General features: G+C 44.8%; 2 protein-coding genes across 5 annotated transcripts in view; one reads left to right on the plus strand and one right to left on the minus strand.

Annotated features, from left to right (window-relative positions):
- Nucleotides 1–19,075: 19,075 nt before the first annotated feature.
- On the minus strand, nt 19,076–49,197 carry BLVRA (biliverdin reductase A). Of its 4 annotated transcripts, none has more exons than XM_026046704.1 (7): nt 49,141–49,197; nt 30,526–30,653; nt 28,444–28,563; nt 27,819–27,916; nt 26,385–26,492; nt 25,747–25,918; nt 19,076–20,886 (listed from the first exon to the last, which is right to left on the minus strand). In XM_026046704.1, the coding sequence occupies exons 1-7, from the start codon at nt 49,153–49,155 to the stop codon at nt 20,613–20,615; spliced, it is 915 nt and encodes a 304-aa protein (XP_025902489.1). In that variant the 5' UTR covers nt 49,156–49,197; the 3' UTR covers nt 19,076–20,612. The 4 variants fall into 4 exon arrangements, with proteins under 4 accessions (XP_025902489.1, XP_025902490.1, XP_025902491.1 ...); XM_026046705.1 differs by lacking the exon at nt 49,141–49,197 and adding an exon at nt 44,447–44,726; XM_026046706.1 differs by lacking the exon at nt 49,141–49,197 and adding an exon at nt 38,898–38,939.
- Nucleotides 49,198–63,600: 14,403 nt separating this feature from the next.
- The window catches only part of LOC112953620 (cytochrome c oxidase assembly factor 1 homolog), a 32,370-nt gene continuing 23,881 nt past the window's right edge, over nt 63,601–72,089 (plus strand). The window contains exon 1 of the mRNA XM_026046703.1: nt 63,601–63,688. The gene's annotated coding sequence lies outside the window, so the exon portion shown is untranslated. The remainder of the gene's footprint in view (nt 63,689–72,089) is intronic.

Here is a 72,089-nt window from a genome sequence, read left to right on the forward strand (position 1 = left end):
CGTCTTTGTTCTCGTTCRAGCAATGGAAACTGGAATTGCAGCTGGAGAATTACTCCTTTTTCTTACAACTTTAAGAAAAATTAATGGATTTCTGAAGCATAGAAATGGATGATATCTATGAGCATTATATCTTTGCTATTCACCAACTGATCCATCCACCATGAACTTCCTCTCAGATGGCATTTAAAGAGAATTGCAGAGATTGATCCTTAGCATYCCTAGAGTCTCCTTGGGATTGTTCATGAAAGTAGAAAGTGCTGTCATTTTCTAAAATTGTTCTCTGCTTCAGTCAAACCATATTGGAGGCTGCAATCTTCTGTCACAGCCACTTACACTGAGTCACTTCTTGGCTTCAAAGGAGTTCTCTTTCTATCAGTATCAAGGAGCGGATCATGCCAGGCTCCCTTCCCCATAGTTTTAGCCAGATGTTGGATGGAAATAGCAGTCAGTCAGTCTGCATGTCCACTGAGTGCTTAATTTTCTCACTGAAGTTAGTCTTAGTAGTAAAACATTATAGTGCTCATATACCATCACAGTCATTTTCTCCTGCTCAGCAATCTGCAGTTCTTGATACCTGCAGCTATAAAAAGAACCCAGCTGCCCTGTCTCTGGCCACCGTGTCRATAGCAGCATGGTGTCTAAAAGCAATTGGTTAATACTCACAAAAGGGAGAAACAAGAGGGCAACCACTTACTCTCACTCAGTCTTAAGCACCCAACCTTAACCACCTCTGACCTGTATTCCTAGGAATATCACAACCAAGAAAAACAAATCCCAAACAGGCTAATTCTCTGTATTCAAATAATATTAAAAATAACAATAATAATGAGTAATTTATTTTGTCTCCTATTTTTGTTATTTCCAGCCAAATGGGTTTTTTTTCTGAATTAACATCTTGCTCATGCTTTACAAATAACTTAAAGCTCTGATCTTCCTAGTACTGACGTTTCACATCTGCTAAAAATTACAAGAGCAGCTTTAACCATGCACACAGTTTTTATTCGTTATGCACACACACACACAMAAAAAAATTGAGCTAATGAGTATGCCATCCTAGSCATAATGAATGTAATGTAATATTTAGGGCTATTTGGGCTGCAAATAGCCAATCTCATTATTTTCAAAATTTCAGGAAAGTGACAATGATCTAAGGACAGTCCAAAAACCAGGCTGTGGCTAAAAACACCTAAGCAGATGTGTCACTTTTTGCGTGAAGCCCTCAGGCACATGTAGCATCATGACAAGAGCTAAGACACCGCAATGTTTTGTGGCTTCCTTGGCTTAGCCCCATTGGGCAGGAGACCACGGTCTTCAGATGAGCATTGCAGTCTGCTGGTTACCCAGACCCAATGTTCTCCATGCATTTGTGTGTGTGTGTGTGTGTGTGTGTTCTTACCATCAAAGCACAAATGTCTATGCAGGTCACTCATTGCTCATCTCTAGGTCAGCAACCTGCTGTGAGAGGCCCTTGTCTTCTCCTCCTTCTTTTATGATGATGAGGAGAGCTGAGGAAGCATGTCCCCTCACTGCGTGTTGGTGCACATGTCAGGGTATTCCCAGCTTCTTGCTGAGCCACATTTCCTGGTGTTGGGTAGTGCTTTTCAGTGCTGAGTTGAGGAAGGAAATAAGGTGCGTGCTTGCCTGTAGGTGAGCTGCTGCTCAGCCATTCCTGACAACCCCAATACCTTGAGAAGCCATTGATCCGTTTCACTCTCATTTGAAGAGAGAGATTAATTTCAGCACTATCTGGATTTCTACAATTTTTATGGAAAATTACACAGCTAAAGAGAGGAGAGAGCGACACTGCAGATCACCGTCTCTCACACGGTAGGCATTTTATAATGGACATTCCACAGGGAAAAGAGAGTAAGGGGACAAAAGACATGAACATGGAGCAAAACAGGCTTCATTAACTCTGATGCTCATAGAGCARGTTGTATTTGACTCTGGAAAATTATTGGGCTAATAATGACATATCCAACTTAGCACAAAGTCTTAGGCAAGGACAACAGAGCTTGCAGGATATTCACTTTCATGTCATTCTACACACGAAATCATACTCCGCAACAATTTTTATTGGGATACTTTTATTTTGCTGCTTCACAGAAGCATCCTAAAGATAACTTAGCTAAGAAAATCAATTATGAGGAAGATAATTGTCTTTCAAAGAAGCTGAAAAAGCAAAGCACTGCACACTACAACTTAAATTAATCAGCTCATGCTGACCAGATAAGGCAATATTAATACCCTCTCCCTTTTGTTTTCCACCCTTTTTATTTTTTTTTTTTCTGGTGAGAACACTTGCGGAATAAGCCATAAAACACACCCTAATTCTCATAGCTTTTCTCTTTTAAATCCCAAAATTGTTTTAATGGTTTGTTTGATTTTAAACTCAGTGGGAGGATTTAAGGAAGTTCTTAGAAGAGCACCATTTTTTTTTCACCAGGATCCATTCATAACAAACAGATTGGTTTAAAGGTTAGGGGGTTAGTTATTTCCAGTAATGGCAACAAAATGACAAAATAAAATCCTGCCCACAGGATGGCCAGGCTGATCTGCCGGGTGCTCTTCAGCCTGACACAGGGCCGTCCATCCCCTGGCCTACCAYGCAGCAGAGCAAAACCACCTGCCTTCAAGAGCAGCATTCAGGCAGGGGCTGTGGTGCTCATATTGTTTACAATGAACTGGCCCGTTGAATCTATATGGAGCCTGTCCAGATACCCTGARGGAAAAAAATGTCATTTACATTCATACCCCAAAAGGAGGAAAAAATTCTTGCCAAAGAAGTACAGGCTGCTGAACATGGCAGATGGCCAGGCTTTTGGATAAAATCAAGACTGCCRTGCACAGGCACAGGAAAGGTATTGTTCCTCTTTGGAAAGCCACTTATTTTTACATGGATATTATTTGTCATCAACATCCTGATGTTTCAGGATGCTATTCTATATTATCAGTAGATCTACCAGTATCACAGTGGTCTTTTCCCCAATGCTCATGATTGTAGCGCAGTGACCCTGAGAGACCCAAGGCAGAGCTAGACTAGGCCTTAGCAAGTCCTCTGGGCCTTAAACCTTCCTCTGGTTTCAGAGATCCCTTTACATATTTTTCAGAGATAACCACACTAGATCTGTTCTTCTGGCCCAAATAGTTTATGATTTGCATTATACATGCCTTTTCCTTTTCCTAGTTATGCAATTTTCCTGCAGAACCCTGAATAACTGGAAGTAAGTCATACCCTTCTAATATTGAAGCCTTCAAGGCAAATGTATTTCATTTAAAGCCAGTAAAAAATTGCTGCAAAAATATACACCTTGAAACAGGAAAGCGTCAGGATTAATTTATACAAGGAAATGGCATGAACTGAGACAGATGGAACAAATGTCCAGCTGTACAGGCTAGTGACCACCTAGCTTGCACTTAGGAAATTGTCCAAGCAACACCTCACTTGGATGAGAGCTGAAACCTTGGCCTTGGACTGCTTCACAGAAAAACACAGTGAGAAGGGCATCAAGATCAACCCTGCAACGCCAGACCTTTTCTGAGGTGCACAAAGCCATTTATATCATTTTCTSACATTAAAACCGGTGTTCTTAATCAACAGGACATAGGGGAACAGATTAAATCTATGTGCCAGACAAGGAAAATAGAGCATTTGTTTGATTTTACCATCCTATGTCAAAAYCATTTTTTCACGGTGTGCTGTTCCTATCACTTCTAATTCTGCTTTCACTGCTTTGGAGGAGCACCAAAGGCAGCCCATATGCCAGGAGCAAGCCACATTAGTGTGTGTATCTCTGAAGTGTGTAAGTTATCCTCAGAGCCAAGCAACTATAATCGATGGGATTTAGGAGACCTGTTCMCTTCCTTCATTTAATGCAAATGTGCAACCAGCTTGGTCTAGCAATGCTCGGAAACAAATCCTAGAAAACAAATGAGCAGTAAGAGGAGAATTCAGTCGTGASTTGGCAATCAAAATTTGTCAAACAAAGCCAGATGACTTGTATTTCTCTGCTTGGTCATTTCCAGCACTGCCCAGAGCCAGTGAGACTGAAAAGAGAACGCAGCAGCTAGATGAAACACTGAGGAAAAGCGAAGCGGTTTCTCTCGTCTCGAGGGAGCACAGAGGTTATGTCAAGGTGCGCTCCACCCTGCAGTATGGTTAACAGTTACCTGCGAGACAAGGCAGGCACCCAAAGCCCAAAAAGCTTCTCCAGAGAAATTTCTCACCTATGGAGCAGCTCCCTTTTAGCACATCCAGAGTCTCTCTAAACTATTTTTTTCTGCACTAAGATTTTGCCTAAGTAGGCAAAGGAGGATGAAGAGTGCTCGTGACCAGATACCAGGGCACTGCTTTTCTTCAGCATCTGGAGAATAAATTTGGGTGAACTTGGCCTTACAAAGCAAATTCTGCCTTGGCAAGGTAGTAGGCTGCTATTTCAAGAGTATGAAGAGGCAGTTTTTGGAATAACGTTTACCACATAAATGAGATACAAGTAACATTTCAGTCAATTAAGTAGAAGTACCCACGAGTTCTGCCTGAAAGTAGGAGCACCAGAGCTTTCTCTTCAAGGAGGGATCAATACTTCCTTTGGAAGCAGGTCAAGGTAGGGGATCCTGCCCCTCTACTCAGCTCTGGTGAGGCCACACCTGGAGTATTGGGTGCAGTTCTGGGTTCCCCAGTGCAAGAGTGACACAGAAATTCTAGAGAGGGTCCAGTGTAGAGAGACAAAGATGATTAAGGGACTGGAGCATCTATCGTATGAGGCAAGACTAAGCRAGTTGGGCCTGTTTATCCTGGAGAASAGAAGGTTGAAAGGGCACCTYATCAACATTTATAAATAGCTGAGGGGAGTATATAAAGGAGGTGGGGCCAAACTCTTCTTGGTGGCAGCCAGAGACAGGACAAGGCRTAATGGGTACCAATTGAAACACAGGCAGTTCCATCTCCATATGAGGAGGAACTTCTTTCCTGTGAGGGTGACAGAGCSCTGGCACAGGCTGCCCAGGGAGGCTGTGGAGTCTCCCTCTTTGGAGATCTTCCAAACCCGCCTGGATGCCGCCCTGTGCCCCGTGCTCTGGGTGWCCCTGCTGGAGCAGGGGGGTTGGACTGGATGATCTCTAGAGGTCCCTTCCAACCTCAACCATTCTGGGATTCTGTGATTGGCATCCTCATTCTTTTGTTATATTAACAGTACCTACTTACAGATTGTGTGCTATCTTTTAATTCTACTATTCACCCTCTTCTCTGTTACTAAAAGTCATTGCTACTTCAGATACATTTCAGCTTATCTTTGACTCTTTTCCTCCAGAATTGACTTCTCTGCACCCTCACCACAGTCTGCTTTCTTTATATATATAATATATATATCAGTCTTCTGAAACTAGTAACATCTATTTCTATTTCTTCATAAATTGTCTAGCAAGCACTATAATAATTCTCAGTATTTTGAAGTCTCCAAATCATTTCTAAAGCTTCAAGGTCTGTGCTTCAAGGTTTCTTCAGAGTTCTTTCCAAGCCTTTAGTTTTACACATGACCATGATTGGCAATACTGCAAAATTATTTTCTTGCAAACAACCAAACAACTCACCAGGTCACTGTGTGCGATGGATACTTTTTTTTTTCCCCCGCTTTGGTAGTCTTGAACTCCTTGGACTATCAAATGCTTTAACTCATCCCATCTCGGCACAGAGGAAGTATGACTCAGTTGTACTGATCCAAAACTTCCAGAGTAGCAATTGCAGGTCAGCAGGTGAACATTGTGGGACTTMTGACCAAAGACTGAGTGAATCTCAGCACAGTTACTGTTTGATCGCTAAATAAAACACCCGCTGCTCTACCCAGGAGRCTACCTGATACCTGCAATTGGAGCAAGTCTTTTCAATACTTGCAAGGAGTGACGTCTCTGTGATCCTGGCACCGCTCTGCTACCAATAAGTGCCTTGAACAGCCTCTCTGCATCCTGCCTGCATCCTTTCTACTGCATAAGGTGACATACAATACGTAGGAACTTGTTTTTCATGTATTGGCCTGGCACAAAATGCTCTAACTGCTATTTTTGTATTTCTTTACTGGATGCCTTGTCACTCACATTCTGGACAGCTTTTAAGTCTTTCTCTGTGTCCTCTTGCTGAGAGCTATTAATGTCTGCCAACGAGCTTTGCAGCTGGACCCTTACACTCTGCTTCTCACCAGTCCCTTCTGTCCGCAGARGTCCCACATGGACATCCCTAAGCTCACATTCCTGTCCAGTTCCCCAAATCTCTTCTTTTTCCTCYGTTCTGGAACATTTTCCCTTGCAGCTTGCCAGATTCCCTCTCTGCCTCCAACACAGTCTCATCTACTGGTTACTTAAAAAAAGCACACATCACTCCTGTCACCATTTCCACGCAAAAGTATATAAAGTCCTCATGACAAAGCTGTCATAGCAACTTGAAGCTTGTCAGGTTTTCACGTTGTACATAATCTGCAAAACTGCACATTATTAAAMACGTTCTGGTACTCCCAATTACTTGCAAGTTATTCCCTTGATGGATTCTAGTGCTATATTCATCCACATTTGTCATCCTGAGGAAAACTTCCAGATTAAGTTACCATTGCTTCGGGGCAGTGAGGAGGGAGGGAAGTGCTCTGTCATGCCTTGAGCAGAATTAGAGGAGATCAAAGYCTCTAATACTTTCCTGGCTCAGTCGGTGGAGTGAAAGCTGTGAGAGGATGGGCTGCTAGGGCAGCCTGATTACTGCTGCATGCATCTCCTGAGCCTTGAGAGCTCAATACAGCGGCTGCTGTCATCCCTTTYGGAACATGCTCTGTGCTAACATTCACACTTAGAGTTTTGGCAGTTAACCTCAAATAAATGTACACTTATATATCTAGACATAAATTACATAATGCATCACATCCTGCTGAAACTCTAATAGGTGCTTAAAAGCCCTACACACTTTGCTTGAAGCCTACAGACCTCTATCATGAAGCTTCTCCAAGTCAGACATGCCATATATATCTCTGCCAATGACATTTCATTCACTAAATTCATCCCCCATTGCATTTGACTTGTGAACACCTCTTCCAAGGCTGGCTCAGCCTCAAGTCTGTAGCATATGGAGTGCTTTTTTTTTTTTTATTAGGCAATAAGGCTGAGGTGTGTGGAAAACGTTTTATTTCCTTTCAGATCTTAATTTTATATGTAGTCACATACAACTATTTTTCCATCAGTTACCTGATTTTCCTCCCCATATGCTCCAGACTTTACTGGAAAAAWTTCATTCTACAACAGAAATTCTTCAGCTTCTAAAGCAAGAAAAAAACCCTCTTGCTTTAAGAAAGAATACAGAGACTACTAAGTCTTTACTCTGGGGAATGTATTAATTGAATTTTAATTTTTAAATTTTGAATTTTTCAACTCCCAAGAAACTTTTGGATAGTATAGGAATTATACCAATGGATAAATAATTAACAAGCTAGTTAACAAGAATTAAAATAATAAATTGCTGAACGAATAATTTAATGAACATTGACACTCCTTTCTCCTGTATATGCAGAGCGACTTCCAGCTTTTTCCTTATATTGTTGAAAAGTCATATTTGCTCCCAATTCTCTGAAGCAATCAAGAGCCTTATTCTATATTTGATCCTACTTGAACAYGCTAGGGTAAAAATCTCACAAAGGTTTAAAAAACAGCATATTTGCCACTCGGTTCTGGGACAAAGGATACCTGCTGCCTTCCCATTGAAACTTGTTCTTTACAAAACCCACCAGCATCCTGAGGTTCCTCTTCAATGTTACTTAAGAGGGAGGATACCAGCAGAGTTTTCTCCATTGTTTCCAAGAATGGCTTCCTATTCTGCTATTTGTCATGTCCGCTGAAGTGGTTTCCCCACATTCTAGTATATTCTGAAGCAAAAGCAAATTTTCTTTTCCCTCCCTGATGCTGCTGGACCAAGCAGGACACTACCAAACTTYATCAAAATACAGAGTTATCTCTTAGCAAACACCATTTCCCAGGGGGATGCCAGTGAACTGCAGTGCCTTGGAGCTTGTTGTCCTCCTTCTCCTTTCTCAGTCTGCTTGTCTCTTTGGTATTTTGCTGCATTCCTCCACGTTTCCTATGAGGGCTTCAGAAACTGCAGCACACGCCAATCATCTTTCAGATCCCTGTCTTTCTGCAATAGTGTATGAATTTTGCCTGCATCTTCTTCTTAAACTGTGTGTGTCTGCTTGAGCAGGGGGTTTGTACTAGATGATCTCTAGAGGTCCCTTCCCACCTTAACCATTCTGTGAAACAACTGCAGTCCTGGTCTATTCTCCACCGTATTCTGTTCTTTTGTTGTTGCTTTAAAAGCTGATATTGTGATTTTCAGCACTATTAAAGCAAATTCTGTGACATTTGCCAGACACTACCACCTACTTCTCCTCTTCCTAGAGCATCTAGCATCCCAGAGCACTTGCCTATTGCTCCTGGTAATTCTAATCTATGTTTGCAAGATCATTAACAGCCTTATCTGACAGACAGCCTGCCAAGAGTGGCACATTTATCCCCTTGACACCAGCAACTTCACAACCTCCTTGAGTTTCAGGACTTCTACAGCACTAACTTCGGATTCTCCCTTTAACTCATACCTCGACATTGTCAATCCCTGCTGCTTTTGGTCAGTGATGTTTGCTTAGCATCGCACCCACTTTCCTTTCAGGAGGTATTTCTTGTATTCCCCAGMATAGGGAGCACACTTAGTCATCCACTTTTGCCTTTATTTCTTCTGTTGGGATGCACCATTTCCTTTCACTTAACTGCAGCTGCCTCCAGGTTTATTGATCCTCACATCCAAGCGGCCTCTTCTGTGAATTACGCAGTGACCTGTGAAGCCTCCCCAGCAAAGGACATCCAGATGCTTGCAAGCATAAAGAGGCACTAATATAAAGCATCTGGGAAGGTGGTTTTGTTTGGGAGAAATACCTGTCCTGACTACGCAGATAAATTGAGACTTCCAGGCTTGCACTTTCTAAAAGCTTCAAGTATTTTGTGTCTTTTCTTTGTCTTGAAACAACCTTCTAGCCAAATGGTAAAATTTGCATCCCAGCAACACGCACTGAGCTAATTACTAAACCTTATGTAAAGGGCTTTCCTTATATTAAACTTACATATAGCCACAACACTTAAGAAAGGCTTGTACACAAATACTGTCAACAGACTCCAAATTCTATGGGAGAACAAAGACAACAAACAAGAAGACACCAGCAACACAAGGCACAGGTATACCCACTTAAGCTATGGAGAACTTGCTGTCTGCATATGAAAGGAAATAGATCCACAATTTAAAAAAAAAAGGGAAAAAAAAAAATCTCTGGTCTCGCCCCAGTGATACCAGCCACAGGGACTGCTTTTAAAGGGCAAAGTTGCTCTCGGCTGGCGTCTGTGTCTTCCCCGTCTCGCCATCACGTTGCCCACTTCCTCCTCATCTCGCCCCAGCCACTTTTGCTGAAGCTCTGCCGAGCCGGGGTAGCAGCGCAGATGGAGGGATGTCTCCCTGGGGAAAAGAGCCTGCTCCCAAACTGGAAACAGAGATAATTTTCAGATGTCTTGCTTTCTTTTTCCCACAAGCTGGAGGGGCATCCAGTCTTCCTCTTTYCCCTCCCTCTGGGGATATCTTTTTTGTTCTTTTCCTCCATCGGGAAATATGCATTAATAAATAAATATAATCAGTCAATTCCTTGTCCCATCTGAGCCTTTTTGCAAAAACGCAAAATGCCACTTCTGAGTGAAATCAGTGAGAATCTGTTAGTTCAGTTGAGAATATTTTAAACATTAATTCTCCTATGATTTTATTTGATTTGGTTCTGTTTTGTCTTGTATTTGGGTGTGTGTCTATAAGCAGAAACAAGAGAGATTCCTCCCTGTGATTCAGGAAGGAATGCAGCCTCACATGGGGGCAATTTTTCTTTTCAAATAGTTTCTCCTCAAGGCCACCTGAGCACCTCATGCTACCAATTAGAGCAGTGTTAAAAACAATATGCAATCAGGGTGCTACAATAAACCTCATCCTTTTTTTTTTTTTCTTCTTTCTTTACATTTAGGCAATTTTGCTATTTCCCCTGCCCCATTCCAAGGCAAATTGTGACCATAAATGAACATCCTAAAGATCATGATGTCAGTCTCATCCTTAAAACCATAGTTTCCTCTCCACCCGTGCCCGCCTTCCCACCCCCAAAAAAAAAAAAAAAAAAAAAAAAAAAAAAAAAAAAAAAAAAAAAAGCCCAGCAAGCAGAGGCTTCTCCTTTTATCCCACTCAAACCCAGAAGCCAGAGGAAACACAGGTAAAGCAGCACCACTTCTCTATCTACTTTAGCTCCTTACAAGCCACCTGGAAGATATTAAGGGATTTAGGCAGGCTCCTTCTGCAAGGGAACATCTTTTCTCRCCAGTCTCGGAGGACTTGCTTTCTGTGCAGCCTAAGTTGGTATAGGTTTCAGTTCAGTCTTTGTCTATAAATCAAGCTGGATTTGCTTAAAAAAAAAAAAAAAAATCTCCCTTTGCTGGTTGCTTCAGCAATTGAACCCTCCCCTGCTCTCCTGGCTGCTGCTGCTTGGCAAATGTGGCTTCACACCAGGGCTGGAGAGCACAGCAGGACACAAGCCCCTGCGCTGGGTTTGGTGGCACGGGGCCGTAGGGAATAACGCACCAGGTAAATGATAAGGGTTTGGGAAAAGAGTTAGGACTCTCAAACAGGCGCAGACGCTCCCAAGCTCTGTGACTTTCCATCTTTAGGTGTGGAAATATCCCATATAGACCAACCACCTTCTTTCCTCCCCAGATATCCCCATGTGGGTCAGGCACGCAGAGAAACACTCACTGGGGGAAATATTCCCCTCTGAGAGGTTCATCCCAGCTTCATAGGTGACAGAGCAAGGGAAAAAGAAGCAGGGAATTGACGTGCATCTAAATTCTTACAGCAGGACTAGAAATCAGATTTCCAAATAGGGCAGTTTGGAAATACCAGAGAGTCTTTGTGTGAGAAGAAGAAATGGAGCTCAGTGAAGTGAGAGCATTTCTCTAGAGCTGGAGTCAGATTTTTAAACCATTTGACAAAACTATGTCAAGCAAATGGTCAATTTGTCAATGTCAAAAAGCTTTTGACAGTGCTGGTCAGGGGAATTTGAGGGACATTTGGGGAAAAGTGGTAAGAAAAGAAAAAAAAAGCTTTTTGCAGAGTAAAATCTTGAAATACAAAGACTGAGCTGGCTTGGAAAATCTACTCTCATTTGGTGGTGCTCAGTTCTAGCTAACACCTTTCAATTTTGTGGATGGAGCTTTTTCATATTTCCTGTTTCACTAAACAAGATATTTTATCTCAGAGGAAAACAGACACAGACACTGTGCTGTGAAGGGCAAAAGCCCTGGCCTGTGAAATTCATGTTCTACCAGACTTGAAGTGGTTTAAGAAGAAAAACAAACTATTCTGAGTTAGGTAACGCACAGATTGCATTTTGGATTTTACAGGTCTCAGTCACTACCCCGTGGGGTGTGAGCACACTGTCTGTCACCACAAAACTGGCCCGGAACTCTGCTTGCTTCCAGGCTGGGTAAAAAATGGACTCTGGTTCCCTCAGAAAAGGTGCCACAAAACGGGATTATTCTCCTGCCAAGGCTGCTCCGGACGCTGCCAGGAGCCTTTGCTGGAGCCCTCGCTTCTATTCCTGTGCCTGAACATGCCCCTTCGTCGCAGAGCGGCAACTCCTTGAAGTTCATGGGAGCGATTTTGCTCCATCTCCAATCAACGTGTGCCCAACCAGCCTCACTTTGTTCCCTGGAAATGAGTATTTTCCGTTTGCTTTGATGGGTTAGCAGCGTAGTATCACTGGGAGGGTTTCAAGTGCACTACAAATAGACCCATTGCTAACGCTTTGATAGACCCTCCCTTGTGCTGCTCTCTGTTCAAAGCCAGTGAGATTTAGTAGCTTTGGGTACAGCTCTTTTGTAAGGGTATGAATCACTACCTGAGGCTTCAAGCAGAAAGAGTGTTTGCTTTAGTCTGAATGAACTCAACAGTCAGAAAGAAAATAGCTGCAAGACATTGTTTGAAAGAAATGTGTTCCCTGGCATGAATGGCTAAAAGCAGATCGGCAGATCAAGCCGCAATTATTTAGTGCATTAAGAACCAGCAGGATACATTCCCAGGATATTTCGAGGCATTGACAGATCTTTGTTTGTGTCCTGAATTTCCAGAAGATCAGAGCAGCATCAATGGCAGGACATTTTACTGACAGTAATAACTACCTGACTATGACTTACCACAGATTTCTGCCTAATAAACAAGCCTTAAAGTATTCAGTGACCAGAGCATCGCAAGTGACACCTTATTATAGGTTGGTGCAAAATGAATATCAATGCACAAAAAATCCTTTCAGCTACATATGCAGAGGTTACATTGACCTTGTAGAGCATTTTACGGATGTTACTAAGAGCAGAGCTAAAAATTTCCCTAAAATCTCTTCATTAGAATGATTCAGCTTCACCCATTTTGTATTTTTTCCCATATATCCACGTTTTAATGACTCCTCGCCTCCATAACAACTGCTCCCTGCTTTGCTCTGGGGCTGGCAACCTGAATCAGTATAAAATGCACATGAAGATCAGCACAYGGTGCACAGAAGCCAATCGGGCTTCTATGTCGCAGTTCCTGCAYGGCTCCCATGCCGGGATCGAGCTCAGCCTAGTTTAAATTCTGCTCACCAAGGCAGGGCCTCACCCAAAGGCCTTGCTAGAGGAAGCGTGAGGCTTGCCCCGCCGCAGCGGCCTCCCCAGCAAAACTCCTGCGGCTGCTTGCGGCGCCTCTCTCTGCCTTCAGAGGGTGGCTTCAAAGGCGGCAGGAAGACAAGGCACAAATGCTGCTGCCTAAAGCGTTATRGGCAGAACTGAGAGTAACCAGTCCAAGTCCTTATTCAGTCCACAGCTTTGTCTTACACGGAAGTTTCCAAATCCTCCATGCCAGGTTTTCCAAGCCTGGAACGCAAGCAGATACAACCACCATCCCCTGGTGGGAACCTAGCAAAAAAGGAGTGATGCCCAGGTCAAACAGTGAGTGTTCCTCAGTTAAAATGCAAAAGATAAGATATAACTAAGAAAGGTGGATGTGCAGGAGTGAATGAAGAGCAGAGAAAACCACTCTCTGCCAGGTTCCTCATGGTGGCTGATGCCAACCATCTCAATGGACACTTGTCCTCCTCAAAAGTAGCCCTCACAGATCATCAAGGAGGAGACCAAGAGCTCAGGATGTGAGACTGGCTTATGGAGACTGGTCCTCTGCAAGGTAAGGTTGCCCTTTACTAGGTGGCTGTCTGTTTCCTGAGGCATTTTTCACTGGAAAAACAAAAGGATTTCATATTGTTTTCTTTCTTTTTTCCTTGAAGTGAGATTCCTGCACAGACGCAGCTGGGAAAGGAGAAGTGTCGGGAGCTTGGTGGGCTGTTTCAGAAAAAAACATGTACCAAGTTGTACCCTAAGGCACCACTGCTAAGACCATGCTCTGCCACGTGCATAGGACTGCCAAGTGGATCTGCAAACAGCGAAACCAAGGAAACCTCTCTGATGGATCCTGCCCTTCCTGCACACAAAAGACATGATCTTTGAAGATAATAAAAAAYGGATTTTCTTGTGAGATACTGTAAGAAACATGCTGCTTTCCTATGATTTTTTTCAAACTGCAAGGACTGCAGAGGGATAGACTGCGTAGAAGCACTTACCCAATTTGATCACGTCAGTGCTGCTGGGGGTTGTAGGTTATAGCTCATGTTCTGCTGTGCACCAGGGCAAAAGGTGGGGATATCTGCAAGGCATGGGGGCCAGCAGCAAGTTCACTGAAGTAAGATGGGGAAAATATCCTAGGTGCACTGCTTGAGCTGAAGGAAACTCACTGAAAAACAGTCCCATGCAAAGAGCTGCTCTAATGAGTGAAAGCAAGGACAAGCTGAAATGACTCACGGGTGTGTAACCTGGCTACAGCTGACAGTAAGATGACTGGGGATTGACAGGCYGGGATGACAGGCTGGAAGATGAGCTCCCAGTGTAAACAAGCTCAACAGCAAAGTAGAGAAGCATCTGATGACTGTCATTTAACATAAAAAAAAAAAAAAAATCAGCACATGAAAGTGCTCAGGTGTGCAATTCATGACCTGCATGTAATAAAACAGGTATGAGCAACAGCCTCAGGTGCACRCAGAGGTGAAGGTACAACAGTAAGACACAGCGTTATAAGAGAAGCAAACGGACAGCACAGCAGCCTTGCAACAGAGATGAACTGCATCATGCAAAGCAAATGCGTGGCCAGCAAGGGGGAAGATGGTCAAACTCATGTTTTCTACAGGTACTGCTAATAATCAGAAGAATAAAGGAAGGCCTTCAACATTGCGATTATGTATTTTTGCAAAGGCAGAGGAACCATTGGCATGGGCTAGGTTGAAAATAACAGGTTTCACTTGCATACACACCCACACACAACCATGTATGTGTATACACACACACACATATATATACACACAGCTAAGAACTTAAGAATTATGAAGAATAATGGATACTACAGCCAAGACATTGGCTAAAAGTCCTTACAGTAAATATATTCATTGAACATATAACTCAAGCCAGGTATTGGTAATTAGAAAAGACAGAGAAAGAAGTTAGCAGCTTTCACAGTGCCACACTTTCTCTTGGAGAAACTGTCACCGTGGCATGCGATGTGCAACATAAACCAAAACACTTCCCAAATCAGGGGAAGAGACTGTGTTTGAATTAGCAAGAGAATTTGAATTGAAGAAGAGAATAGTTCAACTCACTCTGTATCCTTCTAATGCAGACTCTATACCTACTGTACTGATTCATGTTTTTAGCTTGTTTTAGATAGCCTAAATGATAGATTATTCAAAGGGACATTCTTCCTGACACTGAGCTCTACCTCAGCTTTCTGCTAATATTCAACCTAGCATTTAAAAATCATTTTTAATTATCTGTCACTTAAATAAAACCTATGCATGAAGGATCCAGCAAATTAGTTATTCATTATGTTGAGGTAATCTAGCCCTTTTAGTGACAAGCTTCTGGATTCTTTAGAAGTTTCCTTTTATCTGAGAAAAGCAGTGACTCACTGGTGATCAGACAGGAGGGTATGATTGCACTGGGTTTGTTAGACAGTAATATTATTAGGCAGATTATGCCATTAACAGCAGTGACAAAAACAAAGTTAGCTCACACTGAATGGGACTTAGGATGGCATTTCTGAGAAGTTTTTTGAAGCAGAAACCTTCTAATGGACGAAATAAGTCATTTTTGTAAGACAAGGGCACATTATTATTGTAGCAAACAGCATGCATATCTATAGACCACTATTTGAAGCTTCTGATGACTATTTTTGTCTTGCAGGCATCACTGGGCAGCAGCCATGGGCCTCCCCGAGCCATGTCCTTCTGTTCAGTAGWGAGAAGGAAGCTGATGATGGTCTCCAGCCCAGGTCAGCCAGAAAGGCAAAGCTTCCAGCACAGGGAGCTGTGACACAAGTCTGGGTTCCCTTTGCTGCCCAACAGACAAGTGCAAACAGGAGAAAGATGCTACTGGTGGTGGCAATCTCAKAGGAGAAGCCAAGAGCCGAGCTGGCACAGAGTTGTGTCGTGGTCTGAGAAGTTAGCCACGTGCTCCCTGCTAGCTCTGGATGGAGTCACACCRCCACACTGCCCTCACCCATGGGAGAGCTTGCATAGAACCAGGTCAGGGATTTTGCAGAGCACCACGATGTGCTGCATAACATCTCCTCCCTCCCCATCACATGGGCTGCTTCTTCCAGGTCCCATCTGAAACTTGCACTGAAAATAYTTGTGCTGAGCCCCTCACATGACCACAGCCTCCTAACGGGTCTCTTGGTGGAATCCTGCACCATCCTTCAATCCTCAGATAACACCAGCCCCTAAACAGGTACCAGTCTACAGCACTTCAGATAACTAGATATCACGCTTCCCTTATCAAAAGACTTGGGTTATTATTTCGCTTTATATCCCGGTCTTCCTGGTGTTAAGCTTTATTAATACTGCYCAGAACATGCCATGCACCTCGGGGAGCAGTGAACGCTGCTGCGTGAAGGACTCCAGCACAGAGCTCTGCACGTTTCGCTGTGGATGCTGCCGCAGAGCYGGAATTCCTGCCCAATTTGCCCTTGGTGGGTCACTCATCAGCATCCCTGAGGCYCTGGGCCACACTGCTAACCTGAAGGGATCAAACAACAAAAGAAAGAGCTGAAAATAACCGTACAGTTCGGTCTTTACAGCTCCAAGGCCTTTGAGGGCTGCTGGAAGACGCGTGAAGCACTTTCTGTAAGTCACACCGCAGTTGCACTCTGATCCTGAGTAAAGAGTGGCTACTAGTTACTTTAAAATAGACAGTTTTGACTAACCCAGACTTCTTAAAAGTATGTTCTGATCTTTTTAATCTCTTTGCACTCTGCTTTTTCCAGTATTACAACATATGCAGTTTTCAATAACACATAAATATAATAAAATGTGGTAAATCAATTATTCTCTCATCACCCAAACTTGGTCTTGACCCRCAACCCCAACAAAAAGTTCCCTCTTTATTTTTATTTATTTATTTATTTATTAGCCTCTGGCTGCCTTAAGGCTTTTTCCTTTTTGTTTGGGCTGAAGTCAAGGGCAGCAGGCAGTGAGGAACCTGAATTTGTACAGCAGGSCTAGACCCACCCTCTACAACTGACCCTCTAGGCCCAGAGTCTCTTCATGTGCTTCCAGTGCCATAAATTAAGCCAGCTTAAGCAGTTCTTCCACTGTCCCTTAGTCCTTTTYCCCCACTTCCCTCCCCCTAACTGAACTGGATTAATAAAACTAAGAAGCAACGGGCTCTGCTTACTTCTTCAGGGAATGCAGGTGCAGGCTGTTCTGAAGGAGGTCAGATTTTACATGCACTGCAAACACCGACCACTCTCCCTTTCCCCCTCTCCTGTCTCAACATCAGGGGTAAGTACCCAAAGTTGTGGCTGTGAAGGAGAGATCCAGAACCCCCTCCATCCTGGACAAAAGCAAATTAACTAGTATTATTAGTGGTGTGCTGGACACCAGAAATAAAATACAGGAAAAGGGAGTGTGTTCCAGAGACCTCCGCAACAGCGGCCCGTGTCCCGGGACTGTGCTCACCTGGGGCACTGGATCACCCTAGGGTTCCTGCCAAACCTGGACAACAGCAAGAGAAACAATGATGATTTTTCTCTCCCTTCTTCCCAGCCATTCTGCTATCCCCGTTCATGTGACTCCATAATTCAGCACCACACAGGTCACAGATCTCAATGCAATAACTAGAAGATTCACCCTGTATTCCCTCACTTCCCTTCTCGAGCTGGAAACCCCCATGGATTTTTTATCTTGCAGGTCATAGCTCCCCTCGACTCATGCTGCCACCTCATACAGACAGCAACCGCAGACTTAAATCAGACCCTTGCTCCCAGCCCTCTCAAATAAACACTCACGTGCAAAAATCACATCCGCCTCCTTTCTCTCAACCGGAGCTTCCTGCTCAGCTTGGCAAGGCCTCACAGTGAGATTAAGTTTCTTTGTTCTTTGAAAATCTTCTGCTCTCCTGATCTCTAGACCCTCAAAAAGGTCTTTGGATCAAACCACTTAATCTAGGGTTCAGCCAGCACATTGCTCAGGCCAAAGCTGTTGAAGTTAATGACTGCCCCTATGTCATCTGCCGGAGCCAGGCCTCAGCAAAAAGAGCATCCCTCCTCCACACAGCAGCTTTTGGCAATAGTCTCCTTCTCTGGAGATCTTTAAAACCCGCTTGGATGCAGCCCTGTGCCACGTGCTCTAGGTGACCCTGCGTGTGCAGGGGGGTTGGACTCGATGACCTCTGAGGTCCCTTCCAACCTTGGGCATTCTATGATTCTATGAATACCGTAGCACCAAGCAGTATTCATAAAACACACTTCTCAGTGAAAGAAGCACAAATTGCATATTTACAAAGAATGTGATATTCTGACCTGTGCATGTCACACCTTATACTTGTTTTATCACACTTTCACATTTCCAAAAACCACCTGGGTTCAGATGACATTAAACACTGCATGAAAAACTCTTCTGTCAATGTTAATAAATGAAGGAAATAGCAATATTCACTGCAGATTCTATTTAGTAGATTCAAAAAGGTCACTAAAAATGCCATTGTCAAATGGGAAACGGGATGCACGCAGCTGAGATTTAGATTGGCCAGAACTCAGGGACAATGAGTCAAACTGAAACCAAAAGGGCAGGACTCTTGTGTGAGGCATCACAAATTGAGATTCTTGCATTCAAAACTTGAAACACGAGGGGGAGACAGTGTGGGCTTTGCAACAGGATCACAGCTTGCAGTCCCTGGAGGGATTTCACAGGGTTTGAAGAGCAAGAGGGGGAAAACAACTGTGTGGATAGAGGTGTGTTGATTGCAGACAGTGGGAATTGCTAATGAAGGCCACACGGGACTAAGAGGGATGATTTAGAGCTCCAGTACCTTTATTGGTGAGTTTGACATCTGGTTAAGCAACACGAGCACTTTGGGCGTCCAGCAGCAGCGTTAGATGTGAGGGGCAGCATGGATGGACCACCACCRCGTATCTGCCTGGGCTGGCTCAGCCAAACCGGCCCATTTCTCCCGGGTGCCTCTACAGGGACAAGCTTCTACAGAGAGCAAGGTTAATTCTGCTGCCTGTAACTGCCTGTAACTTCCTACTCCCTTTGCTTTCCCTCCTCTATGACCTGCTTGCACTAGCACGAATACGAATGGCATTCYGCCCGCAGTCACAGCAGAGGAACTGGTCACGAAAGAGGAGGCCTTCAGTGCTGCATATCCATGGCAGATTTTAATTTCATTTTGATATGAGACAGGACTTTCATATTTTGCAGCGAAACTGGGCAGCATGAAACCTCCATCATCCCTCCCCACCTCAATGGCACCAGATTTGCTCAAGTAATGCCCTTCAGTAAGTAAAGAAGCCACCATGAGTGCTGAGGACCGTGTCCATTTGGGTGAAAAGCACATGATCTGCGTACACAAATCTCCTGTTTGCAGCTCCTGTGGATCTCAATCCATTCACCTCAGCAGGAGGCTTTCCACTGTTTTTAACAAGACAGAGTTGATTTAAAGAAAATTTACAGGCAAAATTCATTCACGTAGCAAGCTCAAGTTGCTCCAACAATCTGAGAGATTTGGGAAAAAATACCCAGCCTTTCCTCTCCCAAACTCTACCTGAACTGTATCAAATTTCTCCATAAACATGATTAATATAAAGAAGGGAACTTTTATATTAGAATTGCCTGATTGTAATTAAATATATGTAAGTTTACAACATACACATTTATTTAAAAATTGCCCAAAGGATACTGTAATAAAGAGATGTTGCCTTCTGAGTTTGAAGCACAACTGCACACACCGAAGTTTGTTGCTACATTAACACAGATAGATTCTGTAATTAGAAAGTAAAAGGCAAGCAGAGGAATCATTGACAGTTCTGTGCACTGCTTTGRTTTCTCCTAAAGCTGAAATGCGTCTTTGGGGAAGTGATAATGTCTTCATGGGCAACTCTGGACAACTATACAATGCCCAACATCCATCCATGGTGTGATACTTCATGACTGCACGGCTACATTTGCAAATTGCTCCAGTTCCTAAAGTTTGATTCTATTTTTATCACTATTTCCACTGAATTTCAGTGTTTACCAGAGCGTAATATTTCTCATTTTTAAGTATATATAGGATTTTTAAAGAGTGATCTGTTCATGTGCTGAATCAGATACAGAACACAAATGAGAACAATTATATCCTGCTTTCAGTGCAAGAAAAAATATTTGGGTCCACTACAATGAAATACAGCAGAAGGCAGGCAGATGATGCATTGATGTACTGCACTAATTTCTGACTGCTGGATAAAAAATGGATTTCTATGTTGGTACAGTGTACCAGAGAAACTAAGTAAGTGAATTCAAGATAGTATCTACTAAGAGACAAAATATTTCTTTTATTTTGGGTTGATATCACTGCAGATTCTGTGTGAAGCTGGCTGATTTCCAATATAAAACAAAGGCACAAATACTAATTAGAGCGAACACCCAGACCAGTTCACGGCATCCAGAACGATAAGTCAGGATGGCTCAAGTTCTGCAGACCAAGCAAAGTGGATCAGACCCTGATAAAGCAATGCTCTGTTTCATTCTAGATGATGCCACATGTAGCTTATTTTCAGACATATCTAAACAGAAGAGGGAAAAAAATGGAGGAAATTATGTCTAATATTTGCCATATTCCAGATTCTGCTCTTAGGGACACTTCCTATTGAATTTATTGGGAGCAACCATATGAAAAGCTGCTGCTGCTGGTTCCTATATGCCTGGCAGGGCAGAACAGGGCAGCATGTTGTCTAGTTCTGGCGCACACCACAAGGCACTGGGTAAGGCCCAGGCTCTCCAGCCCACCCAGAGGGCACAGGAGTCACAACTAGTCAGAGGGTAGGTAACAAAACAGAAATAGCAACTGCATGAGGAGCTCAGGCCCTACACCCTTCATGCTGCCACATGCCTGTTTCCCCGAGAGTGGCCTCAAGAACCTATTCTCTCCGTGCGCTCGCAGTGCTGCTGGATCTCCTCTGCAAGGTCGAGACAACGCAAAATTCGCCACTTCTCAGCGGCCAGCTCCTCCTTGGATACCTGGCCCAGCAGTTTTTTGGCAAAGAGGTTCTGATCCTGCATGAAAAGGCCCACAGCAGACCTTGGGGCTTGTGGGAGGTCCTCCAGGCAGCCACTTGTGAAACAGAAGTTGATTTTCTTCTCACGTCTCATCCCTGGTCCTCTTTCTTCAATCCAAGTCAGAGGTCTAATGTGGAGGAGCAAAGAGAAAAGAAAAGAGCATTYATGAGGAAATTAAAAAAAAAAAAAGTTCTAGTTCTAAATGTTTGCCTGCAGGTGAAGGAAAGAATCAGAAAGGTCTTTCTTAATTACAGCAACGTCTTGTCTTACAGTATGTGATGAGCTGCAGTGGTAGCCACCACCTCTAAGCCAGGTGCCGATGCCACTGGCTACTGAAGCTCTTACCAAAGCCCACATCATGGCCCAAGGCAGCAAACTCTTGCTAAACGATCCTCAGCGCAGACACAGACAACCTCTCTCYTCCTGCTCTTCCTTCAGCTGCCTAAACCCTACCATTAACTTTCTGCAGCCCATTAATCAGCACTCATTATTGCTTCTGTTTAGAAGATACAGACTATTTTTCTCCCTCGGTTATTGATAGCCCTTCCACAGTCCTTTACAGCCCACTTTAGTCTGCCACTCACAAATTACAAGGGCAAGATAGCAAGAGAGAATAAATCTGTCTCCAAGTGCAGCCCACTAAATCTTCAAGATCATTAGCCCTGGAAAGAAGTCCTCGCCGGCCTACGCCAAGCGCATCCTGCGGAGCGCTCGGCCTCAGGCCTCTGCACCCCGCTCCCACATAGGAGCCAGTTGCTACGTTCACTCTGCAATATAAATTATCTGTTATTCACCCCTACTGCCATGCACAGATACTGCAAATTAAGCTTAGCCCAGATGGACCTGGCTGAACACAATTAAACTACAGAAAAAAATCACTCATGTCATAGCCTGCAAAAAAAAATCAGATGGAAAATCCACACAGGACTGTTAAATGCAAGGACAGGAGGTCCCAAGGCAACGTGCCACGGCCAGCCAGAAGGCTGTTTGGGGAACACAGCACTGAGAGCTTCTCATGGTCCCATCTCTTCCATCCATGTTGCCTGACGTGGACCATGGTCCAAGACAGGGATCTGAGCTAGCAGCATTTTCCTCCTGCTCATCACAACTGTTTTTATGTCCTTATGCCAGAGAGGTTCAGGTCACTGCTGCTGGGGGCTGCTTTATCTCAGGTATGTGCAAGGAAACCGCAGGGCCAGCACAAGAAAGCCCTCCTGCCATATAAATGCACGGAGTCCGAGACACGACGTGGTCCAAAAGGGGCAGTGCCAGCACAGGGCCACCTCTCCAGGGCTATCTGGAGCACATGCACGTCAGCGATGGGACTCAAGCTAACGCCTCCTCCTGCTCCAGCTCGGGAGAGCTGCTGAACCACAAGCACAACTAGGCAGAGCAAGCAGGGTTTAATCTAAGTGATTAAAATGACTGATTTAGATCAGGAAATCTTGGTTTCACTCATAGACTTATCATCTTCTGCAATTGCACTTTTAGTTCTTTAACCAAAGGCATATGTATTCTATTTAACCGGTAACCAAAACACGTTAATTCACAAATAATTCCAACTGCTACAGTAAGTTCTGTCCCTTTCTTGCTGTAAAGATTGTGGTAACTGTGCTCATTATTTAAGCAGTTATGTAGCTAAAAAAACAAGTTTGCATTTTATGTCAGAAATGTGAGAAGGTCTACTTTTTAAAAATGATTATCCATTATGAGAATTGTATCAAAGTATTATCTTAAGTATTATTATTAGCTATGGATTTATTTATAAGTGTTAAGACTATTATTTATATTTATTATTTTAAAATGTATTTATATGTATTATATATTATTCCTTAGTTTATAAGTGTTAGGAATATTATCTAGAAGCAACAACCCCCAAAATTTTGACAAATAAATAAAGCCATGTTAATTATGCTTCTCAGTTAAAGGAAAATAAAGTTTACAAATGTGTTTCCCTTTCACGCTATTTACAAAGGAAGCACTTTCTGCAGGAAAGAAACTACACTGACTGTTTATGGTCACTGCACCTTTCCAGATATTAGACTAGCAGAGCTCTTGTGGCTAAATTCTATTCACAGTCCAGAAGAGGAGACTTTCTGCTTTTCTGCTTCCCAGTTTCCTCTGATGATCAGTGGCCCCAGTGGCTGGACTGCACTGGCTGAATAAATCAGAAGGATGAAAATCCTCTTTTTGCCCTTGTAGAAGAGATTAAGCTGGTTTCATGCGTGAAAGCATCCTGGGGTCACTCAATCAGCATTTTATATACCAGCTTCTGCAGAAAGCATGCACTACACGATTTTTTTGATGCTGAGTTTGAAGCCATTTCATCAGATTTTTGCAAGCTTAGATCTTGACAAAATATCATTTCAAACGTTTATCAAGAGATATCAGTTTCATCAGAATATGTATTCAGAAAATGTGTCCAATTTCTTTCAAATATCTCCCCTTTAATGATTCAAAGATATCAATAATTTTTATTTACTTTGCATTTGGAGGAGAGCTAGACCTTACCCCCAGACAACACCGAAACAGAGGCCGCACAAAGCACTCTCGCTCCAGCTTGCGCTAAAAATTCCTTTTTGACATTTGCTGAATCCAGGCTCAGCAACACAGGGATAGGAACTGCGGTCCCAGCCCAGCTGTGCTGTCATCAGAGGTTTCCCTTTTTCCAGGCTTGCTCCATGTTTAGCACAGAGGGGCCGTCAGCTCGACTGTTTTGGAAACGTAACAGCGACAGAGGTGACCTCTCGGAGCGCTGCGCGTTACAAGCTAGCACTCCCCTCCAAAGCTCACCCCGAGACAYAGCAGCAGCCAGCACGGGGACAAATCCAAGGCTAGGTGCTCCAGCTTTTCCAAAAAGGATGGGACACCTCTCAGGGAAGCTGCAGCAAGAGTACAAGTCAGACGAATCAAGCTGCTGGAGAGGGGGACCGAATTCTCCGGTGTTCTCACTCCCTGGACGTCAAGGCAGGAAGGTCAGCAGGAGGCCGGTCGGGCGAGCGGGCAGCCCCCCAGAACACGGGGTAACTTGCCAGCCGTGTAACCGAGCCCAGGGGCATAAAACAGGCAGCACCGGGGACCCTGGTGACCTGGACAGACTGGACAACTGGGCGGTGAGAAACCTCATGGAGTTCAACAAGGGCAAGTGCAGGGTCCTGCACTTAGAGAGCAATAACCCTGGACACCAGGACAGATTAGGGGTGGACCTGCTGGAGAGCAGCCCCGCAGAGAGGGACCTCGGCATCCTGGTGGACGACAAGTTGACCATGAGGCAGCAGTGTGCCCTGGTGGCCAAGAAGGCCAACGGGATCCTGGGGTGCATTAAGAAGAGCGTCTCCAGCAGGTCGAGGGAAGTGATCATCCCCCTCTACTCAGCCCTGGTGAGGCCACATCTGGAGTCCTGTGTCCAGTTCTGGGCTCCCCAGTACAAGAGGGATGTGGAGCTGCTGGAGAGAGTCCAGCGCAGGGCTACCAGGATGATCAGGGGCCTGGAACACCTGCCCTGTGAGCAAATGCTGAGAGAGCTGGGCCTGTTCAGCCTGGAGAAGAGGAGGCTGAGGGGGGACCTGATCAGCGTGTATAAATACCTCAAGGAAGGCAGTGAGGAGGAGGGGGCTGGCCTCTTTGCAGTGGTGGCCAGCGATAGAACTAGAGGAAACGGCCACAAACTGAGGCACCAAAAGTTCTGCAGGAACTTAAAGAAACACTTCTTGACAGTGAGGGTGCCTAAGCCGTGGAACAGGCTGCCCAGGGAGGTTGTGGAGTCTCCTTCTTCGGAGATCTTCAAAACTCGCCTGGATGCATCCCTGTGCCACGTGCTCTAGGTGACCCTGTGTGTGCAGGAGGGGTTGGACTAGATGRTCTCTAGAGGTCCCTTCCAACCTTAAGCATTCTATGATTCTACGATCCTGGAATGCTAACGATAGCAAAACACTGACCCACACAAATAGGGATCAGTGGGCGAAGGAAGGCAGCCCTCTGCTAGCTGCAGAGAGCAAGAAAAATATACAGAGATTTCAGAAACCATGCTACATCTAAGGGATACCACCCACAGCCGCTGAGGASTGAGCGGAGACAGGACACGCCGAGCCACCCGCTAGTTCCACCTGCTGGAGTTAATGCAAAGCTCACTCGCTAACAGTTCATTACAGTTTCCCAGCACATTGCTAAGAGCATCAATGTTTCATAGAGAGAGAAGCAAAGGTTTAAAGAGCACAGGCCTGACAAGCTGCAATGGGCTTTGCAGGAGCTGCCTGATCTGTGCTTCAGCTCTAGTGAAGCTAGCAGTCCAAATGAGCCCTGAGTCTCCACTCCCCAAATATCTCGTGCTACAGGTGATTATTATTTCTTTTTTCAGSAGGCTGTGGCTATAGGTGGCTTTAACCTATCTGAAAAGGCATGACCTGCATGTGAATGACCCACAAGGACCAAAACCGAGGATTTCCAGCAAAATACACCACCAGATATAGAATCAAGCTGAGTGCTCAGGATCCAGTATGGGACACCAGCTAATGAATTACCTCATGCTCAGAAAGCACTTAAAAATAAATTAGTTTATAGCAAGGCTATTGTTATCATATAATAAAGGGCAGATTAACCTCATTATTATAAAATGCAAATCAGAAAGTCACAGTGTAATGACTGAACAAATAGACATGTAATTCCTGACTGTTAAATTCTTCATTTTGCAGCATGAGGCTAGTGTAACAAAAAGACAAGAAATTAGAAAGAAACTAATGCCCTGSTCTGGAAAATCCAAGGGCACTTCAGGACTGCAGACTTAAGCACTAGTCAGAAGTGAATTTATCACCTCGGCCCTTCATTATACTTAGTTCAGTTCATTATACTTCTGTCCAATATGTGTCATTCCCCCCCAACCTTGAGCTGACACTAGTACAAGCATTACAAGTCTRTGTTATTTTCATGGAAGGAAGAGAAGATGCAAAATTCCTGCAGAAGATACWGTACCAGCCTGACTGTTACTCACTTCTTGTTTGCAGTCTGAAAATGGGCTGTCATTTTGGAATAATTCTTCTCCTTCTGCTCTTCTCGGGTAGCTGAGGTAACAGTGAGGTCTCCAAAAAGGTCCACCAGCCAAGTCAGCCGGGCAATTCCACTGAAAGCTGGGAATCCTGCTTGCTTTTCATCGAGGACACTGCCTGGTGCAACAGCAACACAAACACTTGAGAAATGGGAAAGAGAATATGGCCCTGTGCAGGAAAGGCTGAAGTGGTGTAGGCCTGGACACGAGAGTGAAGACCTCCACTGGAAACTGGGGCACTTGCTCAGGGCTTGTCTTGCTCTGCATGAATGAAGGGGGCTGGTCTCTATTATCACAGTGCAGCAGAGATGGAGGAGCACTCTCCGTCCCACTCAACAAGGTACACRTGGGCTTTCTTCATCAGAAGTAGCACGAAGATGAACAAAGTAATGGGCAGTTGTTAAGGGAAAAGTGTTTTTCAGATAGTTCTGTAATTTCATGGCAGCATCCAGCACATGGTTATCTCTAGTCCACTTATCAGTGGGCTCTCATTTAAATGAATGAGCAAAGCCGAGGAGGGCTGGCACCTCTGCCAAGAGGGCGGATGAAACCAAGTAAACTTAGGTCTCCTCATTGGTACTGACCTGTAAAATGTAACGTTCCCTTCACCAGGTCTTTCCCAGCCACCTCCTTTTTCAGCTGCTTGTACTCTTCAGTCAGCAGTTCAATGTGCTCCACATGGAGGACTTTATCTGTTGTTAAGAAAAGCAAAAACCAGGCCAGATTAAATAAGAGCTTTCTCCGTGAATCAAAGAGTAGTGAAAGCTTCAACAAACACCAGAGGGAGATCACTTAAAAGCATCCTCATTCATGACTGGCAAGATGATGTCAGGAGAAAAATCAAACTCGGGCTCGGTGCTGAGGCATCAGTTTTGGGTTCACGAGTCTCAGGAAGCAGAGTCTATAATAACATTAACCACTGTGTGATTAAGCTAAACTCTGCAACGAAACCAAATACCCAACTAAAGCTGAAGCATTAGTCTTCAAAGTAAAGGGTTAGTTCTTGGCCTCCTTCCCTTCATACTTCTTTGTTCTACACTCTTCCTCCTGGGGTATTAGGAAAGCAGATTAAGAAGAAAAAACACAGCACAAAGCTTAGACCCAGATTGTAACAGTATGTTAAGGAGTTGCAATTAATTGGGCCACTTTGCAGGAAAGGCTAGCCAATGCTCATCTGAATGTGGCCCTCATTCAAGACATGCTTTTCTGGACAGTCTCCAAGACAGTCAATTTAGTTGCTGACAGTAACTGCTGCAGCTTTGAGAAAGGAGGCATAAATTCTTCTTAATGGGAAGCCATTTGGCTAGGAACAGGCCAGTAATTGGTGTTGATACAGGGAAAAGGCAAAGCTGGAAATTCTATACCTCCAGTGCTGTAGGGCAAAGTCACAAAGGAAATTTTTTTAAAAGACTGGTATAAATAGTGCAGCTTGTCCAAACGGTTTGCGCTCTCCTCCTGTCTAGCACCTTTTCTTTCCGTACAGCTCCATAAAATTCCACTGACTGGCCTCAACTGAATTGCCAGCCTTTCACCCTCGGTGCTGCTGCGATGGGACCATGTGCTTTCCAGAAACAGAGAGATCTTGCTTAGAAACAAGCTTTCTTGCAAGCTTTCTTTTTCATAATAGCAGCAACAACTGTGCAGGACAAGCATATGCCACAAACACCAGAAGCTAAGGGGGCTGCTTCCAGGTTTATTATCAATGCACAAGTGCAAGAGCTACACTCCTGAAGTGCTTTAATATCATGATAACAGAACTTTCCTTCTCTTAACCAAATTCTTAGTGCCCAAACTCTGGGATCAGAGCACCGGTGTAGATAAACATACCTTCCTCTTMGCTCAACATTTGTGCATTTGCTTCCCCATCGGCACACATCTTAAATCCTAGCTCGGCTGCTCTCTGAGACAGGCACGCTTCCTTGGGCAGCACCATGCGTTGGGCCCTGCTCCCTGTCAGATGCCCGTGGTGCCACCCAGTGTTTAAGAACTGTTTACATCCTCAAGAAAAATGTCATTACCTTTTTGCTCAGCCATTTCCCAGAGCTCATGGGCTGCCTTGGCAGACAAAGCCATGGGGTACTCAACGAGGACATGCTTCCCAGCTTCTAAAAAYGTTCTGAAAAATACAACAGCAATCTTGAAGAACTGTATCTGTTTTAATGTTTAAAAACTATATGGAGACTATTTCTGGCCACTGTGCTTACTGCTTCTCACTTCTGCAGTCAGCCCTCGATGGAGAAATGCACAACACGGAGTAACAGAAGTAAAAGCCACCTTTCCTAGCAGGATGGTGCTGTGGCTACATCACATTTTGCAAGCACCAGGAGAGCTCAGTTTTATTTCTGCTTTCACCACWGGCCTCACTCATTTGCAGCAAATCACTAAAATGCTGCAGTATTGAACACTGCAAACTCTGACTTCCAGACATCAAAGAGGAAAACTGAATCCTTCCTCCATCTGATGTGTGAGGAAAGGCTTTGAATTCTGCTTTAAACTGCCTGTATACCATGCAGAGGCCTAGAGATAGCTGACAGAAATTATGAAACCTGAATGCATCTTAATCTCAACCACGCCGTGCTCTAGGGAAGGCACTATCCCTATGTTTTTAGGGAAACAAACAAACAAACAAACAAACCCAAATACCTGATGGTTTCTTCATGACTTATGTTCTCCGTGCTAATGAAGGCTACATGGATATCTTTGCTTCTCAGAGCATCTTCCAAGCTAATCTGTTTGGCCTCATTAATTTTGCCCAGATTTCTCCTGGTTATTAACACAATAAGCACAAAATAAACACAAAAACACATTCAGGGCATATCATTACAGTCCATTCTTCCCCATTACATGCTGTGCAGAAACACTTGAAATTGTTCCCATGCTCACAGTCCCAGTAAGTAACACACGGGTAGAAAAGGAAGTTTGTGGCCAGGAAAGAGATAGGCACTTTCAGAGAGCAGTAGAGTGCACAAAAATAAATAAATTAATTAATAAATAAACGGAAATGTTATATATATAATTATATATTAAAAATATAATATATATTATATATATCATATATTTTTTATTTTATATATTTTATATATTTTATATATTTTATATATTTTATATATCTTATATATTTTATATATCTTATATTTTTACATAATACATACAGTATATAACATATAGTATATAATATATAAGGGTCTCTACATATTTTAATATATTTAATATATACCCTTATATATTATATACTATATGTTGTATTCTGTATATATTATATGTATATAAAATATATAAAAATATATAGAGACGCATATATATAATTATATATATTATATATATGAGAGTCAATATATAGATGATGGTATCACTATAGAAACTGTGAATCTCTTTTTTTTTTATATATTTTTTATTTAATTGTGCAGGGGCGTTGGACTAGATGATCTCTACAGGTCCCTTCCAACCTCAACAATTCTGTGATTCTGTGAATTCTGGGTAAATAAGCATCATGACACAAGAACGGTTTTAAACTGATGCTACGTGCACAGCACATCAGCCAGTGCTCCAGGAGGGAGCTCTGGCCACCGCCAGGAGCACATCCCCCCAAAAGGCTGCTGCTCTGGCAAAGACTGCAGCGGACACCCTGGTAATGTTGGGGTACGGGACACGGAGGATGAGCACAGCCCACAAGCGGGACCTGACAGCAAAGACAGGTAATGCCTGCCTGTGACTAGGCTGCAAAGAGGAGTGCAGCATTTCCAGCAAGGGAGGAAAACTGTCTCTGAACTSTCTTTCCATGTTTTTCCCCACAGAAGTAGTGGAAACCCTGTCATTAAAGTCGTTCAGTGCTAGCCGCAGCCCTGCTTGGCAGGGCAATAAAGGGAATGACCTAATGGATCCTTTCTGTCTCCAACAGCTCTGACTGCATGATTTAAATATAGCTGGAAAAAAATATATTCGCAGCCTGAGATTCATGCTAGCACCACCTAACTATTTAAAACCTTCCTGCTTTGCTGTCATGGAGCAGGCGGTCTAGCAGGAATGCTCCGGGGAAGGTGTCTGTGCAACACAGTCCTGCTAACCCGTCCCTGCTTTGAGCTAGTCAGAGAAACAGCAGCACTGCTCTCCAAAAGGCACTTTACTGTAGGTACTAAATTATTGGGATTTACTTTCAAAAAAACCTACAGTTTCAATATCTGGTTTTAAAAAAATAAATAGAATTTTATTTCACAGTGTCAGGAGMTCTATAAAAATATATATTTCAACTTTTCTTTTTGTAACACTTTAAACATTCCTGCAAACTTACTCTACACATTTCACAGAGATATTAGCTCACTGGTGTTCCTGTCATAAGTTTGTACCATCCTGAACCTGCAGTGAATTTCAGTCAGAATCACRTTTCTTTTTAATCACACATATCCAGCAGTGAGAAGGGCTCTTAGCTTTTACTGTAAATAGAGTAAAATCTGCACAGTGTCTCATTAAGGCAGCCTATTTGCTCCTCTTACAAAGTTTTYCTGTGCTCATTTCCCAGCTGATACTCAGAACAACATGCATATGCACATAAACTTTCCCTTGTCAGAGTGCTGTGAGTGCAAGAGAATTATAAAACATTGGGTATTTATGTCCTCTCTTCCCCCTCAAATAATAATCCTCTCTATTACAAAGGCAAGTGCATAGGGAAAAAGAGACATTGCAACACATATTTACAAATATTAAACAAGCTCAGATAAAATTTCTAACCTGGATACAAATCCAAAGAGTTTCAGCTGCTCAGAAGGGCTGGAAGGCATCGGATTCATCAAATCTCGGATCCGTGCTAAGCCAGCAATTCCAAGTCCAACCACGACGGTCCCAAACATCTTGTTAATCTGACCAATGGAATGAAAAAGAAAAAAAAAGACTTTTTGAGAGGGGGAACACGGGAAGCTGCACTAGCCCTTTGGGAGGCTGCACTAGCCCTTAACCCCACTTTTACTCAGTTCAGCTGTCAGCAAGGAGCTGACAGATGTGATGCTACAAGGAACTGAACCCGCTCACATCCCATTGAAATGCTGTTCAAGTGTTTCAGCAGGTCAGACGACTGGCCTTCAGAGTGGTATTTAGCAGTTATTAAACCCCAGCTCTAGCACAGACATCTTCCTTTCTACAAAAGGAAGGCAGACGTCAAAAGTGAGACATCCTTCTATYTATACCACAGCTTCCAGCTGGAAAGAAGCCAAGCTGGGTTCTGCAAACCCCGCWAAGTTTTACACAAACTCGGTTCACCTCCTGCGCAGCCGCAGCACCGGCTCCTCCGGGCTCATCCAYGGGCATTAACACCACATAGCGGCACAGCCAGGACACTTGGGGTCAGGAAGTTTTTCCTCCCCTTTTGTAACAGCTGTCAAACTCCATAGCGCCAGGATGAAACTCTCCACTCACAGTTTGGCCAGGATGCTTGCTTGGCATTTCCATGCTCAATGTAAGCGCRGCTCACGGGATCAGGGTGCCCGCAACACAGCTATAACAGTTCTCACGGCGCTAGAGCTTGAGAGCTGTTAAGAAACTACATCAGCTGGTGAAAAAGAAAATAATAATAACAAAAAAAGCCCTTACCCAACCACATACCATGTCTAAATTTTCTTTACTACATATATATTCCTGTCACTGCTGAATTCGGCTTACTTTGTACTTGCCAGATTGTACAAGAGTAAAACACTCAGTGAGTTGTTTAATATGAGAGAAGAAAGGAGTGATGTTGGAAGAGATCTCCAGAGGGATTACAGCGACGAGTCATTATCAAATATTTGTGGTACAACATCACGACACCGCTCACCAGGGACAAGAGACGTGTGGGCTCTCGGAGAGGAGAAAAGAGGACAGCAAGGTCGCCACCACGTGAGCTGTTGAGAATTACATCTGCAAGCACAATTCAGGGGTGGATTCTCATTTACATCCATTTTTCTCTACAGCCAAAACAATGCAGAATTACAGGATAACCTAGGTTGGAAGGAGGTTGTGTGACCTAAACCCCACTCAAATGAGRTGTCAACCCAATTGGGCTGCTGAGGACCCAGCCACACGTTCTGGCTGTGTCCATGGTGGAAATCCAAGAGCTTCTCAAGATCCTTTCTGCCGTGTTTGACCACCTTCATAGTGAAAGTGTCTTTCTGAGCATCTCCAGGTCTGGGATCAGCTTCTCTAGACAATGCAGAGAGCAAAATCCTCCCTTCAGAAGCAGAACAAAACAGCTCCCTCAGCCCCCCTTCACGGCTGCAGATCCTCCAGCTGGGCCGCAACTTCACCCCAGGCCCACATTTCCCTCAGCCTCCCCTTTGTTGCCAATGTATCCACAGAAGTCCTCCTGTTGCCCTTCATGTCCTACTTTTGTCTGAGCTTTGGCTTTTCCAGCTGCATCCCTGCAAGCTTGGGAAACATCCCTATATTCTTCCCAGGGAAGTCCTCCCAGCTTCTGTCTCTGTGGGCCTTCTTTCCACGTTTGAGCTTTGAGGAGCTAAAGAGGAACCTCCAGGGCAGTCTCCCATGGGATCCTACCAAGCAGATCCATCAGCAACCCAGGACCTGCTCTCCTGAATTCTGCAGCTGTAATTCCATAAATTTAAATTCTTAAATGGCTCAAGTGTGAATGAGGTCCAGGTCAGCTGAAACACAGACGCAGCCCAGCTGCAGAACAGCTGATTGGGGCTTATCTTACATTCAGAAATGTCCAAGGTTACTGGAGTCTTTAGCTCTTCATATTTGCTTGCTGCCTTTAGTGGAGCTGACATTGGGAGCCACGCGGCAGAAAACCCTTCTGAAGCCTTCACAGTTGCTGTGAAAGAACCGCTACCTCGGCCTAGGTGTCGGCCCCCAACCAGGGAGAGAAGGAGCGAGGAGCTGAGCAGCTTCTTCCACTACCATCAACAGCAAACATCTCTCAAAAGACACCCAGGATGTCAAACATCGAGCTGTTCCCTTCTCCTTTGAAAAGCTGGCCTGATTTCATATCCAAAGAACAAGTTCTGACCCCCCAGTGGGGCCGGATGTGGGAGAAGCCAGATCCTTTGAGCCCAGGAATGAAGCCCGTCCCTCGGCAACTTGCTGCCATGGCAACGAGCCAGGTCTTGGAGCTCATTGAGGTTTTGCCGGTTCCTACGGCGCTCACCCAGGGAGGGACAGACGCTCCATAGGCATTGRAGAACCTGGGCTCGTGCATGCAGCTACAGCTGCAGCAGCAGCGCTCGCGTCTCTTCCCTTGGCGTTGCAAGGGCACCTCTCACGCACCAAGAGGCCGGTCCCRATGACTATGTGAACACAGGTTCATATACAAGGAAATAAGGAGGTTCTCAGTTCCTCCTTATTTCAAAACGTTACRGCAGGACAACAGTTACAGTCATCTGTATGTGATGCCAATCCTGGCTGTCGGCTGCCTTGCCTGCCTGTGTCTTTTTCTTGAGATGCGTGACCTCGCCTAAGGCTTTGACAGGAAGATTTCAGTGGCATTTTCAAGGCTGCTGAACCTCAATGCCCCTCGTATTGCAAGATCACACACAGTAGGGCAACAAAGAGCATCCAGGAGCATTTCCCTCCCTCCTTTTCCTCTCCTAATTGGCCAAATAAAAGAAATGGGGCTGGTGAGAAGATCCTGGACGAGCTTCCTTCCCGCTCAGACATGATCAAAGCGCATCGCTGCCATCTGCAACAACCTCTCCGGCCTGGGCACCGCAGCTCCAGCGCTCCCATCCGGCAGTGCGGAGCCCTGCACGGCRCCCAAGAGCCGTCAGGAAGGGAAACCCAGCGAGGAGGCTCAGTTACACCCACGCATCTCTCGGTGACTCTTCACCCTTCTGCTGCTTCCCCGTTCCTTCATGGGTGAGGTGGTTACTCGGCAGCAAAACGCGCTCCGCAGCAAAGTATTCCAGGGAAATTTTGCAGTAAAATACAAATTTTCAGTTGAAAAAACAGTTCAGGGAGTTTGCCTGATGGGTTGGGTCACACAGGAAAATGCACCCTGTGCATTTCCTTCCCAGGGCAGCGCAGCAGGACTTGAGCCCTTAATCTCGAAAGTGCTACAGAGGCAAGCCTGAGGCAAGCGAGCTTTACCTGCATTTTGTGCAATGCTCCTAAGGAGCAAACTCCACAAAAGTGGAGGCAAAAGTGCTCCTAAGGGGCAATGCTTCACAAAGGGGCAAAACAAAAGGAGAGAACTTGAGAATAAAYACCCTACTTATGACATAAATGCCCTCTTGGAGCTGTTACAAGATGAGGGAAGGTACCTGCCTTTGCTGTATATTCATAGGGCTTATTTCAACCAGCTTTATGCTCCTCCCTGCAGTTTTCAAGGACTGGTTCYCACAGGTATGAATAAGTGACTCACATCAGAAATCAAAATATTTTGCCATTAATTTCATCCACAGTAGCAGAACAGTGACGTGGGAGGCTTTCCTGAAGTGCTCCCAAACTGGTCTTTTTAAATATGCTACTTCAAATGACTAGCACTTTACACTCACACCTATCTGAGGACTCGCAGACACCTTATATATGAGTGCTTAATCTGAAAACGCCACTGCCAAGGCTATCTCACCTCTGCATATTCAACAGCTGAACTATCTAACGCCCTAAGTGGTTCACGGGGAATTTTCACTTCTCCAGGGCCCGCTCTCACCACTCAGATCTTTGCTTATATTAAACTTGTAACTCTCTCAGGCCAGAGTGCTTGGTATGTTGCCATTTCCCTCCTTACTGCTTAGAAACACACTTAAAAAAACACAGCAGTCACAGCCACCGTGGCAGCYGCCTCCCACTACTCCTAAGAGCAAAGGTCCCTAACGGCAGTTTGGCCTCTGAACACCAAGAAAAGCCCTGACAAAACCCACCCTGCTCAGGTTCTGCTTCTGTGCTCCAGGCAGACGCGTCCAGCGGTGAGAGCAAGAGCTGGTGACACCGCGTGCAGCTTGTGCCAGCACCGCGAGCACCGACCCTGCTGGGGCTGCCAGCAGAACTGGGAGGAGGCATCGACGTTAGCAAAATTCGACAGGGTGCCTTTCTGTTAAGACTTTTTTTCTTTCTTTTTTAAGGCTAGAACTGCACAAATGCCCCAGTTCAGCAGATGATTCAAAGGCAGAAATAACCTTTGCTCTGCAGGAAATGACTTAGACACTTCCGTCRCTAGATGTGCTCGAGTGCTCAGCTAAGGCCTGAACAATCCTRTCTAAAGGCAAAAAAATAATTGTCTGAACACTAACATGCTCGAGTGRGAGTTTATGTTTTGGTCGCCTTTGCTGCAACCCAGAGATAAAGAAAAGCCTCTCTTTGTGGGAGAAAGAGATAGTCACAGAGGTAACAGCCAACACTCTGCCCCTTTGCTGCATCTCTTTAAAACATTAATGCTGGGGAAAATGAGAGCCATAGAGGAATATGCTCAAAAAGCTGCCAAGTCCTTTTACTATCTCTATGTTTTGGAAGAAGACAACAACACCTGGGGACCATTTTCCCTGGGAGCACTTTGGTACCATCTTATCTAGCAACAGCCCCATTTCTAAGGAGCTCCCTCACGACCCACAGCTTCCTGGTAGGCACACAGAGTCTGGTCCTAACCTTTAGGCATAGAAGACATAGGCTCGGTTCAACTTCCTGGCTSTAGAGCTATAAGGTCTAAGCAACAGCTTTCACATCACAAAATAGTCTCTCACCTGACTGGCACCACAAGAAGCTTTTCTCCTAGCCTTTAATGGCTACTTGAACAACACACCTGCATAGTCTGATATTTATATAAATGCCTCTGTGGCCAGCATTTCTGATTAAAATCTGGTTTTCCAGCTGGCTGCCAAAGCTGAAGTCAATATTATAAATACATATGGCCAGATGTTATGTTACAGGTGCCAAACAGACRGTTTTCAGAAATACTGAGGTGGTTAATAATAAATGGCGGCACTTATAATGAAAATACCATCTCCAATATTAATACCTGAGCCTGAGCAGAAAGGAATTACTTTTTTTTTTTTATTAGAACTCACTTTTGAAACCCAGCTCTACTGACTACAGCACTTACTGTCCCCAGCTCTCCTGACTCACGCAGTGGGGCCGGCTGCTCTCCGCAGCCTGCAGCTCCTCAGGGCCACCACAACATTCACAGATACTACACAGCAGCGTGAGAGGCACCGAAAGAACCTGGAGTTTTTAATGTATCCCATTCCCCATCCCGTGGTGGGGTGAATCACAAGTGCGGTGAGAAGGTGGTCGGCTAGCAGCTGCAGCACTGTTGGGTGAWCGGCTGGGCAGAAGCAGCACATGAGCAGGAATGACTGGGTTTTGCCCTGTTTCTCTTCCCTGTCCAGAGTCTCCCTTTGTGGTTCAGGTTTGGTTGTGAAATAATTGAGAAAAAAAGACACACACTTCTACAGAGGGGCTTCAGATCTGAGCAGAGCAGTTCAGTTCTCCTCAGTTTGGCTAGTTCTGTTTGTAATTCTGAAGGGCCTTAGCTTTTATTTTATAAAAATAGCATTTTTATTAAAGAGTTACTTATTAAGATTTCAGGGAGTGCTCTGGAGTGAATTGCAAAAAGCCTTGTGAACTTCAGGTGAGTAAACAAACAACTCCACATAATCACAGCTTCATCACTGCTATTCTTTAACCGGGGCTGATATGTGGCTCATGAGAATACAAGTACAGAGAGGAGAGCCACCAACAATTCACAAACATTTGCTTGGGGCTTTAACATGCTGTAACAATTCTTGAACRTGAATTCATGCGCGGTGGTGGGAGAGAAGGAGAAGAGTGTTATTACTTTGGAGTTAAGTCCAGGGTTAATGAGTGTTCAAGAGAGTGAGCCATGGTATGGAGCTACCGGCAGCACACAGGTCCAAATTCTCCATGAGAAGAAACAAAATTCTTGCTACAGCACCAACTTGTGCCTCAACACASGCTGGAGGATTATAACCCTGGGTAAAGCTAATGTTAGCTAAATGGTGCTAATTCCCCCTCCCTAAAGGATGTGAAACATCAGCAAGCAGCAGAAACTGCTCTGCCTCTCCCCTGAGCTRCACCCTTTGCTCGCTGAATGTTCCTGCAAACCCTGAACCATGAGAGCCGAACTTGGAGCGGATCCCTGTGTATCGTGACCCCGCATCCCCCGCCCTCCCCGCAGGGAAATAAAGCCAGAGGAGAGTCTCTGCGTGTCTAAGGCTCTGCTTAGACTACCCAGGCTCTGCTTACACATCAGTTTCTTACACAGATGCTGCCGTTCTGTTTAATTTATAAATTAAACAGTTTCTCACATTCTATCAATGAAACAGCCGGACTACCCGATCCTACCTGCATTTTGGGGGACACACGGCTCAATCCAAACAAAAGAGGTCAAGAAACTGGGCTGGGAACTGCTAAGGAATCTGAGCACACTCCCTTCTTGCTCATCTTGTTCATCTTATGCAGGGAAGAAGGGGACAAGCTCTTCTCATTGGTGGCCAGCGATAGGACGAGGGGAAATGGGCATAAGCTGAAACACAGGCAGTTCCGTCTGCAGGTGAGGAGGAACTTCTTTACTGTGAGGATGACAGAGCAGTGGAACAGGCTGCCCAGGGAGGYTGTGGAGTCTCCTTCTCTGGAGGTCTTCAAAACCGGCCTGGATGCCACCCTGTGCCACATGCTCTAGGCGTGCCTGCTTGAGCAGGAAGGTTGGACTAGATCTCTAGAGGTCCCTTCCAACCTTGAAGATCCTGTGATTCTGTGATCTGTTTTCTCCATGTCGCCCATGGAGACAGGAASAGCCCCAGCTCACTTGATACATTCCCGAGTGCTGGAATGCTAACTGCCGACCTCAGGAGTGGCTTCGAAGCCATTGCTAGAGCCTGAATGAAAGCCATGATGGGCAATCATGGAAAAATGTTCCAAAATGGAACATCTGCCCCTGGGTTTGTCCAGTTGGTACTATGGTTCTGTAAGCAATTTCCTCATCAGAAAAWCCATAACAGATCCAAGAAGCTGCATTTCCAGACTGTCATCTTACTTTCTCTCAAAAAAATGTGCTGGGTGACCTATAGCAAGCAAATTGCATTCCCCTTCCCTCTCAATCCTGCCCAGCTCCAAAGCAGAGGAAACGTCTCTCTGCTGCAAAGYACCTTCAGGAATGACAAACAAACCGGATCTATAAAGTGGCCATCACCAAGTTTGCTTTCAAATATCTAAATAAAATAATGCATTACTATGCACAACTAGCAAATGTCTCTTTTCTTTCTGTTGCTTGCTACCAAATTTGTTTGCAACCCTAGCCCTGCAAAGAATTATATGCCTGCTTAGCTTTAATCACGAGCAATCCCACTGATTTTAACAAGAATACTCCTATCTGCTCACTAAGAAATAGGAGCCTTTGTTGCTGAGCATAATATTAGTAGACACAAGAACAAAACACATACCCAGCCACCGGCACATCCTGTTAATACCTTTATGGACTCACCCCAGGAGATGATATCTATCTTCCGGTCCACGGAAGGTCACCAAATCCCAGCTCTGCGACAGGATGACCTATTTTGAGATTAACCCAAAACATAAACCCACCCTCCCTGCTGCTACGAGCTGCAGCCACTATAAAGCTGGGGCTTAGCAGGGCTGGAGAAACCCTCATTCCGCACAGTGAGCAGGACRGTTCTGAAGAGCAAGCAAATGCAGCTGGCCAAAAAAGTGTCTTTGTAACCTTTTTCCCTCAACCCCGCCATCAAAAATGGTTTCTTCCTCCTAAAATGAACAGGTTTTGATGGAAAGCATTTGTTTTATAACCAGATTAAGATCACTTGAGAAGTAGATGTACATAACATTGTAACCTTAAAAAAGATGCATGCAATGGCTAACGTGCGTCATTTTATCAGTCTGCCATTCAAATAGGGCCTGGAAAAAAGTAACGGATGCTTTCCGTTCCCTTTAAGYTTTGGAAAACTGCCACCTGCAGCAACTGCTGGAGAGGAGCAGAGGAAATAAAAATAACAGGAGTAATCCCTMTTACCTTTAAAGTCCCCTCGGTGTTTTACTGTTTTTATGTTATGAGCCATCATAATGCTCAAAAAGAGCAGAGGCCAGTCGCCAGCCCTGTGCCTCAGGAACTGCCAGCCTGCAATTCAGCGTGGTTCTGAAATCCCTCTTACCTATTAGGATTCTCCCAAGAAATTGAAATTCTTCGTCGAAATATCAGCCACTAGAGGGAGCTTTTGGAATGCCATTTGCCTTGCAGAGATAAAAATTAAAGTGAATAAAGTATGTTTACACAAGGGTTACAGGAATACTTTTAAGGTATTTTCCCACGGTACTTCAATTGCACCGTATGCAAATGTTTGGCGAGAGCAACACTTTGTGTGTAACCGGGCACATTTCAGAAACAAATTCCCCATCTCCCCTTGCAAGGTCTCCCCCATGAAACCCCACGATTTCGGCAAGCAGGGCAGCCGCTTGCCATGCCAACCAGCTGGCTGGATTCCCCTGCAGTTTTGATCTGCACRTACAGTCGGACGCCTTGGCACGTGCCTAAACCTGCACCTTCAAACCTGAATGTGCAGGCCCAGAGCTTGAAACTCCTAGGAAAACCGAACTAGCAAAGCACAAGCTACAAAGCAGCTCCAATTTACAGCTCCCTGCCTCTTTCCAGATGCGCCATCCTCAGATTGATTGCTACAGAAACGCTCCAAGAGAAATCTAATCAAGAGCCATCAAGCCGCGGCCTGCAGCGAGCAAACAGAAGCTCCTGCTTGTGACAAGCCACTTRGCCAGTTTACTCAGGGTAGCATCGGTTCTAGATACTTTGTTAAATTTTCCTGCACTAGGTAAGATCTGTATTAGCCTTTGAAGTTCATGATCCCCTCAGAAAGGTCTATAGAAAACCTAAAACTAATGAAGATGCTTAAACAACACTGCTCTTCAAAGCTTCATTTTTTTTCAGCGGTATTTGAGTGAAGTGATTGAGAGTTTTGAGATTTACCCTGAAGTTACCTTCCTAAGAGAACTCCGTTCTCTTCTAAAAGTTCCTTTTCTCAATTGCACCATTCCTTTAAGTGGCCAGAGGACATCAAGTTCTGRCAAACAGAAGGGCTACCCTGGAACACAACAACTGCCAGTGGGAGCCAAAAAGCCCTTTTTAATACATAAGGACAATTGTGCTCATTAGTTTGGTTAGTGTTGCTGCTCTTCTTAAATCTTGGTAAAAGAGCCTTACACTTCCTTAAATTTCACTCGAAAACCTTTGTGCTCGCCTCAATTAACAAAGCATTTTTAGGTTCAGGCTGTGAAATTCAGAATAATTTCTGTGATAGGTATTTATTTTTGCAAGTCATTGCAACTTTATAGATTTCTGCTTTCTGTATCAGGCAGCTCCCTGCTCTGCCCGCGCCAGGTCAGACTGCTGCAGATAACGAAGGCAGAGGAACTTTACAGCATCTCTAAGCAACACGTTTGCAGTGATCCGCAAGCACAGGCCATTCGGACCCCTGTGCTTGGCTTGGGATTAGCTGGAGCCAGGGAAAAGGGCACGATGGTGCCGCCAAATATCAGCCTGGGAGCTGGACAGGGAGTTCACGAGTTGTGAGTACACTTGCTTCAAGGCCAGACAGCTTTTCCTCCTGACTAAGTGGATTTTTGTTCCACAGCCTGGGGTAGAAGTTCATTCCAGACAGACACATAGATAAAAATAAGGAGGAGATGGGTATTAAAAATAATTATGAGGCCAACTGGAGTAGGAAAGATGTGAGAATCTTCCCTCTCTCTAAACCAGCACAGGACCAGCTGTACTCTTCTATTTTTACAATTCTCTTGCTGTGCTTTCTTTGCAACAATATTACAAATATTATTAGATAGAGCTGGCTGTCACCACAACCCACCCAGACAGGACTAGGCTGAAAGTCCCTGTCAGAATACTGATATTTCTAAACAGTGATTAGAGTCAACAAGTGACCAGTTTATTTCAGCAGATTTATTCAGCAGCCCTCTCTCTTAAGGTCCATTGCAAATACCAGCCATATAGAAATGGATGGTTTTAAGAATACTGGGCTAAATACATGGATAGCTCTACTGTGCAAGGAAACAAAAGTGAGATGAATTTCTAGAGCAAAGTTTAGCATAGCTGTTGCCATTTAAGAAGGCTGCAATTTCCAAATGAGTATCATGTTTCTCAAAGCAAACATTTTCCATAGCCACGGACAAAGGTTATCTTGAGTTCTGGATGATAAACGTAAGGCAYTTCAGGCCTCATTCTAGCATATACTGCAGTCCAAGAGAGTCGAACAGCAAACTCAAGTAATCAATACTCAGTATATATGAAAAATTAGGTCTACTTTGTGCTACGTTGGAGGTAATGGAAGCAGACAAGTCTACAGGCACTTCCCATGGCAGGATCGTACCACCCTTGTTTATAACCTCATCACTTAACAGGCACTGAAATGTCACCAGCACAGAATTTATCTTCATCCTCTTCTGCAGGCTCTGCACAGAATTTTAACACAGGAGAAACATAATTTTAGAAGAAGACAGAGGTTAACAGAATTTGCCCTCTCCATCCAAATGTTACAAACCTGTGATGTTATGAGGACAAAAGCTCCGTCCTCTATATATTTATACCTGCCACTAGGTCTAAGCACAGAGAGACACTTACACAAACAGGTTGCTCATGYTTCCAGCAGAATACACTGTGGAAATGCCTGAGAAAAATCAGCAAATTACTCCAGAGACAAGTTTGAGCAAGACACTACAGCTTCTAAGCTCATCACTGAATAACAGGCTAGCCAATTTTCTGTTGCTAATCTGCTTTGCAATCTGAAAAAAAAATCTCTAAGGATGGTTTGCTTTAGCAGGACAGGTCTGCAGATCTTTATAGTTTTTAGAATAGCTAAAAAAATCCAAGGCATTTCAAATTGAATGACTAGGGTGTCAACTTKCCCCTTGTGTCCTGTACTACCACTCTCTCTTTTTTAGAGATTCTGTGATTATTTATTAATTGCAAATTTTTATAGCTTTCACTTGCTCTCACTCAGAGAACAAAGGTAGCGACAAGACAACAAGAATCTCACATTTTCTGCCTATGTATTTTATTAAGAGAGAAAGCTAATAAACACAATAACATGACTGGAGCCATGGAAGAGCCTTCTTTATTAGCAAATGCAGAGCAGCCTCTAATTTACTGTTTAGCACAGTCAGGGCAATATAACAGGAAAACTAGCTGCCCAGACCAGGATCCTTCTACTTGGCTTATAACACTATACTGAGAAAAAAATATCCACAAAAACCCTTCTGTTAGTCTAACAGTTGAACACAAGTTGATAAAGAAAGTTCAATTCTGTTTTTACATGGWGGATTCCATCCACCTGGAATAACAGGATTAGCGATTCCGTTTCATTACCTTTCCCAGTCAGGTGTTTTCTGCACTTACTTCTAATTAGCAGAGCAGATCTCTCTCTGGGTTGCAAATGTCTGTAGAAAATGTTTTAAGCTCACTTAAACAAAGAGCCAAACCTCTTCTTGCCTAACTGGGAAGACCAACCACATCCATATATTTATCACCGTTACAGTTACTTTATGAAGTTGCACGATGTAAGCCCAACAGCTCAGTCCTCTGTGCATGACAGCACTTCTCCACATGACTTCAAAGCCAACTACATAGCAGGGAGATAGACCCTCAGTAACGTTTGTCTCCTAGATTACAATTGGACCTATGTACTCTCAATTAATTAAGGATTAAACTGCTTTTCTTTCCTAAAGTCCACTCCCTCTCCCATCAATGAAATATCCTTTTTAACTCCTTGTACTATGCTTGTACTGTACGTTATTGAGAAACTTCTCTTACTACACTGAGCACTAACTGAAATCTTCAGAAGGATCCAGTTCCTGAAAACAGTGAAGGAGCTGTTCCCATCTCTGCCAAAGTTGCTGTATCCCTGTGCTTCTCACTCTCCATTTTACTGAAATCTTGACACCCAAGTACAGGATGGGAAGTGATTCCAGTATTCCAGTCTTTASTCAGAAGCTGTTCAGTTCATTTATCCTTTCACCTTTATTGGTCTCATTAAGGACAGTTTATGGTCAGTTGTGAAAAGGAGCAAAGATGAAGCAGGCCTTTTGCTCATGGCGTTCCCACATGCTGAGGTTACTCTCTTCGGTTATTGAATACTGAAGACATTTGTCACTAAAACTAGATTTAAGTTGAAAACTAAGGATAAACATTCTCTATATAAGCCACACAATGTAAGTACTGCCCTTCCTTTAAGGATAACACATGCCACCCTTCATTGGCCTAAAACTCCCAGTTGCTTCCAAACAGCAACTCAATTTCCAAAACTAGTGAGATAAAAAATATAAAATTAGGCAAGCTGGTGAATTAAAATGAATATTTGTTTGGAAAATACTAGTTCTTGGTATATAATCGGTGAAGAATATTTTATTCCACACAGGAAACTTCATTAGCCAGGCTGTCACCTCATTACTTCCCTGAATATAAGTTTAACAAATTTCTCTGTAGTTTGTGAAAGTTAAAACTTTACAATGGATTCCTATTATCAAAACAGATTGCTGGATTTTCTCATTCATTGGCACACACCACAGGAAGATGCTCAAACCCTGTGTCACCAATTTCTAGCATTGTGTTTTTCTGGGCTAGCAACTGCACTCAGTTAACTGTCCAACGGTCGAATGATTATCTTTACCAGAGGAAAAATAATTTGGCAAACCAATGCAAAGAGTCTGCTGATGCACCACATTATCATCTTCTATTGCCCCCAGTACCTGACGAAAGTTATTTTGCCTAAAACCAGTTCAGTAAGCAGCTGCTCTAATTAACACTAACTAGCTTGTTTTGAACACCCTCCAACACAGAAGTACAGCCTGATGCCAGGAAAGTTACATAAAGGCTGAACCTATCTTTCACTGTATTTACATGGAAACAACCATATATTTTCTAAGATAGTTAGAAAAAAAGTGGTTGCTATGACTACTGCAAAAGTAATATTAATAAAATGCTTATCTATTTTACAGGTGGAGCTCTACCCCATATCAGAGAACCTAAGAACTGCCTCTATCCCAGCATGGGCTACCTGGAATATTTCAGTGTAGCACCAGCCCCACCACATTCCTTTGCAATAGGAAAAAACTATCATCTATGCTTTGCACATGGGTAAACTGAGGCACGAGGATAGTGGTCTATTTTTTCCAAAGGGGTGTCAAACATCTACAGCAACCGTGGATTTTAGCAGAATTCGGAGGAAGCCGTGCAGGTCCAAAAACAAGCCCAGAAAACACGCTGTGCTAAAGGTCTTGAATGAACTGTCACTGTCTTCCCAGACAGCGCCCTGGCCAGTCCCTGGTACTACTTGTTTACATTTACATCATTTATAAACTAATGCTGGGCTTCAATACAGAGGACACATTTCCAAACAAAGGGGTTTTCAGTTTTTATTTCCCCTGTCTTTTTAACCCCTTTCCCCCCCCAGCCCTGCTTTAGCTGTGGCCTATTCCCTTCACTCCGGGAGGTGTCTGTCCTCGGAGCAATAGAGCCAACACAGATTCCAAGACTCGCTGTGCCCCCCCATCCCTTCACAGCAGCAAAGAAGGGGGAAACTGGTGACAAGCAACCTCGGCAGGGGAGGAGGCAGCCCCAAGAGTGAAGCACTGCTTCCAGCTCCCAGCTGCTGCTAGCAGGGATTAATTAATAGCCACTAACCTCTTCAAGTGCACAGGAGAAACGTGATCCYGTTTAATTTCCATCCACTGCCGGCAGCTCCTTCTTACCCAAGGGCGAGCAGCCGGAGCATATCAGCGTGCTGCTCTCCCTGCTGCTGCTATCAGTGCAGCAACACCCTCCAGGCCAGGAATCCAATAAGGACACACGGGGCGGGCTGTAGCCAGCAGCAGAAAGCCTGGTACCGGCATTCAGGCTTCCCTAGGAACCCGAGCAAGAAGCATGGGGGAGTGGGGCAAAGTCCTCACGATCCTTCTCCTCCTCAGCAGGACTTCTCCCAGGCAAGACGTGCAGAGCRGCGCTGCCGAGGCGGCTGTGCCTGCCAGCCTCCCACGTGCCGCGGGGCTGCGGCTGCAGGCCCTGCGCCCGCTGGGGCAGCCGGAGCGGCCGCGGGGCAGCGCCGCCCACCTTACACAAGCTCCCTTACTCAAGATGCCTTCTGCCTTGGCCCGCAACGCCACGCTCAGGCCCTGGCTTTTCCTTAGGAACACCCCCTTCCACCAACCTCCTCGCGCACGGTCATGACTTATCCACAAGCATCACGTTCCTTCAGGGCTGGGAAGATAAAATGCCGCAAGGCTGGGGCTGTTTTCCCCTGGTTTGTAGTTCCTGCAGTGAACAGTGTGGATCCAACAGGCCGTGCTACGCCGTGCCGATGTCGGGCGCTTGCAGGCTACTAGAGCATCCCAAACTGTATCGCGTTACAGTACAGGTATGAAGGATCAAATTTGGCCCTGGTTTATCTCTAATGGAAGAAAAATAACCCCAGATCTTTTTCTTTTAATCCAAGTGTGTTCAGCTCAATGTGTTCCTCACAAATCTTGGCGCTCACTAGGTGTACGTAGTAATGGCATAAACAGTAATCTGGCTTCTTCCTATAAGGCTCAGAAAAAGCAACTCAATTCTAGATTCCTTGAACTCTTTATTCTGAAATTCTGCAGGATGGGATACACCTTTCTTTTCATCCTTTTCCATTAATTTCTTCTGATTAGTGAATCCCCTGGCTTCTCTGCTGCCATGTTTTCTGAGGCAGAGCTCTAACTCAGGCAAACTCCCATGGACTTGCATGGCTTAACACCAGCACAGCTTTTATACTGACACTACTACCCTGATGTTTTAAGCGTGTTGCAAGATGTTTCCAAAATCTCCTCCTCCTCTCAGGTAATTGTGAGGCAGCTGAAGGGCTGATCCTCAGAGCAGCAGCTCTAATTAAATGGTTGCAAAAGGACAGAAACGAGGAGCTCCAGAGGATGAGGAAGGAATTACAGACTAGCCGAACCAGTAGAAAGCTGTAAGTTATGTTATATATGCTATATATGTTATATATGTAGCATATATGTTATATATGTAGCATGGTGTTACATAAAGGAGGGCTTGCAGGCTGGGAGATAGGGCATTTAAAGATACACGAGTTCAACATATGGGATTGCTAATGTCTAGCACATGCCTATATGTTTAGTATAAAGGAATGAATCAATTAGCACATGATAGGAAGCCGTAATAGGAAATAATGCATATGGGACTGATTGGAAGCAGCTGTAGCTCCAAGCCTTTGGATTCAGCAACAGTGCTAACACTGGTATAGCCACGTGCTCAACAGATTCCTGAACCTGCCTGATCTCAAAATTAACTTAGAAAAAAATATACATCCTTTCCGCATTCCCAGATGCATCAGCTCCCAAAACAAGGGTAGGAGCAACACACAACCAAACAGGAGGGCAGAATTGCCTCTCTTCAGCGTAAACACACAGCGCATTTCGGTTAGGTTAAACTGATCAGGTAACTACACTTTTCGGTACTACTATGTTCTGCCTGATCCGCTGTATACAGCTCCCAGCGTGCATGTAGTTCTGCTGATATATAGATGCCTCTAAGAGTCTGCCCCTCTTTCCATATGGAAATAACATAGAGAGCAACTATAAATAGTGAGTAGCCTTCAATACTAATAAAATTTCCCCAAAAATTGGATGGAAGCTGTAGAGCTTTCAGCATTTCTAATAACAAGGACAAGGCTTCAAGGCATAAGCATAGCTGGGAACTGCAGACAAGCTCTTGGCACAAGATCCTCCTTTGGGTCYGAACCATGTTTCACTTAGAAATCTGTTTTATATAAGTTGAAAAGCACATTTTTTTCAGATAGACTAGCTAAATGCTAAGAGCTGTGCTGCCATTCAGAAGGACCCAGACAGGCTGGAGAACTGACCACAGAGGAACCTCATGARGTTCAATAAGGACAAGGGRTTGCACCTTGGGAGGAACAACCCCAGGCACAGGACAGATTCGGGGCTGACCTGCTGGAGAACGACTCTGCAGAGAGGAACCTGGGAGTCCTGGYTGATGACAAGTTAACCACGAGAGCCTCGTGCCCTCGTGGCCAAGAAGGCCCATGGGATCCTGGCTGCATCAGGAGCAGTGTTGCCAGCAGGTCGAGTGAGGGGATCCTACCCCTCTACTCACGTCTGGGGAGGCCGCACCTGGACTATTRGGGGCAGTTCTGGGCTGCTGAGTATGAGAGAGATGTGGAGCTTCTAGAGAGGGTCCAGCAGAGAGCGACAAAGATGATTAAGGGACTGGAACATCTCTTGTATGAGGAAAGACTAAGGAAGCTGGGCCTGTTTRGCCTGGAGAAGAGAGGAATGAGAGGGGATCTGATCAATATTTTTAAGTACCTGATGGGAGAATGCAAGGAGGAAAGGGCCAAACTCTTCTTGGTGGTGGTGACAGGACAAGGGGTAACRTGTACAAATTGAAAAACAGGAAGTTCCATCTSCATGTGAGGAAGAACTTCTTCACTGTGAGGGAGACAGAGCCCTGGAACAGGCTGCCCAGGCAGGTTGTGGAGTCTCCTTCYCTGGAGATCTTCCAAACCCACGTGGATGTGATTCTGTGCCTCGTGCTTTGGGTGTCCATGCTGGAGCAGGGGGGTTGGACTAGATGATCTTTCAGTCCTTGATCCTTCAAACCTCAACCACTCTGTCATTCTGAGTTAGACCACCTGAAGATAGGATCTTAGTATTAAGGGAGGAGGATGGAAAAAGGTTACAAAAACAATTTATAACTTTGTATACAAAACCAGCCTTTTAGCAGGGCTTATCTGCATGAGCRTAGGAAGAGCTCCTGTTAGAACTAGCTGCCTCCACTTCCTTGTAGTTGTGCTGTATTTCTCCTGGTCTACTTTTTGTCATCTTTTCACATCTTTTTGTCAGGCTCATGTCATGGACATGCCATTTTATGTCCTGTTTCTCCCCACTCTCACCTTCTTCAGTCCTACAGGCCTTTGAAACCTTAAGAAGTACCTGATGTAGGCTATAACCTAGTAATCTCCCACTTTTCTATTTCATTAGTAATAAAAAGGTAATGTAGGCTAACACGATCACTCCAAAGATGACAACCACTGGACGCTCTTCAAGGAAGAAAAGTTGTATTTAGGAGAACTCAATAAAGTTCATTGTGTTAGTGCAATACTAGAACACAGCTAAAACACAACGGCACAAACAGAAGTGGCAATCACAAGCCAAAAGCATAAATAAGCAAGGGGAAACTACTTGAATAATAAAGCAAATTGGCCTCACAAAGTGAGAAGTGTTTGATTACTGAKAATTGTTTGATTTAACTTCTCTCAGCCAGGAAGCTCATACAATAAATATAATGCATAAGGTAGTGGGAAATTACGGCAGGGCACACTGAAACTGCAACAGCCATCAYGTAATTTCAGATGAAACGAGGCTACTGTGCGCAGGTACTCAGGATCCTGTAATCTAGTGATGTTCACATACGGCACCAAGTGCCAAAGCCTAAATGCTGATCTCAGCTACAGCCCTAGAAAGCCTCCTAAATAAACTCCCAACAGCAGCACGAGGTTATGTGGTTCAATAATGGGGGACAAACCCATCAGGTGAAAAGATAAGCAGAAGAGAGCAGTAATTAACTTAAATATGCCTATCTGCTTGTGGAATCGATCCTCAGATACAATCTAAAGCTCAAACCCAAGTCTTCCCCTACCAGTGAAGAGAGGCTTGCAAAGGCTGTTTTATTTTACTATTTTAATAATATGAGTGGCTTTAGTGAAAAAATAGTAAATAGCACAAAAGAGAAGAAGGTGGGAAGACTGTGTCCTGAATTACGGTCTCTGAACGTGCAGGTATGTGAAAGGTTGCACTTTGCCCTGAAAACTGCAGCTGTCTCCACACTGCCTTGTAGGGCTCTCTCTGCCGTTAACTCTCTAAGCCAGCAAGTATCATACACCCTGCTGCCAGCACAGCGCTGAAGGCACTCGAGAAAAGCGAATACACCTGAACATACAGCGCTTAAGCCAGATATCCGCGAGGCAGCGAAATCCCCCGAAAAAACATCCCCCGCTTTAAACATGGCAGGACGCGGCGCCCGGCAGCGGCCCCTGGCGGCTCCGCGAGGCGCGGCAATGGAGGGCCCCCCCCCCGGCGCACGCGTGAGCCCTTCCGCCGACCGCCCCGCCGTGAGTGTGCGTGTGCGTGGGGGGAGGCAGTGGGGCCACGGCGCGAGGAGGGCGGTTACGCGGCCGTTAGGGCGGTTACGGCGGTTACGCGGCCGTTAGGGCGGGACCCCTCCCTCTACTCCCCCTCCCGCCCCCCCGCCTCGCGCACTCGGGGCTGCACAAAATGGCGGCCGCGGAAGAGCTGTGGGGGCTGATACGGCACCTGTAAAAGCAGCATTGAAGAAAAGGAGTCGCGGGAGTGTTTAAAATAACAATAATTAAAAAAAAAATCAAAATTAAAAAGGCAGTAGCAGTGCTGAAGGTAGTGAGATATCCTGGGTGCGGAGCAGCTGTGCAACCAGGTGCCCCGGGTCCCCGTGCCACAAGCAGGTTTAGCTCTGGAGTAAGAGGAGGGARTGCAGTAGTCACACACACACCGTCAAAAGCACAATATCTATGGTAATTTTGTATTTAAATACTGCCTTTTTTTTTTTTTTTTCTGGAAACAGGACGTAAGGTAGATTKACCTAGTAGGAAGTAAACACAACCTGCTAAGCCCAAAATGAACAATGTTAAACAATCCTACAGCTGGTTTTGACCACTTAAAAATATATATTTTATATATATATAAATGCTGCCCAGCATTTATATATATATGCTGGGCGCATATATATATATATATATATATATATATATGCTGCCCAGTGGGGTGCCCTTCAGCCCAGAGGGGGAAGACCCTACCTAGCCCACAGGAAGGTGGAAACGACACCATGTCTGTGCTGGAGTAAACTGCTGGCAGAAGCACAGCTGGCAGGATTTGAAGGAACAGAGTTGATCTAAAGCAAATCAGACAGGGTGCCTCTCGCACACCTACTGAGAAACCGAAGGCCAGATTTGCCTTGCCACTTAAGTGTGGCTTGAGAAGTGATTGACGCTCCTTAAGCATGTAATTTTAATAGCCATTCTGATACCATAAAGAGGGGGGAAAAAAGCTATTCCTGTCTTCCTTAAAAAATAAAAACACCCTCTAGTTTAAGATCAGTCTTGTCACTAAAACAGAMGTTTCCCCCATCCCCTTTTTACTGTATATTTTATCATTCTTAAGGCCTTTATTTTATATAGATGCATCTCCATGCTTGAGCATACTGCATTCAGGTCTTSTTAGTAAGCTACACACAGGAGACCCGATCTGACTTGAAACTATCCCACCAAACTCCTGCTTTTAACCCAGACCAGTTGACTTCTGTCTGGTTTGCATGAACTCTTAACGTGCCACAAGCAAGCGTGAGCAAGAAGGATAAGAGTGGGACGGGTTGTCAGTTTTTGATAAAAGTATTGAGACATAAACATGACTCCCAGGCCCGCTTCTGAGGTTGGAGTAGTAGCAGCCTGTCACAGCAAGATGGCCCTATTCCACTGCCCTATTCCATCGTATCAAATTAAGAACCCACCGTGTTTTTTTAAAAAAAAAAAGATTTTTCAGTGTATTGCAGCTTGCAGACGTGACCTACCTGCAGCCACCTTCCACCAGGAGAGAGGAAAAAGAGGCAAGCACACGTTTTTCAGCAGAAATTTGGGCATTAATGCCGCATTAAGCTGCCTCTCATCCTTTGGGTTTGCTTCTATACTTTAGCTCACAAATTTGAGCAGTAAACTGAAACTTCATTTCACACCACAGCCTAAATAAAAGATTTTTGCACTTGAATCTGGGTTCCTGCAGAAAAGACAGATGTGTGCATGTTGAAGGGATAACAACGTAMTGTATTTTTGACAACCTTCTGAGTTATGGCTTGAAAGGAATTGCTGGTCCTCAGGATGACTTTTCTTTGCACTTTTCATGTTGTGCGTTGAATGCAGCATGCTGATTTGAGATATTTTGGCCTCTTATAAATTGTTGCTTTGCTAGTTTAAAATAACATAATTTGTTAATTTATTTCCCCTAAGGAAGAAAGGATTCTCCTCAAGAAGGSGGTGAAGAGGTTAAACTTAGTGAAGTGTCATTTTTTGTTAAATGAGCTTTAATTTGGACTCATGTAAATCAAATGAAAAAACATGGAGAATGGAGATAAGGAGCTTTAGTGATTAGAATTTAAATAAAACCCAAGCCCTCCATTACTGTCTTACAGCTTTTTTTAAGTAGCACTTTGCTGCTACAGTTCTGGAATTAATGAAGTGTGCATGGATTATTGCTGCACRTTCTTCACTTCAAAGCTGGCTATTCCCTAGAAGTGAGCAGCTCTGCGTGGCTCTTGGAGTGTACTTTTTTGGACCACTTTTCACTTTTTTCAAGTTTCTGGGTTCTGCCTCAATGCTAGAGTAGCAAAAATAAATAAAAAATAAAAAGAGTAAAAGAGTGAAATGCATCCTCAGTCCTGTGTAAGACAAAGGAGGAGGARGAAGAATTGGTGCCGGGAGTTTTCAGCAGACTTAACATGCTACAGCTAAGTGGTGTGGCTCACCCAAAGGGAAAGTCTGCAGGACTGGCCTGGGAGCAGCTCTGAGGATGTTGTGATGGGAAACCCACTTGTGGTTGTTCTGAGGATTGTGACTGATCTTGAGATACAGATTTGGGGGCCACATCAGCTCTCGCATAGTTCTGCATGGAGAGACTTTACCTCATGAAGTCTTGATTGAAGTGCCAAAAAAGCAGAAGTCAGCAACGGATGTGCACAAACACTTGGTGTTGAAATGCTTGCATATTCAGCGGATAAGAAGTTTGGTTGGATTTTTCTTTTTGTCCATAGCTCCATTAGTGACTAGACCAAGAACTTAAGAGTGTGATTTTGCATAGCCAAGAAAGCTGTGGGAAAAAAAAAAAGGCTGTATTGTTTCTCTAAGTAAGCAGCAGTTACACGACCCTCAAGCTAGTGTGGGAGGTAACCTCTTGAAGATATAGACTTATTCTTTCTGTTCAATATATCATAAGGAATAGAAACCATTCGAGCGCATTCTTCAGAAAAGCCATCTGATACGCAAGAACTTGAAACTTCACTAACAYGGTTGCGCTGTGTCAATTCCGTGTTACCTCTTCGGGTTTCCCCACCATGAGCAGCTTGGAAAGCATCACTGGCTACTTAACACTGACATCTGCTTTCAGAAGCGCTTCGGGCATGCATGCTGGCATTAAGAGTGGCTTTGGTTATGTGATAAAATACTTTAATGTGGTGAAGTGGGGGTTAGTCTTTTGTTTAAGAACTGCAGAGCAGCAGCTCGTTGTATTTAAATCCCCCCTCCTGCAGGGCAGGGTAATTTGTTCTTCTTGCTATTATATATTTACATTAAATGGTTGTACAGCTACCACAAGCAAACACTACATACACAGTCCCCATTTCTGGAGCTCTCTCTTAGAAAATGGTTTCAGATTATTCTGCATAACCTCAGTACATAGCAGATGGGGGCAGGAAGAAGGAGGGAATGAAAATCAAGTTGTTCCTGCTGTTAACTTAAGCACTAAAATAAAGATAGTAAGTAMAGTCATCCTTTGCCTGGGAGTGTGTTCTGCCCCCATGTTATTAGACCCCTCGTAGATCCAACTGGGAGACGTGAACAGGAAATGTTTTCCTTTTTCGTATCTGTAGCTGTATCTGCTTTGAAGAAAGGCTTCTTAAGCATCTCCCATTATTAACTAACAAAGAGATAGGGATCTTCCACATCCCTCTGTGCTGCACTCCAGATGCAGATTAACTTCATTAATGCCAGCAGTAATTTCCCTGTCTGTCTGACAGGTGTTGGTCTATATTCCAGCACTAATGTAAATGTTCACTTTGATGATGGTGAATGAGTTAGAGCCAAGAATGTAGTTTTGAAACGGATCATCCCCATGGATGGTGCTGTGGCGTGAGGTTCTTGCAGCAGGAGCTCCAGGAGCTGCACGTGAGGAGCAGGCCAAATGCCCACCAACTCTGAGCAGGTGCTGTAGGACTAGACAAGAGCTAGTCCAAAGGATCCTCCCAAAACCCACACAGTGGGAACAGAGCCTTCAGCATCAGATATTTTGATTTACAGATCCGCACTATTCGCTGATGTAGGTAAAATAGTCATATATATGAAACACATCAGTCTAACTTTCCATCACATAGACACAGATCTATTAGGGCTCTGTTAGAAGGGAGTCCCGTAGGGAGTGGAAACACCCGCAAGGAATTTCGATCCAGTAAAAGTCTAACAGCCCCAAAGAGCACTTCGTGGACTTTCCAGCTTTTAATGCTTTCCAGGCTTTTAGGGGTCCACAGGAATCTCTAGCATTTCTCATATAATGTTGTAGAAAACCACAAATTGAGGGAGTAAACCAGGGGTAGTTGCTTGTACAGAGCTCTAGATTGCTTGAAAAGAGGGACACATTTGAACATCAACTTCAATGTAATGTGCAAAAYGATTCATCTGCTGATGAGGTAACGTGTGGAGGGATTTTAAGAGGTGGGAGACAACGCTAAGGAATGTAGTATATACATTTGTATAAACAAGTTGTRTATTGAGTAGAATGCTCTTTTAAGAGCTACCTGTCCTTGTTGTAGGTAAAMGGAATACCAGGCTTGGGCACATAACAGGGAAACAAATTAGCAGTAAAGCATGGACTGATATCCTGCTCATGTCATAAGAACTGTGAAGACAGTGCTAGTAATAAAACAAGCAGAGAACTTTTGTTGTTGTTGTTGAAGGTTAAGATTAAAAAGAGATGGGCRAGAATTGCCTCTGGAAAGCATGCTAGGTAAGACTGATGAGGACTGAGGAAGCACATTTAGAGGCAATTCAGCTGATGTCCAAAGAGGTATTTTTAGAGATTTCTACTGGGCTCAGTCATTCAGCCTGCCAGAATAAGCATGAACCAGTGGGTGAAAATCAGAGCTAGAGACAGGTGAAATTCAGAAATAAGGTACATGTTTTCACATTGAGGAGACTAAGTCATGCAACAGCTTATTTAGCAGTGCAATAGTTTTGTTTAAAAMCTTAAAATTTGGAATGGGTATTGTCTTAAAAATCCTTTGGGTCTTATCGGCTCAACACAGACATCGCTAAGGAAAGTTCTTTGACTTATGWACAACATGATCTCATTTTCTCTTGGCCTCTCCCCAAAATTAAATTGCTCCAAAACATACAGCAAGCATCTCTTTAGAGGCCTTCCCTAAAAGTAGTCTTGCCAAGCAGTCAACAAAGTCATTTTTSCTTTATACTGCCTGTCCATCATTAGCCCCAGCTATAATAAAAGGGAGACTGCAAAGAAACCTTTGCTTAATGTGGCTACTGATCCAGCAAGTACAGAAGTTTTTAATGAACGTTCAGGGGAAAAAGACACAGGATCTCTGCTTAAACAGTGACATAACACTCTTTACCCATGACTTATGATATGAAGCATTTAACCTGCAGTCAGAAAAATCAGGATTATGTTTTTGCTGTATCCGTTTTCTGTTATTTTTTTCCTTTGGATTCTGAGAGCTTCAACATGATTTAGGTCATATGCCAAGCTATTTTGGCTACTAAGTTTAATGGATGATGCTGTTTATTCCACTAGAACTAGAAAGCAACTGTCAGCACTTACAGCTACTGTTGGATTTCCTGGAAGAAGCCTGAGAAAATCCTCTGCTGTGGAGAAAACAGAGCACTGTATACAATTTACGAGAGCTGCGGCTGTCTAAGAGTAACCCTGGCATGCAAGAGCATTTCCCTGCCTTCTACCAGAGATGTCTATTAGCGTCCATAAATCAACAAGCATTAAGAGAGAAAACCCAAAGCTCTACCGCTCCAGAGCCTGCAGTCCATTTACAAAGGCTATTAGCAACTTTTCCCCTTCAGTTGTGCTATATATGTGAATAGGGATTTTTTTTTTTTTAAACACAACACTCAATCTAGGCAACAGCGCAGATATGATGCCACCTTAGCAGAAGCGCTGCTGGGTTGCAGCACAGCGTTACTAAACACTACATAGCTAGGAGTCTACCTTAAGGGATGATATACGATAAATAGCACGTCTGAAATTCCCTGKGCAGTACAGGGTAAGCTGAGAAATACCCAACAGAAACTGGTGCAGATCTGCTGAGAAGAGACAAGTAATAGTTTGCCAAGAGTCCCATTTACACCAAATAACAGGCTTCACTCATATGAAGGAAAAAAAAAAAAGAAAAAAAAACTTGTATCCTAACACATCTTTAAACACTTAGTCTCCTACCTAAAGTATCTGTAAACTGCAGCTGTAGAATGACCCTTCTCAGCCCTGGGAGCTCTCAGGTGCCCTATTCTGGTTCTTGCCTCCCCTCACCTGCTGCTTTTATCACCTTTCTCCCAGGTGCAAGGCTTCCCTTTGGAAAATGTGCTCTTTAACCTTTCCTTCCTCAGGAGTGTTGAGTGGCATGTTGCCCCCAGTCTATCTCTTGCTGGGTAGAGAGAACCTGAATTCTGAAACACAAATGTTCCAGTTTTTGCATGACTAAAAATGAGTTGTGTAAATTTATATTTACTTCTTTTTATTTTCTCAAATTCCACAGGCTTCTGAATAAATGATTGGGGTATATAGGGCTTACAATTCCTATTAAACACAGGATTTTTTTTCTCCCTTTCATTAAAAAATCTATAGTGATCTCCATTTATTCTTGCATTTAATTAGAGTTTTGCTATGACCTTAAGTAGGAGGTGGTTCAGATCCCAAATTCATTAAAACAGTGGAAAGATTTACTCCAAATGTGGGCAGCAGTGGAAGGATAGCTGGAAACTGAGCACTCCCTTTTGCATGACAAACATGCCCTGACTTGGTGAGGTTCATTCCTAAACCTAAACTGTGAGCAGGGAACCACGCAGAGCTACAAACCCGTGTACGGGATGCTGCGGCCATCTCTTGGAAATCACGAGCCAGGCTARTGGTAATCTTGGCCTCAGTGGAGCTGGTGAAGTATTTTCCATGTCCTTGAATGAGGCCAGGATTTTACCCTAGGCTCTTACTCTCTTATTTGGCAGGAGTTATTGTATACTGCACAGTAAATGCCACTGAAAGTTTTCAGTCAACCCCCAATTTTCCCTTTTCTTTCATGTTAATTAAGTTTTAAAACACTTTCCTCAACCTTCATCATCTCTTTTCCCCCTTTTATATCAGAAACAGAATAAATATCCCTCCTGCATTCTGCTTGGGCAACACCATTGGCACCGCTTTTGCACTGTATTAGTCATGATGTGCACTAGTACGATGCCTTCCATTGGAATTTCAAAGCACTTAACAAATATTAATTAAGTATTGCGTCTCTGTGAGGTATGTGAGTAATTGATTTTATAAGCTAACCCCATATAAAGGAGAGAGAAGGGTGGATTCTCACATTAATTCCACCGTGAGTTAGGTTAGTTTACAGTTATTTTCTTCACAGGTGTCTAGACCCAAAGTCAGTTCCTACTGTGGCATTGGTAGTGGCCACAGCAGCAGGAACAGTTCGTGAAGCTCCTCTGCAAGGTGGCTCACTCCTTCCCGTTGAGTGAAAGCAAGTCCTTTCACCTGCGCTATAAAATGAAGTTATGGTGCACAGCGTCAGCAGAGAAGGTAGGAGGAGTGTCTGAGGCCTCAGCTCCAGCCCTGCCTTCAGCCCCGTCCACGTTCCTGGACTTCTCTTGTGCCATAGTTGCTTTTATACAGGTAAGGAAGGGCTTCCAGGATGAGGTGTGCTGCCTCATCCCAGACATGTTAACTTTTTCTGCCTCAAAATCACATTTAGGCAGATTTTTGCAGACTTCATAAATTTGTCTGGGGGTTCTAGATGTCTGGGAGCCTTAGGGAGCAGATACCTCTAAACTAGTTGCTGGGATACCTCTAAACTAGTCTGGGAGCTGGACATGAGCGTGCGCTGCCCAGTAATGTATAGCAAGTACAAAACTCTCCAGAAATGGCAGGTTCACTCTGACCATGCTGCGCAGCTGCTGCGATGCTCTGCTGACAGTGGAGTGCTTTAATAAAGGAACTGCACCGCTCTTTGCCTATAGATTGTATATGTGCATGGGTTCCTAGCCATGCTGCAGGTAACTGCATGCTCACACACYTCTACCCAGGAAATCCTCCACAGAYGTATGAGATTCCTACTGTTCCAGATTGCCCTCTGCCATCCACCCCCTCCAAAACACCATTGATGAGGACCTCCTCTTGTTCCACTTCTCCCTTCTGCTTCCTCTTCCCATCCTGTGACATGTCCTTATGTCAAGGCTGTGCTTCCCCAAAATGCACAGAGGCCATTTCACCACTTGTCACCAAGAGAGGTGGCAGTTCCTGGTCCTGCTCCCCTTGCTCTTGGTCATCCCTCTGCCTGCCTTGCACCAGTTCTGGCATTTGTTGCATCCCTCGCTGAGCCCTCCATTCAACCAACTAGTCTGAATGAAAAGCAACAGAAAGGCAGATCCTTTTCTGCTGGAATAGCRAGATAAATCAGAGATAAACTCTCAAATTGCTAAGTACTAAAGGTAAATAATCAGAGGAGCACCTGGATTGCTGCAAGTGGGGGAAGTTTGCACAGAGAAAGAGACTTGTCCTCTCACTGGRGCAGCAGTAACTTGCTGCCTCAGCTCGGCTGCCCCGGTACTTTGACTCTCTTCTTGTGCAGAAGGGAGGCCCTGCTTTGCCTCTGTCTCCTGTGTCCTTTACAGCTTTGTCATTCCTTTGGGGGAAATTTGCAGAGGTTCCCAGTTTTCTCCATAGCTATACAGAAGACTTTTTTATCTTTAGGGTTATTGGGGATTTTCTGTATCACGGTCTTAGGGACAATTACATAAGAAGTATCTTTAAAACACTTCTATGGCTTAAAACCAGTTGGGTTGTTCCTCTGGTTTCTCTTTGCCCATCCATTCCCRTAGTGGAGGCCAAGAAACATTGCTACTTAGGTGCCCAGAAAATGCCCTGCTATTTAAACCTACCTATTCTGACAYTAAGATATCCTCAAGAGAAGCTTTGAATCCTGTCTCTTCACAACTTCAAAGTGTTACTGGTTTCTAAGCAAGACTTAAGCCTGAATACAGCTCCCATATCTTGTAGAATCTCTGCTTCAAAATTATACAGAAATTTGAGACGCTTTGGATGAAGCTTGACTTCACAGAGCGTCCAGCACATGGTGTCTTCTCTCCAACCCTCTGCAAAACTAATAAAAAAAAAACGTTTTTCCAACTTCATAACAGATCAGAGCTGGAGCAGAAAATCAAAACATGATCAAAAGCTGATTATTCCTTCCATATTTTTGGGGAATTCAYGGAATCACAGAATGGTTGAGGTTGGAAGGGACCTSTAGAGACCATCTAGTCCAACCCCCCTGCTCCAGCAGGGTCACCCAGAGCACGGGGCACAGGGCGGCATCCAGGCGGGTTTGGAAGATCTTTGGAGTAGGAGACTCCACAGCTTCCCTGGGCAGCCTGTTCCAGGGCTTGTCCCCTAACAGCAAAGACGATCCCAGTGGCCGAGGGTCTCCCCGGCTCCCACACCGCCTGCCTGACACCACCTTGGGCAGGGTGGGAAGCGTCGCTGTGCGCTGCTGGCAGCGCTGGAGGGCATCGCTCAGAGCCAGCGCCCCCGGACAGATACTTTGTGGTAAATGCACCGTGGCTTTCAGCAGTCGTGCTCGGCGGGTGCGYGCTGCGGCGAGGCGCCGGCGGGCTGCTAAGTGTGCTCGGATTAGCAGCTTGGGCTCTCTGTCTGCCTTGGTGTCAGAAAGCGAAGGTACCAGTGTTTGTGTTTGTACGTATACTTAAACCTGAGGCAACCCATTTCATGTTCAGTACAGGAAGGGGAGGCCGCCCTTTCCTGAAGGAGGAAAGAGAAAATCCTGTGTGTTCGTCCTTCCATTCATGCCTTCGGAGTCTCTCTGAAGACCTAAATCTAGAGAACTAGAACTAGAGAGTGCGAAACATTTCCATGCCAGCTTCGCACTTAGAGAAAACAGATTTCCTCGCCCGGAGCTCAGGCAAACCCGGGTGTGGGGAGGCTAAGGGGGCAGGCTGCAGGCCAGGCTTGTCCCTGGTGGTGCCGGGGCAGTGGCAGCACCCCAGCAGTGCGGGAAGGAGCGCTAGCCTCCTGCCTGGGGAGCCGCGGTGCCACGCGCCTCTGCGCGGCTAATCCGCTTTGCTGGCTCCAGCCTGCTGAGCCTTACACCAAGTGTATTCCCCGTCCTTCCGTGAGCCCGATCCAAAGCCCCTTGAAGCCAATGGAAAGAGTCCAGGGATTTTTTTTTTTTTCAGTACCTTTGGAGCAGATGCTGTGTGAACAGCTGGTCTAGTACTGAGTCTTCTGGTTGAAAGACAAGGAAAATAAGCAGCACCAACCACACTGGACTCGACGCTGTATTTAAGGTATAAATGAAAGTAATGTGAAACTTGTAAAATCAGACTGGACAAAACACTCTGAAACATGCTGCAGAGAGTGGTCTAGTGCTAGCAGGGGAATAGGTTAGATATTTAATAATTTCTTTTCCATAGCTTTTAGTTTTCCACGTATTCTCTAATGTTAACAGTGCTTTTTTTTTTTTCCCCCTTAGGCAAATAGCTGCCAGCAATGGCAGGAACATATGTAGGGTTTGCTTTTATCCCACATTACAAAAGCCGTATGAATACCTTGTGATATTCCAAGTGTAAAATTACAGGTGTCAGATCGTTTGGTACTTTAGGTGCTGTGCCAGAGGAGTAATCCAGTAAAAATGATGTGATGTCCTGTCAAAGCTCCGTGTTTAGTGCTGTTATTCCCTACTCGCTTGGCTCCAGCAGGGGAGGTTTGTAGAGGACAAGTGCAAGAGCAGCAAGAAACCTGCCTGGAATTGCTCTGAGCACAGGCAGAGAGGCAGATGGACGGCACATGGACTGGAGGGCCTGATGTTACAACCTGCCTGGTGTGCTGCACAGCTGGTTTAGGCTTCAAGATGCTGCTATGCGAAAATTTTAATTATTATCCACGCCACAAAAGCTGGGTCTGGAGAAAAGCTTTTTAGTAGAGGATTTCCCTAAAGAGGGCAGCAGAACCACTGCCTTTAGTGCTTCCTTCCGGCCCCCAGAGCTGCAAGGAAGCCTGGACAGAGACACAGCCTAGTTGCTAAATTGGAGCACGCTGCTCCTGTCCACATGGATGCTAAGAGGCTTGTTAAAGGACACGGCAGCTGGCAAGTGAATCTTTAATCCTTGGAAAATCCTTTAAGTTATAATCAGTATAAAGCAGCTCCCATAAAAAGGGAACTTTTACTCATTGCTTCACGTGTGCTTCCAGATCGGATGTATTTGCTTTCATGGTGATGATCATTGCAGTGCATTTTACTTGTCATTTTTAACTGTATTGAAAATCATGCCTAAATCCATCTCTCTTCCCCTACTTTTTAGAGGTTATGGCCTGCAATAGCAATAAGAGCAGCAGAGACCACATACTTTAACCATCTCTAATTTTTTTTTTCCTTGATTTTTTAAAATTTATTTCCAGCTAAATAAACTATAGCAAAGAGCTTTTCACTGTGTGCTAAGATATTCTCAAGGGCTCTTGTTTCCAAGGGTGACTTTAGTGGGCAGCAATGCAGTCTCCGAACCGAGTCCTTACGTCACATGGGTTAATACAGAGAAGAGGGGGAAAAAAAMCACCTTTTAATTTGGTTGCTCTTTTTTGTTTGTAAGGCCCATGACCTCACCGAATGCAAATTGCTCCTGCTGAAATGAGTAAGCCCCCTTCAGCTTCCTTTTTCATGCACGCTTCTTTTCTGTTCTTGTTTCTTTTCTTCCCTGCAGAAAGACTGGGTGCGGAAAGCCAGCACAAGCGAGGAAGGGTCAGCAAGTTCCTCACGCTGCGGCCGGGCCGGGTCCACTAGAGCAGGTGGAGGGCAGCATGTAGCGAGCCCRGCTGTGCTGCCAGGTGAGCTGCTTGCTCAGTAGCTCACTGCAGTCAACTAACGTGTCTCCTCATTCTCAAATACGCACCCCGGCAGGGTTTGCTCCAAGGCAAATACTTGCTCTGCTGCTGTCCTCTGCCTGCGATCCCCTTCGCAAGGGCCCACGTTTTTTAGGCTCTGTAGTCAGGCGAGGTAATTGCCACTCGCCCTGTGCTCCTTTCTGCATGACCAAGAGCTTTTATGTCTGTTCCATAGGGCAGAGTGGGAAGTGTCGTCTGCATGAAGGGCCTGTTTCTCGGGCAATATGTGATTAAGAGTTGCCAAGAAGTGGCCCAGTGGGATGTGGGGCAGGCCGTAGGGAGCAGGGGAGGAAGCTCGGAGCAGCCTAAAGCCGTTTGTGTAGCAGGAGCTGTGCTCAGCCCCGGCCTCTGGTTTGGGCTGGACTCTCTGGGTGTGGTTGTGGTAGCAGTGGAGGAGCATCTATTATTGCTCAGCTTTCATATCGCTCCAAGAAAGCCAGATTTACCTCCCGGGCCAAAAACATAGCCCCCATCAAAGTGGATATTCAAATGCAGTGATTTTAGAGGTTATGRCCTGCAATAGCAATAAGAGCAGCAGAGACCACATAGTTTTACCATCTCTAATCTCTTTTTTTCTTTTTCCTTGACTTTTTWAAAATTTATTTCCAGCTAAATAAACTATAGCAAAGAGCCTTTCACTGTGTGCTAAGATATTCTCAAGGGCTCTTGTTTCCAAGGGTGACTTTAGTGGGGGCAGCAATGCAGTCTCTGAACAGAGTCCTTACGTGTCCCAGTTACAGATTTACTTCCCGCGCTGCTGACAGCTTGATTTGTGAAAGAAAAAAGGACAAAATACCAAAACAAAAACAAAACTCAACCCACAGCCGGCGCAAGAGAGAAGAAACACAGACTTGTTGTGCCACAGCGGAAGAATGTCAACCAGAAATAACATTTCAAAGGAAGAGAACTAGTCTTCATGTACATGATAAAAATCCTTTTACAAGAATAAGTCACATAGTTGTAACTATTTTTACACTTTATAAGTTTCCTGTTTTATACCTGTGGGATAAGTCTGTGCAGCTAGCTGGAGGCCAATTTTAACCTTGTACCATTGAAATCTCTTGACCTGTGGCTGGGTACAGAGCTGGCCATTGTTTACATTTTTCCTGCTTTGAAATAAGGGATATCTGGGAAACCTCAAAAAAAAAAAAAAAATCACATAACTGATTGTAACTGGCCATGTTTTACTTAGCTGCCTGCTTCTGCAGCAAAATAACCAAACATTGCGAGGGGAAGGTTGCTTAATTGAGCAGATGTCAGAAACTCACCGTGATGCCTCTATACCGAACCTGGCAGGGACCGGGGGAACGCTAAACGCACGTGTCATTCTAGAGCTGTTTCGTTCTGGTTTGAGCCGAAGCAGCCGCTGTGGAGAGCGAAGGCAGGACCGGGCTGTGCGGCTGTTGAACAAACAGTTTTGTTTCTGAAGTCTCACGGCAAAGCACTGCGGGACTCATGATTCTGTGCTGGAGTGAGCCGTGCTCAAGTGCTGGAGGGAGCCGTGCCTTGATTTGCCGCTTCTAAAAGCAGGGGTTTGCTCATGAGCGCGCTCTTCAGAGCTACAGCCCAGCACATTCCTCACAGCGGAGCTCACGGCTTCGGCCCGAGCCTCCAACAGCTACTTCCACGGGTGGCCCTTCCACGGTACGTGGGGCAGCTGCCTCCCCACCACTCGGTTAAATAACCATTACATGGAGAAAAACATTAGGATGACCCAGAGGAAGAGGGGCAAAGCAAATAGCTGATCACTGCCACTGATGAAACAAACTTTCTGTAAGAGCGTTCTCAAACTATCCTGAGTAACTGGCCCTCCCTTAAAGTGGGGAATTTCTACTTTAAGTCCAGTTCTGTCTGCAAATTTGTAATCTCTGTTATGCCACGGAGCAGATCAAGCTTGTTTTTATATTGCTGCTTGCATTTTGGGCAGGAAGAGCTGGGGCCTGCAGAGAATGGGCTGGAGCCGAGTGCAGCACCCACAGCAATCAAACAGGATGTGGCCTCCAAAGTGGTTATGCTGTAAAATAAGTGCTACAGAGTAAAAGCGGTACAAAAAATTAAAGTACTAAGTGGTAAAAAAGTAAGTGGTGCAGGTGAGCAGATGTGTTTTGGTAAGGATTAAATGCAACATGGAGGAATTTCCAGACTTTGCAGAAATACTCACTGAAGAAGCATTGGTACACAGTGCACAACTTTTCTAAAATCAGACAAATACAGAGTTTTAGGGATATAACATCCATTGTGTGGCGAGTGTAGGAATCTCCCTCCCCAATTTAGGAAGGATCCCATCCTTTCAATATCTTACCCTATTCCCTTATCAGGATGTGTTAGAAATACTTTMTTTTCTTAGCAGACCTGTATATGCATGCGTGTTTATACATGTATGTGTGTGTGTGTGTATCCCATTAGTAACAGTGAGCATTAAGTGTATGTATACATCAGGGCTGGAGTACGGTGTAAAATTTCCTTGCCATCTGCACAAAGATCAGACCAGCTTTAGAATAACACTCAGATGTTTAGGAAAGCTAAACTGGATGTTGATGATGAAGTCTCTCTGTGAGGCAAAACCATCATTTCTCAACTGCAAAGCTTTTTTGAAAGTAAGAAGATTCARGATTCTAGTGACTGATTTCCTCTGCTCCAAATGCAAAGACCCAGGGCTTCTGGCTTGTAGGAACTTTGTTTGAGCACCACATAGATTTAGCATGACAAAAGTTACAGTTTGACAAAACCTTTTCCTATTGAACCCTAAATCACAAGAGGCTTTCTTACCCTCCACAGAGGAAACCTACTTGTCACCGTGGGCCGAAGCTGCCGGAGAGCCGGATTCGGGAGCAGCCGCCGTGTGGCCAGAAGCTCTGCCCACCCCTGAGAAGCACAAGCAGCGGTAGGATGGCACATCTGTAGATGGAAGGACACAAATTTGGTTATATCTTTCTTATGCTGTTACTCAAATTCAGCCCATCGAATCTATGTTGAGCAAAATTTAGAGCCTGCTCAAGCCAGCGGGAGTTTTGCCATCAGCTTCCCTGGTGGGGCTGGGATTCTGCTCATTGTTTGACTTAGCAGTATCTTTAACAGGAGCATATGGGAACAAATGCAGCGGTTCTGCAGTGGGGGAACCCATAATCAGCTTTATATACTTTGTTACACAGGTAAAAGCTTAGACAGCAAACCCATCTGCCAGGCCTCTGATACATCTCTGTAAAACCACGTTAGAGTCAGAGTATTCCTTCTTATTTTGTTTATGGCTCTGGCTGCCTGCATGAGTGCATCTGGAGCTCAGATGCCTTATGCCCTTTTCGTAAATTAGTTAACTTGATAAACTGCACACTCGTTCAGATCTTTGCTGTGGAAATGCCAGGCTCTGTAGCTGAGGTGCTTTTGTGTGTGCTTATGTTTTCTTACGTGAAAAAGCTGCTGAACTTTATGCATAAACACTGGGTTTTGTCTCTTTTTTTTCCTCCCTCTTTTGTTACGGGCTGTGAACTAGCATTGAATATTCAGGGAAAGCTCCCCAGAGAGATTAGGGACACGGACAGATTTTAAACAGGGCCTTAATGCATGGACACGAAAGGACAAACGTTCTAGTGGGAATACTAATGCAAATGCCTTGCTTTTGGGTCAAAATACAGCAAACAGCTGCTTACATGCTAAGGATTCTTTTAAAATCCATACAGAAAGGATATTATAAAATATATATATATAGAGAGAGAGAGAGAGATTTTCTGTTTCCTCAGTGCAGCAGCCAAAAAGAACACTTTGCCTTAAAGCATACAACAGTATCAAGTGTCAGTGCTCGAAGGAAGAACATGTATTTTCACATTCTGCAGGGCTCATAATTCCAGATGCTGCTGGGACTTATTTCAGATAGCAGTTGCCCATGTCTTTCCCATTGCACTATAGGAACTAAGCCCTAATAGCAGCAGGAATTAGACGCTTGGACTTGAGTAAACTGCTGCTCTCTTCAGATACTCTGATGTTAATTGTACAGTTGCAAAAACTTCTACAGAAAATTGTATTCCTCTTTCAAGAAACCTGTGTTAAAAGATGTCCAGGGAGATTTTTGTACAGAAAAGTGGTAACTATATATATATATATATATATATATATGGGCCAGCTGCTCAGTGACTAAAGTCAGTGGGAGAAACAGGGAGGGAGGGTTCTACAAAAACTGACATGCTAGATCGGTCACCATTTCAAACTCTGTTACATAATCAGAAAGCAGCAATATCAAAGGCACAGCGTTGCTTTAATCACCATGCACTTGGTATTTATCGTTAAGGCATATATACATATTAAAGGCATGTTTGACAGGTTAAAAATAAACGTAATGAAAGTTAGAAGAATATTTCAAGCGCCTCATGTTTCCTCCAGTTGCTGAAATAAATACACTGCTGCCTTATGGAACCCTAATCCTGACTCCTCCTCACTGCTGTGCCCCAGACTCTAAAGTGAAATATCATTTGCACTATGTAACAGCAGCTTCCGGAAATACTTACATCATTTAAGTTCCCATTGTGGACCACATTGCATTACTAGTGCACTTTGAGTGGCCCCTTAATCCCAGGAATATGCCTTTATTGCCAGCATCCCATGTTAGAATAATCCCTAAAAAAAAAAAACTGCCCATCAGCTGAGGCCTCTTTTAGCTTTCTACCAACGGAGACATCTCTGCAACCTCACCACCTTGCCTGGTGTGCTGCTCCTAACCATGCYGTTTAAATCAGCCCATGGAGACATCGTCTCGGTGTCCCTGGAAGCTGTCGCCGAGGTTGCTCTTACGTCCCGTGTGTGACATTTCGTTCCCCACATCCTGTTTGCTGCCCAGGAGGCGGCTGCCGGTCCCATCCTGCCGCTTGAACACGTAGGTTGGGCTGCAGCTGCCACTCGCCGAATATGTAATTTGGGATTCTTTGGGGCTGAGATGGCCTCTCTAACCTTGGCCTTGCTCTCGGGGATGTCTGTGGTGTAACCCACACTCTGCAGCTTGTGGYTGGGATTTTAAAGAGAGCAGTTCCCTCTGAGAGCACGACTGCTGCCAACATAAATGGCAGCTCTGCAAGATGTCTGCACTAATCCGGGGCTGCTGAATCTGATCAGATACCAGRACCGGGCAGAGCCCTCTCCACAGACAGGAGCTGATGGAGATTAATATCGTGCGAACACCGGAGAAGCTCCATGGTGCCCATAAAGGCCCACCGAGCTCTTCGCCCTCTGTGCCCCTCAGCACTGGGCCCTTTTGCAGAGCTGCTCAGCGAGGAAACGACAGCACAGGGCGGGTTAGGAGCAGAGSCGGCCTTGGCAGGGTGAGCTCTGTGGACACGCTAAAGCCTTTTTGCTTTAGCATGTCCTAAAGGACACCTTTGTGTCCTAAGGGGCACACTATTGCCTTTCTGCTGCATAAATAGGGATTAGAAAGAGGGTAGGGGGCCTTCCACATTGTTGCTTCCACCCCAAGGAGGACCCAGGCAGGTGAGCCCAGCAGGCCTGAGCCTCTTTGGCCCTGTGGTCTAAAGCTGCTGCTGTGTCAGACCAAAACTTTGCTCCCAAATCTGCACATAGTGTGAGAGCCATAACTAGAGGCTCAGTGCCTGGAGTGATGAGGACACTTCTGTGCAAAACGCAGCGGGTGAAACTTCCAAGTGTCTTAGAGCAGGCAGAAAGGAGCCAGGCTTTACTGCAAATTAGGCTCTAGCTTTTCTGTTTTGTTTTCTGTTTTTCTGGAGATGCTTTCACCTCCAGAAGCATCCTGCCTTTTTAATGTAGGCAATGGTAAGTCAGCTTCTGAAATGACAGGGATCCATGCTGGCTTTCTGAGATATCCTTCCCCATTGCTGACCATTCTGCCCCCCGCTCCCCATGCTCTTGGCTGCAAAAAAAAAACCTCTCCTCCCTCCTCTTTTCTCCACCCCATCTCACCTCAGCAGGAGCCAARTCCAGCTCCAGCTGCTGCCACGGCTGCTGCCTGGTCGTGAGCGCCAGCAGAAGGTACAAGAGGTCAGGCAGCAGCTGCCCACTAATAATGGCGATCACTTCTGGAAAAATAAAAATTAAAAAGAAAATCCAAAATAACCCCCAGACTCCCAAAGCTGTCTTCTTTGGCACAACTGAGTTGCATGCGGTGGTAGAGAATTGAGAACAGGAAGGCTGAAGCAAACTCCTGCTATCTGGACACAGCGTGTTTGCTGTGTGCTTTAGTTCCAACAATGTGCTGATAGGACCCACATTCTTTGCAGGCRTGCACCGGTGGCTAAATGCAACTGGCTTTTTAAAAAACTTAAATTCACTTCATCTGCATTTTAAATTTTTACTGGTARAGAGGAAGGAAATGCACAGGTTGAAAATAACGCAAGGAGCACAAGGAGCAGGGAAGTTGCTGAGAGCTGCGCAGCCCTGTGCCCCAGCCGGCTGTTTCTCCCACGTGTTTGTCTCAGGCTGATAACGCTCGGTATGAGCAGGAACGTCTCTCTACATGTGCAGCTGGACACGTTGCTTCTGTTCCTTCTCATTTCTGTCCTTGTGTCCTTTGCTTTCTAAGTAGTCACTGTGCAAGGCAATGTCCAGGGCTGGGCCTCTCATTTATTTTTCCTTTCTCTTTTTTCTTTTTTTTTTTTTTTTGCTTCTGTTGCTGATTTACACCACTCATGATAGATGCCTTATCACCTGCTCCAAGCAAGGCAAACTGCAGGGCTGCTTCCCTTCTGGAGCAGCTGTGCTGGGAAACTGCTGATGAGGAACAAAATGGGCGCTACTGAGTGGTCATTTGGAGACTGGCTATTAAAAAAAATCCAGCTAATTAGAGCTTGGAGGAAGAGGCTACACTTTGTGCAAAAGCACCAGAAGGTAGGCCCTCCGAATCCCATACCCTCCCTGCAAATGGCTATAATTAACCCCATAGTATTCACTTTATTAATTAAAATTTAATTAATATTTTTTGTCCTTGCCAATCACCTTAGAGGTGGTCAGGAAGCACAGTGGCAGCTGGGCTTCCTTAGAGCAACAGTAACGTTCAGGAAGACAGAAGCTTGGGAGACTCCTCCAAGTCTCCCAGTTGTTCCTCTGCTACAGCTGAACTTAAACCCAACTAAACTGAAACATAAACTGAAGTAAACTGAACTTAAACTCAACAGTGGTCAGAGAGGGGAGGATGGGGACTGTGCAAGCCCAGACCCTTCTCCTGCACACATAGGCAATATTAACTTCCCAGGCACCACCCAGAAGGTTTTCCAAGCAGTGTGGCCAGCACTTGCTTCGCTTATTCGAAAGCACAAGAGGAAGAGGRATGCTGAGAAAACAAACGCCTGTGCTCCTCGTTTGCCTGCAGCAGCTGAGGACTGCTGTGCAGCACYGAGCTTAGCTCTGCTCTGAGCACAGCCTGGTGCTTCCCCGGAGCGCAGCGAGCTCAGCAGAGGTGGCTCTCCTGAAACACTGCTCCAGGTCCRTCTGGAGCGTTGTATAGGCCTCCCCCAGCATATTTTTTTTCCCCTAGRGCACACAACAAATATTTCTGGCATTGTAATGTTTTTGACCTACTGCTGCTGTGGTATTGTAATGCTTTTGGTTTACCACTGCTCTGYTAGGCTGTAGCATACACCTGTAATTATTGGGCATAGTTTGAGCTTCTTTAGTTGAAAAATGCTTTTCAGAACACCAAGCCCATCCACAGCAAATAACAACGGTTGGCCACAGGGTCTCCAGAGGAGACCTGAGCTGAGTGCCATGGGGCACAGCTGCTGCCAGCCTGGTCAGTAAGGTGTGGGCTCTTATGCGCCGGAGCCATACTGCAAAAACCGACTCCTGGGTCGGTTGACACTAGAGCCCACATGAGCATGACGTAAAAAAGGTCAGTAATTCCTCATTTAGCAGAAGGGCAAAGACTGAATCAGCAAGGGAATGCACAGAGAGGACATTGAAACCAGATCTTAGGTCATGGGGAAAAAGCTCTCAGTACAGAACTGTTAGATAAAAACAGGAGATGGGACCCAAGTGCTATCACCACCAGCCTCTTCTCGCCTTGTCTTCTCTGGGTGAATGAGGCACGATGGGTTAGGCACGTTTCTGATAGACCTAGTGCATCAGGCCCTTCTGGTAATGCTGCGACAAGCCATTTCTCAATCCCGGGGAGGCCGGCACCACGCTGCTCAGTGCTGTGAGGTCAGAGTGCTTCTGAGCACACCCAGCAGCAGAACTGGAGGTTCCTGGTGAACATCAGCGTTAGAGAGGATGAGTGTCACCACCTGACATCTCTTTGGACTTTAGGCTTCCTTGTGTAACCGCAGCTTTAGGACCATTACAGACATTGCCCTTAGGACCACACAAGCAACCAACCTCAGGCCCACCAGATCATGAGCTACATCCCCCACCAGCTGTGGGCTCCCAGGTACRGCCAACACCAAGTTCCCTGTCCCCATGAAGCACATCTGGCAGCTTACAAAGGTGCTCACATGAGTTTGTCCCTAGTCCATCGGCAGCAAGGCCAAGAAGGTGGAGATGAAGTGGCCAATGTGCATTGCTGATGCAATTAGTCTGTGGGCTTCAGACTGGGGCAGTTGATACGGCGATGCTGACTCACAGCAACGTTTAATCTCATTTTACCACACATTATGAAACAAGCCTGATCCGTTGTTACAGAGTTGGCAATTCTGGATGGATTTCAGTAGAAATGATGGAGATGAGATTGCCGTGATTCCAGCCATCTAACACTGAAGTAAAAGTCAGGATGAGGACGGTAACGCCAACAAGTTGCAAGGCTCTAACACCACCCCAAGACTGCATGTATCATGTAGCTCTTTCTCTCTTTAAGACAGTAAATGTTCTTTACTGATTTTTTTTAAAARTACTTTCCTCACTTTTTGAAAATCCTCTAGCTTCTCTGACTATTACCGTAAGAAAAAATAAGGAGAGGCAAAACAAACCCTAGGCAAATCTCTGCTGAGTTTTGAATTCAACATTAAGAACAACAAGTGTGTCCGAATGATCTCTGCTTTACTGTTAGTCATTTGTACTAACCTGCAATTAAAAGGCTCAGCATTTGTTCTCATCTCTTTCTGAAATTACATTTTCCAGTTCCTAGGCCCTGTCCTCAGGCAGTGGATTTTTGAAGCAATCATGCCTTGATAATTAATGTTTAAAGATGAATGTTGCAACTTTTAACACAGTGTGTCGCTGAGTAAACATCCAGCAGTCCCTTGCAATGAAAAAAAGAAAAACTAAAAGGCTTTTCCTGGAAACTGAAGGTCTTGCAGACATTATACCCCGAGCTCCCAGCTGAAATGTTTGATTACCACTTTCCTGTGTGTTTGTGGATGTGGGATAGTGCCGTGCTTTAAAAAAAAAAAAAAAAAAAAGCCCATGAAAATGAATACCACATCCCCTGTGTCAGTTCTTTGTGCCACTGACTCACCGCCCCGGAAGGCTTGCTGGGAACCATGAGCTCATGCCGAGAGGGAGGAGACAAAACTTGCACAAACTGTCTCTAGCAATAACACAGTCGAGGCCAATCTGGGCTTTTGCAAAAGGCTGGAGGAGGCAGGGGAGAGGGAGGAGTGAAGGGGTAAAAACAGAAAGATGGGGAGAAAAGCACAGTCTGCAGTTCCCTTTCTCCCTCCTGTCCCCAGCCTGCATTTTCTTTGTAGATGTCATGACTTCCTTCCTTCCATTACCAACTCTCTGTGGTTGCAGCCGTGATCTTGACCTCACTTCCATGGCTTGTGGTGGCTTATAGATGATGCTGGGTGCTCTTCAGCTGCGCATCCAACATCCTTCTGGTGGCTCTTTGTGATGCTCTGGAAATTAGAGCATTACATCATCTCTTCCCAAAAGAAWTCCGTAGCACCAGCATGTGGGCAGACCTGCAGTGTCAGCCTTTTGGAAGAGGGAAAGGGCGGTCAGGAGCGAGGTTACCTGCCTGCTTTCAGCACCGCGGCCCTGGCTGAGCCCTCTGAGCAGACACACCTCGAACCAAACACTTGCTTCCCAGTTAGTTGGTGCGAGGCAGCTACCTGTTCACCCGAGACTCCTGCAGCAGGTGATGGAGGCTGGAAAGGGCTGTGCTGTGTGTGGCTTCTGTAAGGAGGAACATGCCGGAACAGCGGGATGGGGCTGGACGTGCCAGGGATCCCGCATTGCAGCTCCTGGTTCTCTCCCAAGCATGTCCCCATCCTCTCTGTCTTCACCTGCCCTTCAAGTGCTGCTTTACCTATACTGGGGCCTTTCTTGCACTGTCAGGAGCTACTGGCAAAATTCTCCAGCCACATTACTAAAAGTTCCATGGGAACTTAAGGAAAAATTTCTTAACAGTGAGGGTGACAGAGCCCTGGAACAGGCTGCCCAGAGAGGTTGTGGAGGCTCCTCCTGTGCCCTTTTCCAGCAGGGACACTCTCAGTGCCCCTGCTGGAGCAGGGGCCTGGACTAGATCATGTCTAGAGGTCCCTTCCAACCTTAACGATCCTATGATTAGTTGTAACACAAACAGACTTACACTTTGGGCTACTTTTCCTGTTTCTCTCCTCTCCTCTCCTCTCCTCTCCTCTCCTCTCCTCTCCTCTCCTCTCCTCTCCTCTCCTCTYCTGTTCTTTCTTACAGAAAAGAGAAAAAAACTCCTGATCTGACACACAACCGATAGGCTTGCAAGCCAAGTTCAGAGCAGGTGCTTTGGGCTTTGCTACTTGTTGATGGGGTTTCTGCTCCAAATAAACCCAAACCCAAAGAGCTCCTTTAAGAGCGCCACATATCTGATTCTGCAATTAAGTGTGAAAGCAGGACCTCCCAAATAATCTTGCCTTTCTGGAAGTGAAGTTCAGGCCCTGAGAAAGCTTAGTAAGAGAAACATTCAGCACTAGTCATACTCATTTGGGTAATGGGCAAGTCTCTGCCTGTGCCAGTGCTGAATACTTCTAGTATTCATTCTGAGGTGTATAGTGACTTCCTAGGCAGTAATCCCGGCTGAATAATAAATGAAGTATTGCCTTCTGCTTAATAATTTCCTGTTCTTTTAGCATTGTTTATATACCATCAACAGCGTGCTGTTAGCTGGGTGCCTGGTGCTCGGCTGTTTTACCATCCATTGCTGTAGTTAGCTGCCCTTCCTCCTAATACTGAAAGGATTAAGAGAGATCTTTTACATGAGTTGGCTTTTGCACTGCACTGGTTTTGAATCTTTTCTTGGTTGAGGGACCTCCACGCACCATAAAAGTTACAGTGCAGATTTACCTAAAAGTAAAGGTGTAGATGTATTCCTGCTAAATTTAAGTCTGCTTAAAAGAGCTCACTTTGTTGCTTTCATA

Source organism: Nothoprocta perdicaria, unplaced genomic scaffold (assembly GCF_003342845.1).
Source record: "Nothoprocta perdicaria isolate Ctin4 unplaced genomic scaffold, notPer1 scaffold_457, whole genome shotgun sequence".
Taxonomy (NCBI): Eukaryota; Metazoa; Chordata; class Aves; order Tinamiformes; family Tinamidae; genus Nothoprocta; species Nothoprocta perdicaria.